This window comes from Bactrocera neohumeralis, chromosome 6 (assembly GCF_024586455.1).
Source record: "Bactrocera neohumeralis isolate Rockhampton chromosome 6, APGP_CSIRO_Bneo_wtdbg2-racon-allhic-juicebox.fasta_v2, whole genome shotgun sequence".
Lineage (NCBI taxonomy): Eukaryota > Metazoa > Arthropoda > Insecta > Diptera > Tephritidae > Bactrocera > Bactrocera neohumeralis.
The window spans coordinates 48,980,195-49,052,283 of record NC_065923.1 but is presented as its reverse complement, the minus strand read 5'-3'; the positions used below and the strand labels follow the sequence as shown (position 1 = coordinate 49,052,283).

Genomic DNA, 72,089 nt, shown 5'->3' with positions numbered 1-72,089 from the left:
AAAAGTGTAAATTTTCGAAAATACCTTGCGTAATTGAAGTGCACATACGGCTATAAATAATCAACAGCTTACTACTGTACATGCATACAAGCCTATTGAGCTTGATTTCTTTGCTGCCAAAAGAGTATTTTGGGCTTAAGAATTTTTGATATTATTCTAAAAAAAAATTATTACAAAAGTGCTTAATAAAGGTGACCGGCCTTATAAGCGTCCTAAGCTCAACTTTTTATGTAATACGCCTCTTTGTTTTGATTTTTTTTTTATATGATAATTGTGCTTTCGTGGCTGGCTGGAAACTCAGATTTGTATCAAATTATCAATACAATACCCATCGCCCATTGAACAACTTCCTGACATGTCTGGCTGCCACAAAACATGCGCTTATATGCATAGACAGACATATAAATATGTAAAAATATTATATTCTTACATATACACACACTAGCAGTGCAACATAAGGAGTCATAAATAAAAGGTGCAGCTACAACTACAACCACATGCAACCTAATTGAGGTGTAAAAAGCGGCAAAAGCGCGCACACGGGAAATTTTGGCAAGAATTTATTTGATAAAAAGAGCAAAGAGTTGGCTTCTTCCATGCTGTACTTTCACTTGCAACCGGGTACAAATGCAGAACAGCAACATAAATGGCGGCGCCTGGAGTGGGTTCCCCGATGTAGGACCACCAGCGAGCGGAAACTTGGAATTTGTATGTACAGCGTTGAAAAATTTATGCAACTCACGAAATGTTGCAGCAACAGCGCCGCATTGTGAGCACGAAAGGGGTGGGTTAAAAGGGAAATTCAAAAAATAAATAAAATAGATGAAAATATGTCAACTGTTGCTTAGACCTAAATAGGACATCGTGGACGCAAATGAATGTATATATGGCTGCTTGCATACATACATATTTACTTATTAGCGTGTATAAATTAATGATCATACATATACATATGCATATAAATAAATTATTATTGAAATACAGCTAAATTGCCAATATTAGCAGATTTTGAAGATATTATTCAACTTAAATAACCAAATCGCGTTTCTTCCAGACAAACAAAAAAAAAAACAAAAGAAACTCGCCTTACTTTCTAGTTAGATTTAAATTTGTTTCTGAAATATTTTCAAAATATAAATCTGCAAAAATGAAATTATTTTTTCTGCATATCCCCAACTGTTTTGCGAGCTATTATCCGTGCGCGTTTCGTTGACGACCAGCCTTGCTGCATTGCAGTAACGAATCCCGCTTGCAACGCGGCAAAAAAGCAGGAAGTTGTGCCTGCAAGCCTTGCTCTTTGCCAATGCATACCCCAGCACGCACACGGCACTTTCCAATGAAAGGACTCATGCTAATGCGCTTGCTCAAGGAACGGTAATAGTGGCGCCATCTGTCGGTGTGAACTGTTGATAACAGCCATTTTGTTTATGGCGTTTACGCTTCCGCAGTCGTCTAACCACAGGCATACTAACCTGCTGCCATATTCACTCACTACATTCTAGCGCTGTCTGCAGCTGGCTGACTTCCAGTAGTTGCTATTGCTGCGCTGCTCATTCCAGTGACTCATTCTGCTATTCGGTGTGGACCGGCGCACAAGCCGCAGCAACGCCCACATATTTTGTTTTTGTTTTTGCATTGAGCAGGTACTCTAAGCGCGCACTAGCTGACTCGCTTTAACGACTGTTTGTTTATTAAAGTGCCGAGCGCCGTTGCTCAATGAGCGCGTCTCGTGCAAAGAGTATTAACCGGAGCTCTTGCGCGTTAGTCGCACACTCTTCGACGCGGTTTGTAGCAACATCTCTTTGTAGGTTGACTTTTGTGCTGGCGTTGTGTAGCGGAATTTTGACATTATCCTGACGGCGCAAGTAGTGTTGCCTGACAAATTTGCTTTTTAAATTATGAACATAAAAATTATTGAAAAAGATGTTCGAATTTTTTAAATATTCTCTAATTTAAATTTGAACAAATAATACCTACCAATGTATGTATATTAAGTCCGCTAAAAAAAATTAGTTCCGAATGCAAGCACATCGATAATAAAAGAGAGTTTGAACGGATTCGATATTTGTTAATTTTAATTCGGCAATAGAATTTTTCAAAAGGTTGATCTTCTAAAAAAGTCCGAATTTCGAAAGTCCGTACACTTTCTGTCGTGAAGTTTTGTATATTCGACATTCGACCGTTATAAGCAAGTAATTTGTTTATGTGCAACTTTAAAGCATGTGCAACTTACGAAATCTGTTCAGAAAAAATTGAAATTATTACATGGAGAAACACTTATATTAATTAGTTCTTTGAACATTTAATGTTTATTTATTTATTTTTACCATTTGACGTCGATAAATGTCATCTGCTTTACTTTCTAAAATTTCATAAATTTAATAATCAAATTACATATATGAACAGTGACGTAGAGCGAAAACTGTGACCCGTTGTAGTGAATTCTTGGAAAAAATGTGAAAACATTGTTGTAGAACTCTGGACTCCCCTGAGAACTCCGACACGGGAAGAATTGTCCCCGATCTCTGCACGCTCTGTGTCACTGTAGGGCACTAGGCTCTCCTGAGAACTCCGGCTCGGGAAGAATTGTACCCGATCTCACCCTTCAGTCGGAATCGTCCACGACCTCGTGAGGAATTGTACCCGTTCCGTAATTCTCTCCCACATTGTGAATAAAAAGAAATTTCCACGATCTCCTCCCTCTCTTCTGCCATGTACATAGTATATGAAAGTAAAAATCGTTTTTAATTTTCTTCAACAATATTAGCATGTGTGGATACAATACATATTTGCATATTAACCCATATGAGCACGTGTAACCGTTCTTTGCGGCTTCCCATTGCACCGCGGCTAACAACAAAACAGCTACCGACTAGTAGTCTTTATAGCGGCTTGAGTCTTTTCGCATGCAAACACCTTCGCTACAGTTCAAAGTCAGCTGATCAGTTCGATCGTAAGCAGCAAGCGTGAGTGTGATATCGCTATGTAAATATACATATATGTATGTATGTATATACAAATGTGCATATATTTTAGCTGTGTGTTCTTTTAATTTACTTTCGTTAATTTACATAGTATAATTTTGTATGCAAATTCTTAATTTATTCCCAGCATTCTTTCTGACGTATTTTCTGTGGATTTTTAGTGCTTGGATATTTCGAATTATTTGAATAACCTCATTTTCATGCCTTTATTTCTGCGTAATACTTTTACTTTCAATGCTAAGACAGTTATTATAACTGTGTCTTTTGTTCTTTTTTTTGCATTCATTACATAAACATTATTTTCTGCTCTCGAAGACAGTTATTTTATTTACATATATGGCGTGGCAGTTACGTGCGCATAACGGTTATTTGTAAGAACATGAAGTCGAGTAGTCATAAACACTGTGCTATAGAGAGAAAATCGAAGATCAGGGAAGACATATGTACATAGGTTGCGAACTGAACCTGATCCATCAATTTATTGATAATACATCTTTATTTGTTTTGTAAGAAATTAGTTTCATTTTACCATACATATGTATATATACATATGTACATGTATATATATAATTATATTTGTGTTTATCCCAAAGAAACATTGATGCAGATTTGCAAAAAAGTCCTTTTTTAATTGTTTAATTGTTGTTGACCGCTAAGAAGTCTGCAGGATTATAATTTGAAATTCCGAAAACTTCTGAAGACCTGAATACCTCATTCTGATTTCAGATTGCAGAGAAATATGTAGCGCATGTTCAAGGCGCCTGGATCCAAATATCTGGATAGGGATCACAACTCCTCAATAACTTTTGATTCCAAAAACTCCTGAGGATCTGATTTTGAATTGTAGATAAATATGCATATAAAAGGCCCCTGGAACCAGATATTTGAATTGGAATCACAAATCTTCAATTGCTTGTAATTCCGAAAACTCCTGAGGGCCTGATTTTAGATTGCAGAGAAATATATAGACGCAGGTTCAAGGCCATTGGATCCAAAAATCTGGATAGGGATGACATCACCTCAATAGCCTGTGATTTTTGAAAAAAAAGAGTACCGGCACTCCTGAGATCTCTCCCCCTCTCCCTCTTCACTAAATAAAGTTACTGTTACGCCCAGGATTGCATTTATCTACCGTTACTTGAGCTGGCCTGTGAAATCCGATTTAGCAATCGGAATTGAATGACATTACCAATACATTTGTACGAATATTCGAGTTCACATTCTGACTATGAGTTTTACATCTTCTACATCTGGGCGCAATATGCCAAAACTACTTCCACACTACATAAATAAAATGTAAATATTTTCATTTGACTCTGCCATACAAAAATTCAAAGTAGTAAACCCTGTATTTTTCGACTTCGCAAGTTGGCAAGGACTGAAAGTGCCGCCCAACAGTAGCGTAGCTACAACTTCGGGCGCCCGGGGCCAAGGATGTTCTGCCGCCCCCCTTTATCTACCTACCTACAAATTTCATGAGGTAGTTCGAACAAAGGTGAATTTTTACAAAATATCTTCGATATTAAGTATATAAAATTCAGGAACTAGAAGCCACGCAAATTCTGAAGTTCCAAAATTCTCACAATACGGGTTTTGAGGAAATTTATAGTAACGTTAGAAGACATCTTATTAAAAGCCATAGAAAAAACCCATTTTCGCCCTATATCTTGTACACTTTTGACACAATTTGCAGGAATTTTTGCCCGAATTGGAGTTTTTAAATATCATTTTTGAAAATTTGGAAAAATAAAAGTATTTATTACATTCAAAGCATAGGGTAACTGTGAGAGTGACACGACGCTAGACAAAGCTAGAAAAGTTCATCTTTAAGTTCTATCACTAGTAAGACAAATTCAAAAACTGAATAGTATTCGAGTAAAAATTAATATTTTTCATTGTTATTTAGATTATTACATTGTGAGTGTACAACTCTTTAACTTTTATAATAAATTTTTTAAAAAATGTGTTGAAGTATTTTTCTGAATATTAAAAAACAGCGAAGATCGTTTTGCCGCCCCCAAGACGTTGCGCCCGGCGCGACGAACATCTATGTATATTCTATAGCGATCTTTTACATTTTTGCACCGAGATATCTCAACTTGAAGATACATTTCTATGAAAAATGGGGAAATAGAAGCTCTCTTCGATTCGCCAAGCGTGACCCTCCAGCGAATCGAACAAACTATATGGTATAGTTCAAACAAACGGGCAGCACTTGTCGTGCGTTGACTTCTTACGCAAGCGCAATAGTGCTATGATTCTTTTTTAGTGGAGAAATTCTTTATTCGCATGAAAAAACGTGAGTGTAATCCTTTATTATACTCTCGCAACAATGTTGCTAACGAGAGTATCATAGTTTTGTTCACATAACGGCTGTTTGTAAGTCCTAAAACTAAAAGAGTCAGATATAGGGTTATATATACCAAAGTGATCAGGGTGACGAGTAGATTTGAAATCCGGATGTCTGTCTGTCTGTCCGTCTGTCCGTCCGTCTGTCCGTCTGTCCGTCCGTCCGTGCAAGCTGTAACTTGAGTAAAAATTGAGATATCATGATGAAACTTGATACACGTATTCCTTGGTTCCATAAGAAGGTTAAGTTCGAAGATGGGCAAAATCGGCCCACTGCCACGCCCACAAAATGGCGGAAACCGAAAACCTATAAAGTGTCATAACTAAGCCATAAAGAAAGATATTAAAGTGAAACTTGACACAAAGGATCGTATTAGAGAGGGGCATATTTGGAAGTAATGTTTTTGGAAAAGTGGGCGTGGCCCAGCCCCCTACTAAGTTTTTTATACATATCTCGGAAACTACTATAGCTATGTCAACCAAACTCTATGGAGTCGTTTCCTTCAGGCATTTCCATATACAGTTCAAAAATGGAAGAAATCGGATAATAACCACGCCCACCTCCCATACAAAGGTTATGTTGAAAATCACTAAAAGTGCGTTAACCGACTAACAAAAAACGTCAGAAACACAAATTTTACGGAAAAAATTGCAGAAGGAAGCTGCACCCAGGCTTTTTTTAGAAATTGAAAATGGGCGTGGCGTCGCCCACTTATGGACCAAAAACCATATCTCGGGAACTACTAGACCGATTTCAATGAAATTCGGTATGTAACATTTTCTTAACACCCTGATGACATGTACGAAATATGGGTGAAATCGGTTAAGAACCACGCCTTTTTTCAATATAACGCTATTTTGAATTCCATCTGATGCCTTCTCTGTATAATACGAGTATATACATTAGGAACGAATGATGATAGCGGAATAAAACTTTACACAAATACGGTATTTGAAAAATATGTAAATGACGGATAATGAAATCTCGATTATCACTTTATCGGGCGAGAGTATAAAATGTTCGGTGACACCCGATTTTAGCCCTTCCTTACTTGTTTTTTATTTAATTTTAAGTCTTATGTTTTAATAATACGTATACTAGAAGAACTAAAAAAATTGAGTTTTTATTTGTCGTATGAGCCATTCACAACAGTAAATTTGATCTTAAATATGTACAAAAAAACCTGGGTAGCTTTGAAGATAGCGATTACACCACTTTAATGAGGCATCGACTTACTCTCATGCACGAGTTCAACTTCACTTGAATAACTTTGTTGTTGCTTTTCCATGCATTTTTTTGTCAATTGATAATCGAAGGCAGCTATAGCTCATTCGCATTCAAGTTGGCTTTTACTTAGTATTACATGTGAAAATTATGTTGATCTTTGTCTTAGCTTAAAACCTGAAGTCTCTGTGTTAGGTCAATATATTTAACATCTTTGTTGACCTTTTAATGATTGATTAATTAATGAGCTCTACACTGCTATGCATGGTACCGCCCACGATTGCCCATGGAACAAAATATGCTCTCTTCAATCTGACATATCCTCTGCAGGACAAACGTTCCCTAAATCGCAAAGAGTATACATAACTCTCCAAACGATGCAAAGATATGAAATGTGGATCTTTCTGGCATACATCTATAAAAATAGAGTGCCCCAAAAGCTATCAGAACACGTAGCTTGATTAAATGGGGGACAAAAATCGATTGTCTAGCTTGTCCAGCCGATTCAAATATAGATTTAACTAACCAAGCAAAATATTGTCAGCATATATTTTTATGAGTTCTGACTTATTACCTGTTTGTTGAATTTCTGGTAGTAATTAAATGGGCAAGACTTCATGAGGGAGTCAGGAAGTATATTATTTTATCAGAGAGATTGGATTGGTAACAAAAGCAGTCAGTATATCCAATTCTTTCTTTTCTCTCAAATAATCTCCTTGAGACCAACGGACCATTATAGCATAGAGCTATCATACTAAAACTTACCAATCTAAACGGGGTTAGATCTACAAAAATACCGCCCTTGGCCGGATAAAAATTGCGGTAACGTAGAACTGGCTGTACTGTACTGACCGCCATTCACAGTGGAGCCATTAACACCTTCCCCAACTCCTTCCCAGTGAATGGCGTACTTAGAGCCAAAGCACCACTCATTGCAGACGAAGAGCTCGAGTTGCCGCGAGAATCGAGAGTGACCCTTGCTTGCACAGCCTTGTTCCGATGGATAACGGGATTAGGTACCCGTTAAACAACAATAACAGAGCTATCATACAAACCGAATGGTGAACTACATATCCAAGGCAAAGGTATACTGTCCTCAGAAATAGTTCAGATTGGACTACTATAGCATAAGCTAACCAATCCAAATCAAGCCTTAGATATGTTTATACCCTTTACGCCACAAGAAATGCACCTGTGGATGGTGCAGAAGTTAACGTGTCTTTCTAGTTTTTCAACACATTCGAAATAACGGTTGTTTATAAAAAACCTTATCAGGGCACTAATATCTGATAAATGAATGGTACTTTAGGAAAATAGTTTTTCAAGAAGTATATGCCGAGTCGTCACAATAACCATAGTGAATAACTGATAAATTGGAGAAATTTCATAAAACTAATTAAGATTGATTGTTATATAGGTGCTGTTTCACTTCTAAATTAGGAAAGCACTTTTTCATTAAATTCAAAATAAAATATTACGGAATAAGTGTATTTCCGAAGATCATACACATACTTACTTCGCAACCGGTTTCGGTGCCGAAAACTGACTGTCTTCCTTCAGTAAGTTAGAAATAAAGTATTACACAGATATTACGTAAAAAATGTATGATAGAGTTACAAAGGTATTGTGTTAACGCAATATTTCTAAGCATGACGATACTTGTTTGCGCGCCACGTTTAAAAGTACCAGAGTTCGAATCTAAGTAGGTCAGTGAACTGCAGAAAACAAACAAGCTTCCAATAAATAGAATATAAGCCGGCTGAATTTCCACCTGCCCACTTGCTCACACCTAAGAAGAACTAAATTTCATACAATTTTGCTCCGTATTCTAAATGTTTAGTAACTCGTTTGAGCATAACCGCCACTAACTCTGCTGAAAATGCTTAAGGGACAACTAAGTCCACTTGGTGAGGAGGGGAGCCCATTGCGCAACCCTTGACTTATCAAGGCGTAAGGAGCCTTAATTATGTGGCACGCTACGCGGCAAGATCAAGATGGTAATCGCGCTCGACAAATGTGAAACCGGATCCTTTTACTTGGCACTTAAATAGCAGAACGAACAACAAAGGTCCTGCACCTTGCGTTGCTACGCCTGCGCAGTGGCGTTGGCATGATAATACCTACACACTTATGAGTGTGTTGGTAAGAAGGAAAGTGGCATCAAGTGTTTGGTTGTGTATGTGTGCCGACTAACCGCTTGCGATCCGTTACAAGTCTCAATTGTGGCTCTTAATTTGTTTGCTTTTTTATTATTATTTATCATTTTGCTGCTATCATTCATTCATTCAATTTCTTTTTAGACATTTGTATACATTTCGCTGCCGTTTTGTGACTCGGGCATTGTGCTGAGCGTTGGCCGGTGCAGCATGCTACTTGGCTCTTGCACCGTTTTACACGCTAATGACACGCTGACGTGAACTTGACCGTGGCTATCGCGAAACGCCGATCTTTTGCTGGCAACTAGAGACGCTGAGAAAAGAGATACCGATGGAATGGATCGGCTTCGTTGCTTCGCAGTCGGCTCAACAGCTAGCGCTGAGGTAGCTGAGTGCTGCGCAAGGGATGTTTCACGTCAACGGTCAAGGTAGTCATTTGTTAGCCCGTTAGCGGTCGAGTGGTTGGCCGCCTGGCCGCCTGGCATGAGTGGTTGTACGCTTCGGTGAATGCGCGACGGTGGTGAAAATGCGCTTTAGCAACGGCAACACAATTCGGTCTACGCGCTTTGCTGGCGGTTCCGGTCAGTGCTTCGTGTTTTGATCAAAGTGCCAGCACATTTGGCTACGGTAACGCATGGATATTATATGGAAAACACGATCCGCACACTTTGTGGCCATAATTGAATTCGGTCACTACCAAGGCATAGCGGTCCGACCAATCACTGAATGAGACGAGAATAAATGACAACAAATCGTTGACCATATGAAAAAGCTGGAAAATATGAAAACTGAAGATCAAAATTAAATTTGATAACTTTTTTGCCGCACAAAAATTCATCAAATGGATGATGCGTGACTTGCGTCGTTGGTCAAAATTTTGTCAGATTTTAATCAATTTTCTTACAACTATTATATAAAGAGAATAAATGGATTATCCCAAAGTTTTCCTTATTTTTTAGTTTAAAGCCTCCAGTTATTTCTTTTAATATCCCTCACAATTGTTTTATCACATTTTGTTCAGGGGATTGGGCAGACCACTTCATTACATACATTTTTTAGTCCTGGAACCATTTCTTAACCTGTTTTGAGGAATGTTTAAGATCATTATTCTGCATGAATTCCGATTTTAAGACCATTTCTTCCACGGCATATGGTAGCTTCACCCTCTCCTGTGTATTAAGGGGCTACATGGATTTACGGGTTTTAAAAATCTACTTTTTTTATTATCTTGTTAAATTCTACAACACTTCTAGAATATTGTCTTAAAATTTCAAGTTGATCCGAGTAATAATTTCGGAGATGCAGCCTTGAGAACTTGTGAGCTCGAGGCTAGTCATGCTAAGTGCGGCGTCTTTAAACTCGTTTTTCTTGAAGCTGTGTTTTTGAAGTCGGTTGGCAAGATTTGTCGCGAACTACTTAACCGATCTTTATGAAACTAAACAGGTCTTTGAGATACAATCCTCGAAAACTTTTCACTGAAATTTAAATTTTTTCGTGAAAATGTCTGCCAAAAATCTTTTTTTTCCTTCGTTCAAGTTCTGAGTTATGGTTTTAACCAAAAAAAAACGAATCTTTTTCACTTTAGATAATCCAGTAAGTAGTCAACCTGCCTATCGCAATGGCTGAGTCTGAAATTTTTTTTTTTAAATTACCGAATTTTTTGTGAATACAGAGTATATGTTTGTAACAAAAAAAATTTATAAAATATTTCATTTTTTGTATGAGAAAACAAGTTTTGAAAAAAGGCTGTTTTTTACCCGAGAAAACCCATGTAACCCTTTAACGTAGTTTACATTTTTGGTTTTATCCAGAATATCGGACCAACCCCTGAGACGGAAAAGTATCCCCATAGCATTATATTTCCTCATATTTGACAGTCTTTATGGTGTGTTTAGGATCGAACGCTGTACTTTTTGGGCGTCTTACATATATTTTTCCATCAGATTCGAAAATTAATTTTAGACCATGGTACGTTATTAAAATTTTGACGGGTTATGTGTCGCTTTTTTTTTGCGTAGAAATGGAACTTTCTTTGCTGAACGTGCAATCAAATCATTATTAATTAGTCGATTCCGTATTGTTCGACTGGACACAGTTGTCTGCAAGTTATTTTTGAAGTACTTTGATGAAAAATAAGTATATTTTTGAAGTATAATACGAATCAGAAGGTCATCGACCATTTAACAAAATTGCTAATTTGTAACTAAACTTGCTGGAAAGTACTAAATCTAAACTCTTTTTTACGGAATTAACAGCGAAAAACGTGAAATATTTACTTAATAATGTCTTGTTTCTATTATTTTTTCCAGCTTAAACACATGGTCACTCGTAACATGTTGTTGTAACGGTTATCTAGTCCCCGTTAGAATGGAAAGGTTCAGATAAGTTGTCTTCGATATCATCCAGCGGTAGGCACAGGAAACGTGCAGTTTCGACGGGGTCGGACGATATCGAGAGAGTGTCCGAGGTGTAGGTTTAGCTGGGCATACAAAGAGGTGGTTAGTGTCATGCGAGGACTCGCTGCACGCTGGACATATATTTGATATGTCGGGGTTGATTTTGGTTAAGTAGGAGTTTAACCTGCTACAGTGTCCAGAACGAAGCAGCGCAAGGGTCACTCTCGACTCTCGCGACAACTCGAGCTCGTCGTTTGCAATGGTCAATATTTAAAGCAAAAAAATGAATTACTCATAAGATCGCACATTACAGTAAATATAAAACAATCCGGGTACATTAAAGATTTGAGTGAGGGATATTCAAAAATTCACTCTCATTTCGACTGCATCCCTCATAACTTCGAACACTGCATCGCGGAGCCTTCCTTAATGCTATCTTCATCACGCACATACCTCCAAGGGATATATGGGTGAGGCGGAGTCGCTGCAGAAGAGGCATATTGAGCTGTCTGATGATAAAATCGAAAGTCAAGGGGAAAATTGGAGGAGGGAGCCTTCTTACGGGAGCTCTCAATCGGATCTTTTTTCAGGCTGCCAGTATTTCAAGCAGAAGTGGTAGCCATTAAGGCAGCAGTTTATAGAAAGTGCGCAAACGTAGGAAAGTGTAAAGTTCATGAACTTGCAAGCAGGTGTCCTTCTGTTCTGATGCAAGGTGCATATAGCCACAATAGTAGATGTAGCTGTCTTAATGGCACTTACGCGGTGAGGATAAGGACATTGGACAACCCGCGGGTATCAAATGAATCGAAATTTAGGAATAATATAAAATCAAATTTTTGTCGGGAATCTTCAAAAATTCTTACAGATAATCTTATGACACCGATTTTGATTGCACTCATATCCATACGAGTATACATACAAGTATATACAAGTATATATATGTAAACGTTTATATATTATAGTAATTAATCATATAAATTATTGTGAAGTTTTATTAGTTGCTAGATTCATAATTAATGAGGCTATTGTTTTTCGCATCATTTCTTTTAATTATAATATCAATTCCTATTTATTCGTCACTGATAAAGCTGCGTACGAGTATAACTGTGTTATTATATACTCCATCAGCTTTGTTTAAGAAACGAATACCTGAAAAAATTACACCAGATAAAGTATTTTATCTACTCACTGGCTTAACTGGCAAGACCAGCGCCCTAATTGCGCGACTTCGAGCTTATCAGCAGCGTAGATCTCTCTTTACAACTTTTTAAAACATCAACCGTTTGATAGTTTCCCACAATACATCAACAGTGACAAACCAAATGCCTGCGACTACGAAGCCGCAATACAGGGTGAAGCAAACAGGTTTTCAATGAAAAAGTAGATAAATGATAAATTATTTAAAAACTATTTGGTTTTACGCAATAATAGAGATAATTATTTGTTGACTAAAAGTTGCATCATTGGTATGGTAATTTGGACACACCTGCTTTGAGAAAAATTCTACAGTCACTCGCAATGGTCTTCCTGTAATTAATCAAATACTGAAAACTTTATTAAAAAAAACGTCAACGAATACTATAGCTTGCCTTCACAAATAAAAAAGTTTCAACACAAGTACAATATTTTGATCTTTCAGTTTGTATGACAGCTATGATATTGTGGTTCGCTTTCGGCGGTTCCAACAATGAGAAGATTCTTTTCTATTAGTCAATTTTCGCTACGTTTACCGAATCGCAGTCAATAAGTCGTCGTGTTATGTCATTGTCCAACAATAATCCAATAGCTTTTCTGCCCTCCATTTCCCTTGATAACGATATTTCATTAAAAAAAATGTCCTGAAGGAATCTCTCGCCTTGTCCGTTACTCACAGCACCCAAATTTGCCGGAAAGAAATCTAGATGTGAGATCAGCATCTTTATTTTTAAGGACCTATTACACCTCAAAGCCTTATGTATAGGATATTCTAAATTCATTTATTAAAGTTTAAAATTTTCCGATATATGGTTTCCAAGAAAATTTTGGAAAAACGTTCACAAAAAATAGTGAGAATTTGTTGACAATTTTAAAATCCACGAAGCTAAATCAGGCTTCGCGCAAACGACACATAACACTCTAATAGTATTCCTTGTGGACAGTTTTCGATAAGCCAAGAAACTGTTAACTTAACTTTGATTTTTGACCTACTTTGACGTGGTTTTTCGGTTTCGGCTCACCGTTGCTACGATATTCGGCGGATTGATCGTTTTCGGATCGTAAGCACTGTTTTTCAAAAGAAGGCATCGATTTTCATCGTTCTTTTCTTGGACCCAAATGATCTTTCAAAACGGTTTTCACTGTTCCTTCCGATATTCCACCGATGCCAGTAAGAGCTCGGACTATTAATCGTCTATACTCAAGTTTATTTCAATGAGCCTTGGGTTTGATCCAAATCTTTTGGAATAATAATTGGCATACGCCCGGATTTTTGTTTAGCCCAACCTAATAGCTGTCTCACACACGTAACACAACATACAATACCTGGGGATACTTGTATATTTTTGTCAATGTTTTTCTTGTGATGAAAGTTAGTAGTGGAAAAAAACCGCGAAATACAAGAGGAAAAAAGTGCAAGCTATAACTTTTCGAACAGGTAGAAATTCGGTGGCTGAAATGGGAAAAGAATCAAAGTGTGGGATGTGATGGAGTGGCTGTTTTCTGACAACTAAAAGGGCCTAAAGAAGACTCCGGTTGCTTGTCCGAAAAGCTGTGCAAGTTCGTACCGCTTCCTCTGAAAACATTTTAAAGGCAGTTAGGACTGTGGTGTGGACATTTTGAATCGTACTTTGACGTAGACGTTTTTACGAAAATGGACTAAAGTACAAGAGGCCAGTAAAATTGCCGAAATTAACACAACTAATGCTGAAGTCGTAGATAATTTCGCAGTATAAACACCACCCACAATGTCAGCCTGGAAATCCAACGCAGAATAACTCTTGCCAACAGGTGCTACTTCGGACTGGGTAGGCAATTGAGAAGTAAAGTCCTCTCTCGATGAAGAAAAACCAAACTCTATAAGTCACTCAATATTCCCGTCCTGCTATATGACAGCAACTGATGAGTCGACGTTGCGAGTTTTCGAGAGAAAAGTTTTGCGAAGATTTGTGGTCCTTTGCGCGTTGGTCACGGCGAATATCGCATTCGAGGGAACGATGAGCTATATGAGATATACGTCATATTGTCCGAATGGACGAAAATACTCCAGCTCTGAAAGTATTCGACGAAGTACCCGCCTGGGGAAGCAGAGGAAGAGGAAGACCTCCACTATGTTGGAAGGACCAGATGAAGAAGGATCTGGCTTCACTTGGAATCTCTAATTGGCGCCACGTAGCGAAAAGAATAAACGACTGGCGCGCTGTTGTTAAATTGGCTATAATCGCGTAAGCGGTGCCTACGCCAGTAAAGAAGAAGAAGAAAAGCAGTCATATATACTTTATTGTAATTTTACTTTTTTTATAGGTCATCTTTAGCGATGAAGAGAAGAGAACGGCTTGCATTTTGGCGATAGTAAAGCATACTCCTTCAGTGATGGTTTTGGGCTGCATTTCAGATGAAGGACCTGGCCTAATTCAGCGCGTTGAATCCAACATGTTTTTTGCCAAATTTGGAAAAGCTAAGATATCTGGCAAGAGGCTACATATTTATGCAAGACAGTACTCCTTGCCATACCTCCAGAGCTGGAATAAATTGCATTTTTTAATGGAACTCGGTTGTGCTGACATGGTCAGGGAACTCATCTGACTTAAAGCCAATGAAAATTGTTGGACATATCTAAACGCAGATTCTACCAGCGAAAAAACACAACAATTGGAGATATCAAAGAATACATCGAAGACATATGGGAAAATGATGTCGAGAATATTTCCCGTTCGTAATTCGCTGGCCAGGTATTGTATATGTGGGCCCAAGCTTTATCTTGCCTCCTCAAAGGTAATCCAAAAGAAGAAGTCTTGGTTAAGTTAATCAAAACTTAAGGGGGTATTCTAGTCTAGAAATGCTATTTAATGGCATTTTTTAAAGTCCAATGAAAAAAAAACTAAAAACATTTTTACTATCCAATTTTTTATCAGATATTTATTGATATTTTAAGAATACAAAAAAAAAAAAAAAAATATTAAAAACATTTTTTTGTGATAATTTGATTAATTGCGGCGTGGTGGCGTGGCGGGGGTTGAAAATTAGGGTGCGCCCTTCCTGACACAATTCCAACACTTTGGGTGATCTGAACAAAAAAAAAATTCTAATCGGTACAAATGCCGCTATCGTCTGAACTAGGATAAATAAAAAAAGTTATTCGGTTCATTAGAACTTGAGAAATCATGTCAGAAGTGTTGAAAATAGTAGTTTCGAGAAAAACGAGATTAAAGATTTGAGTAACTGCAGGCAGTCTATACTTACATTACTAAAATATCTATAAGTCGTTAAATAATAGGAATTTTAAAAATTCCTTTGAGGAATATATTCTCAAAGGTCCAATCTTTAAGAATATGCAAAAAAAAAAATCGATTTTTTTCAAAATTAGCAGATAGAATACCCCTTCCTCGTAATTAGCTAACTAGACATTGACTCACCTCAATAGCATTGTTCAATATTTAAAATGATGTGAAAAATGGGAAGTACAATGCGGTTATAGTCCGCTTTCCTCATTTTCAAACTGTAACAACAGGAAACGAGAACCTATTTCATGCACTAAATATTATCCAAATTGCAAGTGTCGAATTTCTTTAATATTTTTAAATATTTCCTCAAGTTATCGTTTGCACGGACAAAAGAATGTACAGACATAAATATATGTGAAATTTAATTCATTTTGTCGATTTTGAAATAAAAAATGTTAAGCCCAAAATTCGATGAAGCACTTGTTTGATAAGCCACTAGATGGCGCGCAATATAGAGAAGTTTTGAACCAATTTACAAATGCGTAGGTGGAGTATGTAAAACTGCCATCACCTCTAATCATCCCCAATAACGATAATACAATCAGCTCCCTTATATGATGTGCGCCAATACACAAGCCTTAACCCCGCCAAAGAAAAAAGATAAACGGCATTTCCCCACTTGTTTGAAAAATGAGCACATGCGTATTGCTTCCGAGCTGCGAAGCATTGGGGAATTTTCGATGGAGTTTTCGAAAAGCACTTGTGGAGTTCAGTGCGTCAACAGATACCGAAGCGGAAGGTTAGTTCAACGCATTTTCAATTTTGGCTACCGTCCGCACGCGTATGTATGTATGTACGTCTCATGTCGTCCAATTGCACATATTCACACACAGTTGTGTAGGAATACCCTAGTTGGCACTTGTTGAGCTAGCTCACAAATAATAAAGAAATCAAGTGACGTGCTACATAAAATGTATGCGTTTTTTATTTATGCCGGCTGCAATCAGGTAACAACAACACGAGCAACAAACTGCATTGCAACAATAACGCCAATTTACTCCGCATTGCAATGGCAAAAATTTGCAGATGAGCGGCCATGTGGAAACTTTCCCTTCCTCGTAGCAATTGCCGCTTAAAATGAATAGCCATGGGACAACAGATCGGCATAATCAAACCGATGAATGTAAAACAACGCAGTCAGTTATTCCCGCAATGTGGATTGCCTGGTTGGCGGGAGGAAATACTTACTCTATGAAAAATCAGCGGTGACACGCAATGGGAACAATCACAGCTGTAGAGTCTGTTCGGGCAAGCGTGATTTTATTTATTGTATTAAAAATAAAATAAAAAACCTGTCACTTTCATAAAAGCGATCGCTTTTACAAGCCTTAACTTGTACCAGCAACGAATTGAATCACGTGAAAAAATATATGTATCTTAAAATTCCATTAGCAGTTCTCTGGAGGGTTAATATGCATAATTTCTCCTGCCTGTGGGGGTAAAATCAAAACAATCTCTTCACATTTTACCCATAAATTCTACTAAATTTTACACATTTTTTAAGTAAGAAATCACTTACTGCAAGACCTAGTCCACTTTCAGGTATAATGATTACCAAGCAACTAAAGAACTTAAGCAACATGGACGCTACCAATAAAACCAAAAAAAAAACTAGAAAGGAAGCCGCTGTCTCTTCATTCGCTGACCTATGTAAATGTCGTCGTTTATATCGTACAGCTCACCGTTCCATATTTAAGATAACCATGGTCTAGACTGATTTCACTCATATTCAACGCTAATGATGATATTAATGTAATTCATGTTAAAGAAATCATATCCACATCATGTGATTGAAATATCACATATACATATTGATGGCTTAAAATCAGCCAGGGCTAGCAGAAGGTCTCTACTGATTGCCGTAACTTGCGACATTATTGAAGCATTTTTGTGAACATGTTACCATAGAATCTTATGAATAGAACACTCGAGCTGTCCGAGCCGTTTATTAAGCCTTCTAGAACAATGAAAGTCACCATGTGTTGGGCTGTTCACTAAGTAATTTCGGTTTGTTTTTATATATTCTATAATTTGATTCAATACTTTTTGCCATCTTTTTTACAAGAGATTGACTCATAAAATGTTTGATCGCTGCAGGCAAAAAACTGGTTCAAATGTTTTTTGACGTCCTGATTTGACGTGAAGGTTCTCTCATTCAAAACTTTTTGTAGACACCCAAACAAGTAATGGTGCTGAAGGTGCCAAGTCTGTGGTGCGTATGGTAGCGCATTCCATTCAAGCCACATCATCCTGGTGGAACACTACACCTTTTCTATTGATCACTTCCAGCTTCTTCTGTTTCAGTGCAACAATCATCTTATCTAGCTTATAACAATACACTTAAGGATAAATCGTGGTATTGCCGGCAAAAGCTAAAAAACGGTCCCTTTGAAATCCCACCAAGCAGACAATATAATCTTGTTTTGGTTACTATCGGTCTTTGAAGTGGTTTGAGCTGGTTCATTCTTTTTAGACCATTAACTTTTGCGCTTTTCATTGTTGTAAACAACCCACTTTTCGTCGGCTGTGACAATCCGTTTCACTTCTTTGAACGTTTTACTTCTTTGAAAATTTAATCTTTTAGCAATCTATCGAGTTGTTATTCGACGATTTGCATCGACCAACGACTTTACTTTCCCCACATAGGCTTCAAGAGGTCAAGAGGACGTGGTGCATCCTCAAGAACGAAATTGCCGGAAGGAAATTTTGGAAATTTGACTTTGACTTCTCTGTATACATCACATAATTTTCACCTTGCTTGAACTGCAGTTTTACCCTTTTGATAATAAAACAGCAAAATATGCCGATAATGCTGTTTTCGATATTCCATCTTCGATAGGGTACCAAACAATTATTAAAAAAAAGTTAAGAAATTTTTTATAAATAAGCCTTACTATAACAGCTGTTCAAACATTAATTATGAAACTATATACAGGGTTTGTCCGGAAAGTAATAGGACTGATTTTCTTCCGCCGCGACTGTACTTTGGAGCGTGCGCCCACCGAATGGATTTGGTAGAGGGCGCTTCTAGCTAACGGACGAGCGGCTGGTCAGTTGTCTCCGCGCACCTGGAGAGTCAGGACAAACATTTTCGCGCGACGTGTTTCTGTGAGTGGTGCAAGCCGAAAATGCAGGGTTCGTTAAAGCAGAGATACGCGATTAAATTCTGTGTGAAACTCAGTAAATCCGCGACAGAGACGTTTGATATGATCAAGCAGGCTTACCCAAATATTGCTTTAGCAAGAAGTTGTGTGTTTCGGTGGCACCAGGCCTTTTTGGACGGCCCGAAAAGACCGATGAAAGGCAAGAATTTTGAGACGACAGACGGGATCCAAGCAGCATGCACTTCGGCTATCAAGGCTATTCCGAAGAATGCCTTCCGTGACGCCTTAAATGTTTGGCAATCGCGCTGGCAGTGCTGCGTCGACGCAGAAGGAGCCTACTTTTAAAGTTTTTAAAGAATTGTAACCATTGGTTCAAAACATTTTTTTTAATCGACTCAATCCTATGACTTTCCGAACAAAACCTGTAAGTTTCCGGTGAATGATGTGTTTTCGGCAGGGCAGCGGTCCGAATACGCAATAGCAACTCTTGAGATGTCAAAAAACGCGGTTTCATCATACATACATATAGTATATAATTTTTTGGAGACATACACTCGCCCGAGTTTCAGCTCATCATATCTATCGTCTATGCATTAGCGGTTTGTTTGTCGAAAACAATTATGCTTTTTCTCTTCTTATGATATCATAAAATTCATATTGAACATTGAATGCGCTCTTCGAAATTCTCACTAAGCCTTTTACTTAATTTCCTAAGAGAACGTCGATCCATATTTTGTAGGCTTACTTTCATAAATTTTAAACCACTTAAGCTGATCGTAAATGCATCCGAGCAATGATAAAGTCAAGCCATAAATATTTCTTTAGAAAATCGACTATGGCACATCCTCAGGAGATAATATGCCAAAGAAAAAGCCTACTTGTGTCCATGAAACTACTAAGTGTAATGAAAATAAATACAAATTTTTTATAAAAAACTAAATCAAAACGAATACAAAATAATTTTTTTGAGTGAATAATAAAAGGACTAGAGTTTATTATTCGAATATCACATTCTAGTACAAAGTGTAATCGCCTTTATCAAATCTACGCATATTCATTATGTTCCGGGAAACAATTGCGTGCATTTCCACCGGAAACTATTCACATAGACAGTTTTGAAATTCAGTTTTGGCGGCAATGACCGTTACGTTAATTCTGATCGAAACCGATAACTCTGATTCGCAGCTATAATGGAATCTGTGCGCTTATCGCCGTGGCGTGCAGTGCTCTTGGAGTGGCTTAGTGAAGTGCGCATGCAATGAGTAAAGCTTTCAAGTGTCGGATCGCAGACTCGGCACACTAATTACTATTATTAGATGAGGTACGAACATGAACACCCCCCAGCATACAAATTACCAAGTAGCCCAGTCGGACTTCATAACCTAATCAAATTGAGGAAATAGTGTTAAATAATACTATAATGCATTTAGTTTGAATAAAAGTAAACTCTCTATGCAAGAAATGTTTCATTACGCGTGAATTTGTCCTAAAATCAAGCTTTTGTGTTGATATTATTCATTGCAACCTGAAGGGTTGAAGTTGGGATTGCCTCAAGTATCGCTTCAATGGATTGGACAATTCAGTCAGATATCTGGGTTTTGGTTTACATTGCCTGACATAGCATAACCTCATAAAAGAAGTCCAGTCCAAATTTCCGTTGGAGCTCCGCAATGACCGGTTTCATTCAACATCTTTAAATAACGATACCCATTGACAGCTACGTTACACCATTTTCTTTTAAGAAGTATGGCTCGACAATACACTTTGATGATACTGCGCACCACACAATGACTCGTTCTTGGTGAAATTCCGTCTCATGGATTATTTTTACATTTGATTCACTCCATATATAGATATTTTGCTTGTTTACGTTTCCGTTTAAATCAAAATAGTCCTCTGCAGACACAAACAGGCATTTTATCCAGTTATTGTCATCTTCAACCATTTCAATAATTTCTTGGTAAAATTCCTGGGGAATCCATAAGGTTTAACCTGTTATCGTGACTTATCCGTTGTAATGACCGTCTGCTTACTCCAAGTTACGATGATAAGTTGTGAGTCGGAAACTCTTGGATTTGCCTGAATTGACGATGCAACAGCCACGATTGATTCTTGAACATGAGTATCTCGATGGAACAATCTTCTTGCGAAACTTCCAACCATGGCATCGCTGTAAAAAAACATTCTTACTTCGATTAAATTGTATGACAGCTATATGCTGTAGAGATCTAACGAACATAATTTGCTGGAATTTCGCAAAAGTAAGTGACGAGAAGGTTGTAAGACCGGACTCTTAGAACTCCCAGAGGTGATCTAATGACTGATGCCCAGAGCATACTGAAATTATGAAGGGAACAATTCTCCAGCCTGTTGAATAGGAGTGAAAGCCTAACACCAGAAGATGGTAAACCCGATTCCCCAATATATGATGATGGAGCGGTATAGCAATTACCCGTCTGAAGAACAACAAAGCCGATGGATTGCCGGCCGAGCTAATCAAATACGGTGGCGAAGAACTGATAAGAAGCATGCATCAGCTTCTTTGTAAAATATGGTCGAACGAAAGCATGTTTGACAATTGGAATATAAGTGTACCGTGGGATAAGCCTCCGCAAGATTCTATCAAGCGGACTGTGTGAAAGATTAAAACCCACCGTCAACAAACTGATTGGACCTTTTCAGTATGACCTGAAAAATCAACAACTGACCAGTTATTCACCATGCGCCAGGTCTTCGAAAAAACGGGTCAAAAGATAATCGACACACCCCACCTCTTCGTCGATTTCAAAGCTGCTTTTGACAACACGATGTCTGAATTTGGTATCCCCGCAAAACTAATACGGCTGTGTCAACTGACGTTGTGCAATACCAAAAGCTCCGTCAGGGTCGGGAAGGACCTTTCCGAGCGGTTCGACAACAATCAAGATTTCAGACAAGACGACTTTCTATCGTGTGACCTCTACAATCTATCGCTGGGGAAAATAATTCGAGCTACAGAGGAAAAGCTACAATCTTCCATAAGGGTACACAGCTGCTGGCGTATGCAGATGGCCTCAACACCCGTGATATTAGTTCTGCTTTCTCCTGAATGGCTAAGGAAGCGAAGCAAATGGGTCTGGTAGTGAATGAAAGTATGACCAAATATCTCCTGTAATCAAACAGTCGTGGCACTCGCGACTTGGTTCCCACGTCACTGTTGAAAGTTATAACATCGAAGTCGTAGATAATTTCGTCTTTCTTGGAACCAGTATTAACAACGTCAGCCTCGAAATTTTGCTATCTTGATGCTATTTTGCCAACAGGTGCTCCTTTGGACTGAGTAGACAATTGAGAAATAAAGTCCTCACTCGACGAACAAAGACCAAACTCTAAAGTCACTCATTATTCCCGTCCTGCTATATGGTGCAGAAGTATATGCGATGACAACAACTGATGAGTCGACGTTGTGAGTTTTCGAGAGAAAAGTTCTGCGAAAGATTTGTGATCCTTTGCGCATTGCCCACGGCGAATATCGCATTCGTTGGAGCGAAGAGCTGTATGAGTCACACGATCAAATTGACATAGTTCAGCGAAATAAGAGATAGCGCCTACGCTGGCTAGGTCATATCGTCCGAATGGACGAAAACACTCCAACTCTGAGAGTATTCGACGCAGAACCCGCCAGAGGAAGCAAAATAAGAGGAAGACCTCCACTTTGTTGGAAGGACCAGGTGGAGAAAGACCTGGTTGCACTTGATAACTGGAATTGCCGTCAAATTGCGAAAAGAAGAAACGAGTGTCGTTAATTCTGCCATAACCGCGTAAGCGGTGTAGAAGAAGTGGTCAAATAAAAATCTGTTCCTTACAAGAACTTGATTCCAATCGTTTCGTTTGTATCGGAGCCACATGCTTAAGTTGTTCGATATCGGTAGTTTCGCCCAAATGCGCAGCTTCCTGAGGAGAAAATGATGCGTGTAATTTTTCAACTGAAGGACCCTGTTTAAGGTATAAAAATTAACGATTCTCAACTGGAAAGAGCTGTTTGGGAGGCCATGAGGCGCAAGACCCAACTGGGAATTTTAAAGCTCAATTTGTGGGAGTACAAAAGTCCAAATATATACATACATACGTACGTGTGTATTTGGGCATATACATAAGTGTGTATGCGTGTGCATGTGATGTGCGCGGGAAAATCGCCTTTTGGCACGCGATGACATTTGCAATGGCCTGTTGCCGCCGCCATCTCTGCCAATCTGCTTTTGATCTACACCCCGCCCGCCCATATACCGTTCAAAGCTTGCGCTACATACATGCATGTTTATATTAGTTTAACATTTTTGATTTAGTGGCCTGCGATCGTTATCAACAAATAAAAAAATAATGAGGAATAAAGATGTTGCCGCTGCGCGTGTTGCATGTTTGGTTGTTGCATTTATTATTGTTTAGATGTTTTTGATGAACTTCCTGTTGCATGCCGCAAGTGCAATAACAATGGATGCATGATATGATACCAAAAAGTAGCGACGCAGCAGAATTTACAATTAATTAATTCTACGCGCTTTGCTGATTTATGACATCACATGCATGTGTATGTGTATGTGTTACAATTTATAATTGTGTGTGTGGCACCTTTTAAGCAATGGAGGGAGTTAATGCCCCTCCCAACGTAGATTTTACCAGCTACACAACACACTTACACGTACATACATAAAATTTATGCGAATTTACATTTATTATATTATATATTAAATATATAGATACATGTGTATAACATATATGTAGGTTCATTATATACATACATATGTATATATAGAAAAAGTGTGTTTGGGCGTTTTGTGTTTTTTGGTAAACGACAAAAAGTTTTGCCAAAATATATAATGCTTTTCGAAATGAACAACGCTATACAAAACTAACGGTCAGAACGTACAACAACACATTGTTGTAAATTCAAAATTTTAATGAGCGTAGAAAAGCGGACAGGTGAAATGCACTACAGGCATTCGTCGGACGGAGCACTGTGATTTCCATAAAAATTTCCAAAGCACACATATTTGTTAGTTGCAAACTTTTTGTTGTTGACAACTTTGGCTTTGGTGGGAGTACCTGCCCACTGTGGTCCTGTCTGCTTCATGCTTCGAGTGGTGAAAGTTGTGGTGGTGCTCTTTAGCAAGAACAAAAATGTGATTTACAACTGTTGCTGCTACCGTTGTTGCAACCCTCGCGCATTGTTGTTGCTGTTGACATTTTTTCGTAAGACTAAAAAATGTTTATGCAAATTTTTAAAATGTATGCGGACAGGAGAAACCCGTCAAACTTTATTTCAGATATTTGCCGGCGAGCGATGAAAACAGATTTTGCCTAACTTTATATATTTTATTAAAGATTAGAGTTATAGAATATAATTATATTCGATAACTATGTGCACACGATATGACGGGCTGCAAGAAAGACAAGACAGATTTAGACTTAACTGTTACTGTGAATTAAATAAAATATATTTTAACGGAGTTTTGGTAATTTCAATGGCAATTTATTACTTTGGTTTTTCACTAAATCGTTGTTCAGGTTATACTCATTAGAGACCTTCGTTAAATCAAGTTGAGAAACCAGAATCTCTTCTTGTACAGGGCTCCTTGGAACCAGCATTAACAGCAACAACTATTTCAGCCTGGAAATTCAACGCAGAATAACTCTTGCCAACAGGTGCTACTTTGGACTGAGTAGGCAATTGAGAAGTAGTAAAGTCCTCTCTCGACGAGCAAAAACTAAACTCTATAAGTCACTCATTTTTGATGCTATATGATGTAGAGGCATGGACGATTACTACATCTGATGAGTCGACGTTGCGAGTTTTCGAGAGAAAGGTTCTGCGAAAAATTTATTCCTTTGCGCGTTGGCCACTAAGTTTTTTGAATATCGGAAACTACTATCGATGGAACGATGAGCTGTCAGGCAGATATAGTTCAAAAATGGAAGAAATCGGATAGTTCAGCCGAATCCATACAAAGGTTAGTTGAAACTGCGCTGTCGTACGTATAGACGAAAACAAACGTCAGAAACACTAAAGTATTCGACGAAAGAAATGGCAGAAGGAAGCACCCAGGCTTTTTTTTAAAGATTTAAAGGAAGACCTCCACTTATGGACCAAAAACCATATCAGGTTGAACTACTAGACCGATTTCAATGAAATTCGGTATGTAAATTTGCGCCACCTGATGACATGCGAAATAGAAAAAACAACTTCTTCCAATATAACGCTATTTTGAATTCCATCTGATGCCTTCTCTGTATAATATAATACATTAGGAACCAATGATGATAGCGGAATAAAACTTTACACAAATACGGTAAAAAAATGTAAAGACTGATTGAAATGGATTAACTTTTTTCGAGAGTATAAAATTTTCAGTAATCGAACTGATAGCCCTTTTTTACTTGTTTCTAATATAATTTTTTCACTAAATTTTGTGTTCGCACCTAATCGTCATTCTCCTATTTGGTTTTGGGGGTCGAAACCCCCCATGAATTAACTTCGACTTATCGCGCATTGTTGCTGATCAAAATTTTCTGTCCTAAAGCAATTTACACCTTAAAGAACAAGCTACTATAACAGATTGAGCAAAAATCTTATAAACACTTTAGGATCACTTGAATTAAAGTAAGTAAGGGTGTCTCAAAACTAACGCAAAATTTAAAACTTCCGCCATTTATGCAGTAAAGAATTAACAATCGTAAAAAACCCAGAAATAAAGGGTTAAGTTCGGGTGCAACCACACATTTTATGCTCTTGTAACTTACAGGAATTAAAGCCAGGGAAATACTTTAAGGTAAATCGTCAATCAGATGATCGGAATCCAAGGACTTATACGAGTATATATACAGCTGAACTTTCCTTACTCAAATTTGTTTGAAAAACGACTTCTGTTGCTCGAGTTATGAGAGTTCAACTGTATGTACATATTCGAGGTTTGTTAGATAAAGAAGATAAAGAACAAATAAGGAAGGTTTGTTGGAAAAACAAAAATATGTATACATATATATGTATGGCTAAGTTCGGGTGCCACCGAACGTTTTATATCTCGCATGATAAAGTGATAATCGAGATTTCATTATCCGTCATTAACATATTTTTCAAATACCGTATTTTGTAAAGTTTTATTCCGCTATCATCATTGGTTCCTAATGTATATATTTTATAGAGAAGGCATCAGATGGAATTCAAAATAGCGTTATATTGGAAGGCGTGGTTTGAACCGATTTCACCCATTTTCGTACATGTCATCAGGGTGTTAAGAAAATATTATATACCTAATTTCATTGAAATCGGTGGAGTAGCTTCTGAGATTTGGTTTTTGGTCCATAAGAGGGCGACGCCACGCCCGTTTTCAATATTTTAAAAAAGGTTTGGATGCAGCTTTCTTCTGTCATTTCTCCCGTAAAATTTAGTGTTTATGACGTTTTTTGTTAGTCGGTTAACGCACTTTTAGTGATTTTGAACATAACCTTTGTATGGGAGGTGGGCGTGGTTATTACCCGATTTCTTCCATTTTTGAACTGTATATGGAAATGCCTGAAGGAAATGACTCTATAGAGTTTGGTTGACATAGCTATAGTAGTTTCCGAGATATGTATAAAAAACTTAGTAGGGGGCGGGGCCACGCCCACTTTTCCAAAAAAATTACGTCCAAATATGCACCTTCCTAGTGCGATGCTTTGTGCCAAATTTCACTTTAATATCTTTATTTATGACTTAGTTATGACACTTTATAGGTTTTCGGTTTTCGCCATTTTGTGGGCGTGGCAGTGGGCCGATTTTGCCCATCTTCGAACTTAACCTTCTTATGGAGCCAAGAAATACATGTACCAAGCTTCGTCATGATATCTCAATTTTTACTCAAGTTACAGCTTGCACGGACGGACGGACGGACGGACAGACAGACATCCGGATTTCAACTCTACTCGTCACCCTGATCACTTTGGTATATATAACCCCATATCTGACTCTTTTAGTTTTAGGGCTTACAAACAACCGTTATGTGAACAAAACTATTATACTCTCCTTAGCAACTTTGTTGCGAGAGTATAAAAATGCAAAAACAGTGTTTCTATTAAATTTCAGTCTTGTGTTAATTTGGACACCCTTTATAATTTTATATTTTGCCGTAGCTTGCTTTAAATCAACGGGCCGTAGAATTTAGCTGGCGACAGTACAAACGGTAAAGCATATTTACATATTTTGTCCAAATATACTACACCATATATATCTACATACTAGTAATAGGTATATATACCAATAGAAAATGTTAGAGAGATTGATTGACCGACTGAAATGTGTCCAAGGCTTGCAATATACGACCACGAACACATGCATTATAACAAATGGTAATTCTCTCTACATTTCCAATCTGAAGGTAATAAACACCCATGTCTACATTGAACTTGTTAGCACATTTCATGCTACTTCCTTTGTAGTGTCCCACTGTGCGACGGTAAATCACCACGAATGTCCGAACTGTTTATTGGCTTAACGTTAATGTCCTTTTTATCCATTCACCTAGAGACTAGGAAGCAAACAAGGCACTGACGAGCGTTAGTAGAAAATTTACAAAGGAATTACATAATATTGTATGTGGTTACAGAAATATACCTATGTACATATATCGTTTAGAATGATGGAAAGACACTACGTTGTATAAGTGAATATGCCGTTAATTTGGATTGAATTAGTGCCAATACGTAGATATTACATCTCAGCGTCCCGTCATGACGCGGCAATGTTGGCCTAAACAATAATGGGAAAATTTAACAATATCGGAGCAATATAATATTTTAATCCAATCGGTAAAGACTTATATATACATATATGGAAATTATCGTAATCACGACATGTATCATTCCGATGCGTTCAGTCATCTGCTTAAAGGGTCACACGGGTGTGCTCGGGTAAAAAACAGTCCTTTTTCAAGATTTTTTTTTCTAATATGAAGTCGTCACGAAAAGCATTCTCCGGAGTAGCCTTGAGAGCCGAGGTGCATGCTGCTTGGATCCCTTCTGTCGTCTCAAAATGCTTACTTTCATCGGCCTTCTCAGGCAAGGAAACAAAAAAATGTTGGAGGGGGCACATTTGGGCTGTAGGGCGGCTGCGGAAGCGTTGAGATTCCAGCCTTGGTTACTGTTCACAAGAAAGGCGGTGTGAGACGGGGCGTTGTCCTGGTGCAACTTCCAATCGGCTGCAATGTCTTGTCGGACCCGACTGACCCCTCGTTTGATCCTCTTGAGGACTTCTACGTAAAACTTGGAGTTGACGGTTTGTCCAGGGGGAAAAATTCATGGTGGACGATAAGTTTCATGTCAAAAATGACAATGAGCTTCGTTTGGATTTGCTCATTCTTCTCGCGCGAAAATGTTTGTCCTGACTCTCCAGGTGCTCGGAGACAACTGATCGCTCGTTCGTTAACTAAGTACGCTCTCTACCGAATCCAGTCTGTGCGCGCTTGAAGTACAGTCACGGCGGCAGAAAATCACTCCTATTACTTTCCGGACAAACCGCGATTGTCTAATAGTGTCTTTTTAGCAGTTGTTTGCTTACGAACCGAAAAGTTCGTGTCGCGATTTTTACCAAGAAAAAAAGTTAACAACAACTTTTCTTGAAATTTTGTGTTTATTATGGAATCGTTGAAATGTTGCAGAAATTATTTAGGAATTTACTTTTTATCACGAGTAAAAGTATTTGAGTGGCGCTAAGCATGCAGTGAAGGTAGTGAAGTCATCGAAAACCTGCATCATACGAGTCGTCCGTTCACCTCTGTTTTTTAAGACGATAACAGTTACAGAAAACTTAAATAAATAGTGGTTGGAAATCATTGTGATAACATCAAAAAGGTAGCAGAGGATCTCAACAGCTCCTATGGATCGACTCAGCACATTCGGGTTAATGATTTGGCTATGAAGCGTGTCAATACTAGAATCGTACCAAAAAACCTTAAACTTTTGCAGAAACGACGTCAAGTAGAGATCGCAAAGAGATACTTGACAGTGCAGCTTAGGAATATGACGTCGAAACTGTCGAATAATTTAGAGAATGGCACTCCAAAAATGAGCCGAAACCAAAAAAAAACATATTATATAAAATCAGTTCAGTGTTATTAACAATGGATTGGGGAGCTACAGAAAATCATATTTAGCTGATTGATTTACAAAAAATTGGAAAAGCTCAAGTGAAATGTGCTTCTCAAAAAACGTATTGTTTCGAGAATCCCAAAGAAAAAGAAGTGGTCCAGCCATAAAAACTGTTCGCGAACGCTTTCTCAGAAATTCTTTTAAAAAACAGGAAGTTATATCAACAGTAATGCATATTTCGACCAAGTTAATGTCAAGACTTATTCGAGATGATCTCCACATGAGAGCTTACCAACGGTTAACTGATCACCTTCTGACAACGCGCTTAAAGCAAATTAAGCTCTACAGATGCAGCGGCTCCTCTAAGGCCACGAGGGCAACTTCATGGCCGTATCCTTTTTACTGATTAAAAAATGACCATTGTTGGGGAAGTTTTTTTATTATAAAAACGACAAAATCTACGCCAAAACTTCGTAAAGCGTTGAAAAATATTTTATACCAAGTGCTCAACGTGGCCACCATCCAGCTGCTGTATGGTTTGTGAGGAGTCTCCTCCTGTAAAGGCGTTACACGTCTTCACTTCTGCGAGAAAATGGCTAAAATTTAGCTAACAGGTAAAGCAAAAGCAATACTTCCTTCGAGGGAGAGCATTGGATCTACCAGAACAATTCTAGATTAGATAAATAAAGTAAGATTGCACCGCGACCTAAGATCTATTGTGCCCTCTCCTAAGTCACAACGACTCACTTAGCACCATCATATTGATAAACTCCAATATACTGCTATACCGCCCGTAAGCGAGATCTGTGACGCAAGAAAAGCATAAGTACATTGCGCAACGAAATTCAATATCTTTGAAACGGTATGAATGAACAAAATTTTTTTTGCAGATTATTAAAAGTGAATATTTTCCGCGTTGTGTCACATACTTTTCAGTTTTTTTTTTAGCGTGAAGAACACATGAAAAATTTCAATTGTTTAACAAAAAATTATGTAAAATATTATTATTTAAACAAATGGATCCTGAAAAATATCTATAATGTAGCATGAACATTTTTCTTTGACTTCGAGAAAATAAGTTTACAATTTTGTAGTGCTACTCAATTTCAACCTTCAATCACTTTAACAAAAAATAGAATTTTGAAGAAATATTTTTATCACGGGCTATGCGTCTGATTCCCTTCCTAATGAACTGCTAATTTTCAAAATCGGTGATTTGGCGAAATTTTCATGGACCACTTGACGTAGTTTGGTATTCTGGAGTTTCAGGCCCAATGTTGCAGAACCGGCAATTTCTACAAGAAGCTAGGCCCATGTTATATAATGCGTCAATAATAACACTATCAATAAAAGAACATTTATTTCGAAAACAGATTATTAAAAGTGAATATTTTCTTTTACTATGATTTTTTTCGTTTTCTTTGTGTGGGAGCAGCTGTCCTTATACCTAAAATAGTATTTGTAAATAGATATACTTGTAATATAAATATTTAGTATGTTTAAAGAAAAAAAGCAAGAGCCATTGCCACCATCACACATAGCAGCATTTTCATTCAAAAACCAGACAAAGTGAGAATTACAAATTCCAGCGATGCTACTCAAAACTGATTGTTTTTAGTACCTAAGTAACCGTACTACAATAAACCGATTAAATTATTGACCTTCAGCCCGCTATATGGCACTTCCTTATTCGCGATGCTCTCTATTGTTCTCGAAATTGCAAGTGGTTTTTTTTGTGTTGCGTGAAGTGAATTCTGGAAAATATTTTTTATGGATTCTGGACAACATGATATGTATTTAATATTAATAATATAAAGATTAATTTAGTTAATGTATTATCTTGTTTTTTTCGGGCAAACAATGAATTATCAAAAAAACTAAAAATTTTTTTTTTAATTTCTTAGAAATTAGTGTTTTTGTTATAGTGTCGGGGGAGGTCGAGCTATAAATTATTTTTTTTACTAAACTACAAGGTTTCTACCTAACATATAAACTTAAACATTTTCCCAATTTTTCCTCCCCTTAAAAAAAGCGCGTTGAATTAGGTTGGTCACTTGCATAAAATGAGTACTGAAATCCAGCTAAATTATTGTAGACAGGTGGTATATAAGGGGGCTCTATAGGAGCCGGTATGAAAACTTGACAATGGGCGTGGCCCGCCCACTTTTTCGTGAAATCTCATATCTCAGGACCCGACAGACCGATTTCGACTAAATTTAGTATGTGATATGCCAATATTTCCCTGAGCCCCCATAAACATAATATAAAGATTTTCGAACTTATAGGTGACTTTTTGCTGGATATATCCGCCAATATTTGGGCCACAACTATTATCAAGGATTTCGAACATCCACTTGACCTTGCTTCATATGATTGGTGATTGTACATAAGGTACCTTCATGAAACCCAGGGAACATTTTTTGAGTATGTGGCATATTAGTAGTATGTGGGATGAGCAAAAGTAGATAAAATCTGGTCGGTACTACCCCCTTCTCAAAAATATTCAATATAAAATGTTCGGTTGCACCCGAAGTTAGCCCTTCCTTACTCATTTTATTTTAATATATGAGACCTGGTCTACGGAAAGGGGGCTTAGGTGTCAAGGTGTTAGGAGATAACGAGAAACTGACGAAACGAGTTGTTTATTTTTAACAGCTGTTTCCCAGAAAACTAGTTTTCGCACGTTAGCTCCCTTTTATTAGACCAGGTCACATATTATTAAATTCAATAATTCATTTTTATTCATTTTCATTCATAAAATCACTGTAAATAATTTTGTCCGGTTTTTGAGACCAAATGCTCCTATGTGCGTCAGTGACCTACTCACGTTCTGGGCTGTTAATGGCTCTGTCTACAGCCTCAGCACGTGGAATGAAGCAATAAAAACAACATTGCGAAAAGCGAGCTCGGTCGCGGCAGCATTCGCCATTTAATTTGCATGCATTTGCAATCATTTTCTGCCCAAGCGAATAAATACAAAATATTTACTTAAGGATATTATTATGTAAGTTATAAACTCACAAATATTTACACTGAAGCAGATGAGTGTGTGTGTGTGTTTGCGGGTTCTTTGTAAAGGATGAGGATTTTATTTAATTTTTTTATGCGTCGAGGACTCAAAGACGCATTATTAAATTGCAGGACTGTGTGCTTGCTCAAATCAACCATTTTCGTAGACTTACACACACGCACCTTACATACATCAGGCAGTCGTACATATGGGGAAAACTTTAAGTAATATTTCTTCACTTAGAATATTATACATTGGGTCTTGTTACTGCCAATGAAAGGTGTAAACGATGCGTTTGCGAAAATTTATTGCATTTTCTGTAGCATCCATACCAACGCCCAGTGAGCAGGCAGGCTGTCGACTTTATTGTTGTTTTCATTTGCCGTCATCTAATTTAACAGTCTCTTTTTGCAGTTTTTTCTTTGCATTACCTAATTTACATTTCAGGAACGCCTTTGCAGTAACCTCTGCTGGCGCTTCTTCTAAACCTCGATGGCCCTTTCTTGAAATAAAAAGCTGCGCACAGTGCATAGGAATGGCAAAATGCTGTGATAAATTATTATGCTTTACCTCTTACTAGAAAATGTAGACGGAATCGGTTGCAAAATTTTTAAGAGTTTAGTTTTGCTCAAAACCCTCATAACTTCTTTGAAAAGTTGGAAATGAAGCTATTCAATAACGGACGGAAAGAACTTTAAGGAGGCATTTGGCCAGTTTAGTACTTCCGGTTGTAAGATTACTTAAGTAAAACTTGGGTACTGAAAAGGTAATTAAAGGCATATGACATATTCGAGAGAATGAGTGGATTCGAGAAAATACATCGAGCTCGGACTTCAGAACAATATATTGGAATGAATATACCACAATATTGGCAAAACAAAATCAGAGAATCTGTTGAACTAATTTTTCGGAGAGAACTATTATATTATACCAATGACCCTGTCAAATCTGTGGTATTTTTTTGATTTAGGACGGAAGTAGGGCTTAAAATGACTTTGCATCATATAGGGATCGTCATCCTACGTGAGTGGTGTGGCCACTAACTCACAACCCCCTTCTTATCATGGCAAAAGCGCGAGACCGTTTTCCTTTTACTTTCCACATACGAGGCAATTTGCGGCCAGTTGCCGTCGCCAATGAAAATTATAACCGTTCTTCACCAAATTTTTCACATTGAGTTGTTCAAACCTGTTTTCTAAAGTTATTCGTGCTTCATTTCATCGGCGGCACTTAAAAAGTCAGAGTTTGCATCGTCTAATGGTCTCCGCAAATTCACGCAGGACTTCACTTTTGCATGCTGTACTCGTATTTTTGGAAATACCGTCACCGGAGAGCACCTGTCTTATGTTTGTTCACCTCGCCGTATTTCGTACAGTACCACATCTCTAGATCTTTGATTAGTTTAGAGATCCATCTTTCTTGTCCTTCCTTGTCCACCGATATCGTGAGAGTTCAAGTGTTTACTTCCTAGCCTGTTGTCGTGTGGACATGTGTATGTCTCTTACGTGTTTATTACGTAACCAGAGTTGTCTTCTCTGCTGATCTGTTGAAAGAACGCTGCTTTTCACTAGGACTGCAGATTCGGATGCAGAGCTGAGCTGTACGCACATATAATTTTCAGAGCTACTGCCCTTTGCACCTTAGCAAGTACTTTCCGTTAACGTTTTCTACGTTTCGTCTTTACCGTTTCGGACGATATTTTTCTACCATATTATAGTACCGTTATGTTATTGTCCATGTGCAGTTCCATTCTACTAGAAAGTGGGCCTCGGTTATATTGACTAACTTCTTAGCAGCATTCTGAATATGAGTCCAGTACGTGAGTTTGTCATCCATCATTATACCAAGGTTTTTTAGGGTTGCCGTCGTTTGGATAGTTTCTGAATGAACCTATATCTGCAGCTCCAGCGGAATGTGTTTCCTAGTTAGTAGGATCAGCTTCGTTTCTTTCATGCGTAGGCTAAGCCCGTGTGAGTCCACTCATGTCTGTGCTCGCATCATAATTTGTGCTAATTGGCGCCTGCCTCTGTGGGTATTATGTGCGGTTTCGATTTCGTCTGCATAAAGATACCAGTCGTCCGATCATTTCAACGTTTAAAATTTCATCGCAGCTTGCATTTAATAGATCTGGTCCAACTATAGACTCCCGCGCTGCGCTGCTCGAGAGGTGACTTCCTTTATTTAAAGGTCGTTCTCTGTCTTTAAGATACCTTCGTAAGATCTTCAAAAAGGAGGCATTTTGAGTCAACTCAACTTATGTCCCTTGGATTTGGGCTATTTAGATACGAAATAATACACTGTACGGTTTATTAAGCCGACACCATGGCGAATGAGTGCATTTGAATATATAAAAATGTAAACGTATTTGTATAAATAAACAAATGTATGTATGTGTGATATATGTATATATATGCACATTATATTAGCTGCTAGGCTGCTTGGTGTTTGAGTGCATAAAATGTTTCAACTGTAGCCGTATCAGCGCTTTAAATATTTGGGAGCCAGCAAAAGACGTCCTCCAAAAAAATAATAAACCGGAAAAAAGAACTTAAGTAAACATTAATTTACATAACTTTAGTGCAGGCAGCACTCACAGTACAAACACAGCCAAGCGCTGTTTTCTAACAGACTGAATACTTGATATCCTCCAATGTAATGCTTTTCCTCTGAAGCCAACTTCTAGTGGGCTGTGAGGGAAATGCCCGACTGTTATTCACTCCAGCGTGCGTTAGTGTTGCCATTTGCCACACAGTTTCTTCGGCTGGCACCTTTCCCATTCCCAAGCTCTTTTCCGCTGCTTTTGCTGGATATTAAAAAAATAAAGCATGTTTTGCGGCGCATGGCCTTTCTTTTAGCTCTACATACTTCAACGCCAATCCTCCACTAATATTGTTTACAATTGCTTCTAAGCCCGCCCTCTGCCACAACGGTTGTTTATATTGCGGGCAATTGTTTTTATTTCTTGCTCGTGGGCGTAGCTTTGTGGATGCTGGCAGTCAAGTTTTCTTTCTTTTTTGTGTTTTAGGAAACTCATGTGGTTCAGGTTAGTTCTTATGGGGAACTAAAGCTATATTGAAAATTTTTAAGCCAAGTATTAAGCGCAAAATATTTTCTGATATTAGAAAAATTTTTAACTTAAATTACATCTAATGAACAATAAGTTCCATGAGAAACCGAACACTTACAGGAAGCAAGTAAGATAATCATTTATTTAAATCAGTATTTAATTCTAATGTGAGCTCCAATATATCTAACTTTATGAACATGGATATTGTTGAGAGTTAAGTTCAAGCATTTTAATTATGTTCTTCTGGCTGGTTGTTTTCTAAAAAGTTAAGTGATGGACTAAAGTGGCTGTTATTCCATCAACCATCAAGCCAAATCCACAAATGAGGCTTGAACGATAGCTGACATTGTAAAGATATCAGATGGTAGTGTTTTTTCTATTTTACACAAACATTTGAGATTGCAAAAGCTTTGAGCAAAGTGAGTCCACCGTGACTCACAGTCAAGACAATGAACCGTGTCTCAAATCGATGAAAACGTTGGCAAAATTTAATGAATTGGGCTTTGCAGTGCTTACTTACCCACCGTATTCTCCAAATTAAGCCCAAAGCGACTTTTTCCTGTTTTCAGATCTCAAAAGAGTGCTTGCTGGAAAGAAATTCAAGTCCATATGATGAAGTAATCGCTGAAACTGGGGCCTATTTTGATAAGAAAGAGTAAATGTACTATAAATATTGTATCGGAATGTTGGAAAATTTCTATACTGGTTGTATCACCATTGGGGGCAACTATGCTTAAAAATAATCGAGGTTTGTCAAAATTTTCTTATTTTGCCACTTATCCTACGGACTTATTAAATTACCTGCAAAATCTATATCAGTTACATACTTTTAGTAACTAACACCACGAATCACTTCTTTCACTTCGCAGAAGGGTGCAGTTTTTAGACATGTGGTTTTCAAGAAAAAGAACTTAATTTTATTATAAAGACAAGGATATGCAACTTCGATCATTTTTGCAACAATCGTATCGAGCTTATCTACGTAGACTGTCGAGTTGACATAAAATAATCCCACAAAAAATAGTTCAGCGGTGTTAAGCCGAATAATCTTGTAGGTCACTCGACAAGTCTACGACGCGTGATAATGTATTCACCAAAAGTTTCCTTCAATATGTACATTGATTATCGTTGGTTGTATGGCATGTAGCGCCGTCTTGTTGGAACCAAGGATGATCAACATCAACATCCTCCAATACACGAACAAGTTATTAATCACGTCTCTATGACATTGAATTTAACATTATGACCGAGATCATTTTTGAAGAAATATGGTCCTATGATTCCCTCTCATACTAGAGCATACCAAACCGTTACTTTTTGAGGATGTAATGGCGTCCCAACAATGGCTTGTGGATTATCATCATACTAGCTGCGACAATTTTTATACTCTCGCAACAAAGTTGCTAAGGATTATATCGGGTGATTTTTTAAGAGCTTGATAACTTTTTTTAAAAAAAAACGCATAAAATTTGCAAAATCTCATCGGTTCTTTATTTGAAACGTTAGATTGGTTCATGACATTTACTTTTTGAAGATAATTTCATTTAAATGTTGACCGCGGCTGCGTCTTAGGTGGTCCATTCGGAAAGTCCAATTTTGGGCAACTTTTTCGAGCATTTCGGCCGGAATATTTTATCGACAAATTTTGTTCAGCGATGAGGCTCATTTCTGGTTGAATGGCTACGTAAATAAGCAAAATTGCCGCATTTGGGGTGAAGAGCAACCAGAAGCCGTTCAAGAACTGCCCATGCATCCCGAAAAATGCACTGTTTGGTGTGGTTTGTACGCTGGTGGAATCATTGGACCGTATTTTTTCAAAGATGCTGTTGGACGCAACGTTACGGTGAATGGCGATCGCTATCGTTCGATGCTAACAAACTTTTTGTTGCCAAAAATGGAAGAACTGAACTTGGTTGACATGTGGTTTCAACAAGATGGCGCTACATGCCACACAGCTCGCGATTCTATGGCCATTTTGAGGGAAAACTTCGGAGAACAATTCATCTCAAGAAATGGACCCGTAAGTTGGCCACCAAGATCATGCGATTTAACGCCTTTAGACTATTTTTTGTGGGGCTACGTCAAGTCTAAAGTCTACAGAAATAAGCCAGCAACTATTCCAGCTTTGGAAGACAACATTTCCGAAGAAATTCGGGCTATTCCGGCCGAAATGCTCGAAAAAGTTGCCCAAAATTGGACTTTCCGAATGGACCACCTAAGACGCAGCCACGGTCAACATTTAAATGAAATTATCTTCAAAAAGTAAATGTCATGAACCCATCTAACGTTTCAAATAAAGAACCGATGAGATTTTGCAAATTTTATGCGTTTTTTTTTTTTTAAAAAGTTATCAAGCTCTTAAAAAATCACCCGATAGTTTTGTTCACATAACGGTTCTTTGTAAGTCCTAAACCTAAAAAAGTTAGATATAGGGTTATATATACCAAAGTGATCAGGGTGACGAGTAGAGTTAAAATCCGGATGTCTGTCTGTCCGTCCGTCTGTCCGTCCATCCGTCCGTCCGTTCGTCCATGCAAGCTGTAACTTGAGTAAAAATTGAGATATCATGATGAAACTTGGTACAAGTATTCCTTGGTTCCATAAGAAGGTTAAGTTCGCAGATGGGCAAAATCGGCCTACTGCCACGCCCACAAAATGGCGGAAACCGAAAACCTATAAAGTGTCATAACTAAGCCATAAATAAAGATATTAAAGTGAGATTTGACACAAAGGATTGTATTAGGGAGGGACATATTTGGACGTAATGTTTTTGGAAAAGTGGGTGTGGCCCCGCCCCTTACTAAGTTTTTTGTACATATCTCGGAAACTACTATAGCTATGTCATCCAAAGCCTACAAATTCGTTTTCATCAGGCATTTCCATATACAGTTCAAAAATGGAAGAAATCGGATAATAACCACGCCCACCTCCCATAAAAAGGTTATGTTGAAAATCACTAAAAGTGCGTTAACGGACTAACAAAAAACGTCAGAAACACTAAATTTTACGGAAGAAATGCAGAAGGAAGCTGCACCCAGGTTTTTTAAAAATTGAAAATGGGCGTGGCGTCGCCCACTTATGGACCAAAAACCATATCTCAGGAACTACTCAACCGATTTCAATGAAATTCGGTATATAATATTTTCTTAACACCCTGATGACATGTACGATATGGGTGAAATCGGTTCACAACCACGCCTTCTTCCAATATAACGCTGTTTTGAATTCCATCTGATGCCTTCTCTGTATAATATATACATTAGGAACCAATGATGATAGCGGCATAAAACTTTACACAAATGCGGTATTTGAAAAATATGTAAATGACGGATAATGAAATCTCGATTATCACTTTATCATGCGAGAGTATAAAATGTTCGGTGACACCCGAACTTAGCCCTTCCTTACTTGTTATGCTTACATTTCGGATAAACAAGACGCTTCTTACATGAGACGAAAATGGATTTAACGTTTAAGCTCACTAAGGTAGTTGACATGATGCCACAACGGGTTATAAAGTTGACAGTTAATTATTTATTTCCTTCTCATATAACAAATAAAGTTGGATCTCCGTTGTCATCTTGCATTCTAACTAGCACTGGACCTATGATGTCATTCAACCAAAAGTGAGCTTCGTCTCGCAAGAAAATTTTTTTATGAAAAATGCAGATCGGTGGCAAGCTCCCTGCTGGATCCATTCACCGAATGTATTTGACGATCGCTCGGCTTCAATAATTACACGAATTGGATTTTTTAAGCTCGCAAACCAAGATCCTTCCGCTGAACATTCCACAAAGTAGATATGCTCAGCTCCAATTGTTGCGTGCGGTGTCAGATGGATTATTCGCGTCTTCTTCAGAGGGGGGAATTGAGGGAAAAAGCTGACAAACATTTTCATCCATTTAATCAAACACGGCAAAATTGGCGGCAGAACTTTAAGTTGACGAAACAAAACCAAAGGTAAACTTTATCACTGGCAATGCTATTGGAGGAAGAAGCAAAAGTCAAAAGACAACAAGTTATCGACTACTGCATTGGAAACGTTGAACAACTGCGATGTGGACCTATACCTCATAATTCATAGTTTTCTTCGCATATTCTGCACACTTCCTATGACGAATGTGAGCTTTGAACGAGCTTTTTCGACACTTCGGCGCATGAAAACGTGGCTGAGGATAAACATACTTCAAGACAGATTGATCGGCTTAGCGTTACTGCACACGCATTATGACATTGAAGTCACTGCAGAGGAAGTTCTCGAAAGATTCTCAAAACTTGGCCTACATCGTTTTGTTTTGTGAAATTTTTCTATTCAATACACGAACTGATTACAGTATTATACATTGCAATAAAGTATGTCACCCGCACGTCTACGATTTATGATGTGTTTTTTCAATTTAGTAGGATTTTATATTAGAAGGTCAATTTGAGATTATGACATTAAACTGTATAAATACTACTATATTTAATACACTAATCCTCATGTTTAAAGAAAATGTTTATGCCCCCCCAAGAACTATTTCTGGATCCGCCCCTACACTAGAGTATACATGGTGTGAAAGCGATATATGGATGCTGGAATTACCGACTCTGCTAAGAGATGACGTCGACCACATATTGCACGCTGCACATGATGTGTGGCAGAAACCAGGCCGGTTTTTTTGATAATAAATAATTAATTTCAGTTTGTAAAATAAATTTGTATATGCAATTTTTGCTCTAAAGAAGCAAACTGACCATAAATCAAGTCAAAAACGTCTCAATGAAAACCATACGTCTAAAAAATACCCTATTTTTAACAAATGCAATCATCTAGGAGATGTGGCTTAGTGTCGATTGTGCCAATAACAATCCCAATTACCATATATCAACAGTTCAGTAAACCGATCTGAACAATTTTTTAGGAGATTATATTATAACCTTAACCAGTAATCCATGTAAAATTTTGTGAAGATACCACGTTAAATGCGAAAACTTTCCATACAAGCCCTTGATTCCAATCGTTCGGTTTGTATGGCAGCTATATGCTATAGTAAGCCGATCTGAACAACTTCTTCGAAGATTACATTGTCGCCTTAGAAAATAATCTATATCAAATTTTTTGAAGATATCACGTAAAATGCAAAAGTTTTCCATGCAAGAACTTGATTCCGATCGTTCAGTTTGTATGGTAGCTATATGCTATAGTTAACCGATCTGAACAATTTCTTCGGAGATTACATTTTTGCCTTAGAAAATAATCTATACCATATTTGGTGAAGATAAATTGTCAAATGCAAAAGTTTTCCTTACAAGAACTTGATTCCGATCGTTCAGTTTGTATGGCAGCTATATGTTATAGTAGTCCGATATCGGCATTTCCGACAAAAGAGAAGCTTCTTGAAGAGAAAATGATGTTTACAAAATTTCAAAACGATATCTTAAAAGCTTAGGACTAGTTCGTATATATACAGACGGGCAGACAGGCAGACGGACATAGCTAAATCGACATACTGATCATTTATATATATACTTTATAGGGTCTCCGACGCTTCTTTCTGGGTGTTACAGACCTCGTGGCAAACTTAATTTACCCTGATCAGGGTATAATTATTGCCAAACATACAATAGCGGAATTTTAATATTTTGAGTAATTGGAAAAAGAGTTTTTTTTGTTCGAGCAATATTAAGGCCAGCACTCATTATACGGTTATTTCTACGGATCGTAAGACTTTTTTAAGAAAATATGATTTTGATAATCCATATTTTTAGCCTCTGGTTAAAAACTTTTCCCTGCTTTTTATATGTCCGTTGATTCAAAATTCAGTAGTAGTTAAAAGAAAAATAGATTTTCAAGTTCGATCGCATTTGCCACTCTTACTTGCAATTCATTTGATGCAAATTTTCCTCGTATCATCATTTATATTAATGATTTTGCATCCACATAAAGACGTTGCTACTATATGAGTTATAATAAAGCTTTACTAAAAAACACAAAGACGACGTAAGTATGTCCCCTTACTTAACCAAAAACACGCTTATGAAGTTAGATACCTACGACTACATTCGTTGAAGTTTTATGTTCTAAGGGTTCTCTTAGACACGCGGATTAAAGACGCGTAGAGCGTTTAGTCATTCGACCGCGCTTCTTTTCACATCATTGCACCCACTTATCCACCACCCTCCGCATATCCTGATTCATTGTTTTTTTAAGCTTAGCAAAATATTGTTTGCAATTTTTTTAGCCGCTGATTGTTTTTGTCCTGTTCTTTGTTTGTGCGCATTTTACTTTTATGACTACTTTGAACACCCCCTAATACTTAATTCCAGTGCCGAAGCAGCTTCTCAAAGTTATCACATCATAGCCAACATATTGCAATTTTTTTTTGCAACCACAATAAGCGAATGAATTAAAAAATGGCAAGGATATTAGAAAAGGAAAAACATTTAATGACAGCAAGGAGGCAAGATGAAGTGTCGTTCGGTATATTTGTGTAGGTCTGTGTGTATTATCCACTTTCTTTTGCAGACGTTTGTGTACCAGTGCTTGTGCTCGGAATGATATTCGGCGGATAATATAGAGCGCATATAAGTATGTTTAAGGTGGCAGGGGAGCTGAGGATATCATAATAACAGCACACTCGAAACAGCCGTAATCCTGTGACAGGATAATTATGTCGTATGACTTTTATGAATTTGCATTTAAAGTGGCAGATACGTTGTTTTAAGTGGCAAAGTGAATTTTCGGCAGAACCCCACTGGTAAAACGTGTACCCTGAATTGCGTCTCATAAAGGTGATGAAAAATAAAAAACGTCAGTTTAACATATTTTGGCTAATGAGTCGGAGAGAGGACGATGTAACCGTGCTTTCATATAAAATACAGTAATAACCAATGAGTTTTTTTTTTTTTCTAATTTGAATGAATATGTTATTAGTAAGGTAAATACTTCAATGAGTTATTCTTTGACTCTCTCATAATTTGGTAAAAATCACTAAAGGATCCCTTATATTTCCCTTAGTAGTTAGTGTCGCATTTTCAAACTATTACTTTTCAAAAATATTAAAAAATTTATTTTTATATTTGAGTCAGAAAATATACAAATGTATTAATGTCATTCACAACAGATGTTGTGAACAAAGCAGATAGACATAATGTAAAGCCATATGAGGATATCGTTCGACTTTTACGTATAATTTAACCAGCCAGGTCAATGCATAACATACAAGGTTAACCAAGCCTCACTTATTTACTGCTCCAATTAACAGTCAAATAAGCGAAAGGGTTCAAAATCCATTTTTAGTAGGTTAGGTTCTTCTTCCTTATTGGTGTAGACACCGCTTACGCGTTTATAGCCAAGTTTACAACAGCGCAACAGTCAGTCTTCCTTTTCGCAGTTTGATGCCAACTGGATATTCCAACTGTGGCCAGGTCCTTATCCATCTGGTCTTTCCAACAGAGACTATATATCTGTACGAGGATAATACTTATAAACTTTGGTGTTTGTTCATCGGGAGAGGACTTTATTTCTCAATTACCTACTCAGTCCAAAGTAACGTTGGATTTCGAGGCTTATATTGTTGTTGGTGTTAATACTGATTCCAAGATAAACGAAATTATCTACGATTTAGAAGTCATAACTATCAACAGTGACGTGGGAGCCAAGTCGCGAGTGCGACAACTGTTTAACAGGCGATATTTCGAATTGCCCTGATTCACTACCAGACCGTTTGCTTCGCTTTCTTATCCAGTCTGGAGAAATCAGAACTAACGGCGCAGATGTTGAGGCCAATGATATCAATATCATCGGCGTACGACAGCAGCTCTGCACAAGCCCAGGAGTAATCCGACGTAGACAGCGAAAGTCACTTGGCCCTTGTGATACCCAGACCTCCTAGGTGGATCATAAAGACCGTCGCTTTGGGCGAAGCAGCTGGAGCCTGCCATATATGTATTGAGGCGGCTAATGTAAATTGCAGCCAACTCGCCGGGTTTGTAGAAAGAATGGCAAACGAAATGCTTTAACTGTAGTCTGGCGAAAGTTGGACATTAGGAAAGAAAGTAGCTATTTCCCCCTTATCTTCCTCTTTGCAACTTTAACAAGCTGCAGTCTCCGAAAATTTCAGCTTCACCTCGTGAATGCCAATGGAACAGTGTCAAGTTAGAATACCTTTCATTGAAACGTTGCGAACCTATGTAAGAGTTAGCAGTACAATGAATATTTTACGTTCCACTCTGGGCCAGAAGGCTCTCGCAACCTCACAAGTGCTGGACGTTGAGCAACGCTCGCTAAGCTCGCGCGAGGCCCATAGATCCAGGGCCCGAATCCACGAAGACAGTGAAAGACCTGCTCGTTCTCATCCTGATGGAATTTGGGCAAGAATGCCCTTTCTTACAAGCTCTTCCGCTTTACAATATCCAACGTTTCTGCTGTAGATAGGAGCCTGGACAAGTTTAATATGGAAGTAGCTTGATCTTATCGCTAGTAAGGTCATTCGTTCCTATTGAATAGTCTGCATAGCAACTCATCCGCTATCGGAGTGGATGCAAACCTCCCTAAAAGAAACCGCAATTCAAGAAGTAAATCTGAATCTACTTTGATGGCTTCCACATCTGCTTGAAATACACTACACTGATCTGGCAGCCTGAAACTAGGGTTGATTGAGAGGTCTCTCCAACCTTCTCCATGAGCTTCGATCACTGCATCCTTCTCCAGCGACTCCGCCTCATCCACATATTTCTCAGAGATATAAGCGCGGAGAAGATATCACTAAAAGAAGGCTTCGCGACACAGTGATCCAAGTTATAAAGGATGCAGCCGAACTTAGAGATGATTGCAGAAAGTCTCTCTCTGGAACCTTTATTGGCGGTTCCACAGGCCATAGTTAAGTTGTGCCCAAATAAAATCTTAAGTAAGCATTGTTGCAGACCGAGTAGTCGTTTGCGTTTTACCGTCAATGCTTAATTTCTATAAAATTTTATTATGATATATGGCAACGTTATGGGCAACATACATACATATGTTTTACAAATGTCATCCATAAAAATATGTTTGAAATATTGAAATTATAACAGACAATACATAAATTTGCGAGAAAAGTTCCATCTATCGAAAATGGATGAAAAGAACCAAAGAACCCCGGATTTCACCGCTAGCGAGTTGGAGCACCTATCGGAACTGGTGGAAATCCCAATCCGATTTCTTATTTCTTATTATTCTTCTTTTGACAAATAACTGAAAACTCAAAACAATTCAAAAAAAATCAGCTATTACTTAATTACCATTTTCAATATTTAAGCATAACTTAAGTATGAACTGTAAAACACTATTTTCCCGTTTTATCTTAAGCACAACTTAAGTAAGAACTGTAAAACTGAGCATTAATGTTTCGGATTTCACGGAGTCTGATGGCGAACTTCACGGCCAAGTGCATTGCTCCGGCTAACGAAAACATATTAATTTTTCCTGGTAGGTGGTGACCACTATTTTAAATATTTTTTGTTCAATATGGATATGAATCTATCGAATTAACTTTCCTCAAACAATAACATCACAAAGCTGGCAACACTTTTAGAAAAATATGTAAAATTCCGGCGATAATATAACATAATATTGGAAAGAAATGTCGAATGTACCTAATATTCAATAAAGAGCAGGACACCAGGGAAAGACTACGCTGTAAGCATCTGGGGTCCCCATTGTATAATACACTGCAGGAGGAATCGATAGTGAGGCCGCAGAGTCTGTTGAAATTCGCGTCAAGTGCAGGCATCCTAAAAGATGGACTTAGCAACTGAACTCCATCTGGTATCACAAAGGACCAAAACTGCTCTATATGTTTCTTATTGGCCTACCAGATTAACTTAACCTAACATATAATAAAATGATTATGAAACTAAAGACATCATAAATTGTATTTTTTTATTTTTTTATGAGTAATTATGAATTTTATGGAATTTAAAATAAGTCGATTAGAAAAAATTAAGATACAAAAATACAAATAAATAAGTCTAATTGATTTCTTTTATATATAAACTATGAATACTTAAATGCAGAATGTTTTCTTTTTATTTAAGAAAAACAATCGGTGCTACCAGCTGAGCTCTTCAGGTAGTCCTCCAGGATACTCTCCAGTCAGACAAGCTGTGCAGTATCCCGCTTTAATGGGATTGGTATTTGTCTTGTTTATTTCCACAGCTGTAATGAGTCCAGCCACACTCAAGTATTTTAAACTATCCGCACCTACGAATCATTACATTTTATAACATAATAGAGAAGGAATAGGAATCCGCGCAAGTGGTCGACTTACCGACATGTTCCGCCAGTTCATCGGGTTCCAACTCGTTCGCAATAAGCTCCTCTCTAGTTGGTATATTGATCCCCATATAGCAAGGGTACATAAGCGGTGGACTAGCAATACGGACATGCACCTCCGTGGCACCAGCGTCTCGCAGCAGCTTGATGATGGGACCAATAGTGTTTCCCCTAACAATCGAGTCGTCAATAAGAACAACACGCTTCCCTTCACAATTAACTGCGAGCGCGCCAAATTTCTTTGCAACACCTAACTGCCGGAGTCGCGGTGAAGGTTGAATAAAGGTGCGACCGACGTAACGATTCTTGCAAAGCACCTCGGCAAATGGTATGCCGGACTGAAACCGAAATGAAGCTAAATAAGTGAGAACGAAATTTTGACTAAAAATGTATGTCTACCTCCTTGGCATAGCCGTGTGCTGCCGCTGTACCCGATTCAGGCACTGAGCTGACAATATCTGCTTCGATAGGCCATTCTCGTGCTAATTGCCTACCACATTGCAAACGTGCCGAGTATACCATTTGTCCCTCAAACGTAGAATCGCTGCGAGCAAAATACACATACTCGAAAATACAAAAAGCCATTTTCTTGTAATCCGGACGTTCCACAATGTCCACTGTACGGAAGCCGTTTTTTGTCAACTCTACAATCTCACCGGGTTCCACTTCTCTTACATAACGAGCACCAATCGAAAGAAAACCACAACTTTCACTTGACACTACCCAACCTCGGCGGGTGCGTCTTCTGGCTTTCCATGGCCAAGGGTAATTGGGACAATCTTGCCAATGCAGAGTGGTCGATTGCCATAGGAATCGCGTACCGCGTAGATCTTATCCTTATGCATGACGACTAACGAGTATGACAGTGGCGCAAGTGTCATGAACTGGCGTATACGAGCTGGCCAGTCGGGTCCATCGTGTTCGCTGGCATCTTCAGGTGCGCAACATAATGATTGGGCAATCAACTCACTATCACTGTGCGTGGATAGGCCAACACCGCGCTCCAAGACCTTAAAGCATTGAAAGTGAGAAAAGAAAACGAATTTAAAATATCATATACTCACCACTCGGCGCAAGGATTCGCAATTGATCAGTTCGCCATTATGGGCGATGGCCACAGCTCCATGTGCAGTGTGCACAACAAATGGTTGGCAATTCACCATCTCCGATGCAGCTGCTGTCGAATATCTGGTGTGGCCAATGCCTAGGTTGCCTTTTAATTTTCGAATCGCATCATCATTGAAGAGATTACTTATCATTCCCATTCCTTTGTGAATATTAAAATTCTTGGCAGTTTTTCCTAAACTTGTGGCGATGCCGGCCGACTCCTGCCCACGGTGCTGTAGTGCTACCAACCCCAGAAAAATGCACTGAGCAATATCAATCTGGAAACGCAATGAAAAAATCAGGATTAGGTTCAACATTCATAATCTTGCAAATTTTCAATAAAACGCCATACTAAACTGGTCAAGCAACTGGTCACCTCACCAGCAAGTACATGGGCCGATAAATGAGTTCACTGGTTTGACGTAATTGAAGACTGTAACAATAACAACCCGTATTGTCATGTTAAAGAATTGTAAACAAAAACAATTACAAAATCTCTAGACCCCCAAGCAAGCAACGCACAATGCTGATAAGCCGCAGAGGCTCAACACATAGCTGGTCATAGATCCCGCGATGGATGCGATCAATTAATTAAACATGTCATTATTAACTGTACCCCTCAACTACTGACGTCAATGCTGATAATGTAAGAGGCATACGCAGAAGTCACACATACTGAACTTCTTTGTGGGCCCGCCGTCTTAAACTCATTAAAACACTATTTTTGCTTTGGATTCCAAAAACATAAAAATTGTAAACAATATATTTATGTACGTCATCAGCTCCGACTTTGTTTATTTGTGTCAAATTTATACTCGAACGTTGGTTGTTTGCATGTTGCACACGAATCAGAGCAAAATGACTAGACTTTTAATTACGTCACAATAATGATAATAATTAATAAATGTTTCTTTTTCTACTGAATAAGTGAATCCATTTATAAGTTGGTTAACTTCATCCATCAGGTGTTCATGCCATTGTTATTCCCTTTATTTCTGGTATTTTCAGCACCAGGATCACGCATTAGAAAGGATACAGACTCCGGTACGGTCCGATCCGGTCCCGACCTGACTGTTATCTAGTAGGCACAAATCTACGGTTCTAGGTCAAATAACTCCGAAGAAAATAAATTATGATAGAAGTATACTGTCCGCTTCTAAACTAGCTACTTTCGATACACTTGGATTCTTCACATCGCCGAAACAACTATTAGATTCCAACTGTACCAATAAGATAGGCTTTAATACAGCGAAGGAAGGAAAAATTAAGAAAAAACGTTAACCGAATTCATAAAGAAGTTTTTCATCCAAAGGCTTAGTTTTAATCAGTGAAGTTTGTATGACAGCTATACTCGTATAATATAGTCAAGGTTGACTGCATATATTTGGCTGAAAAAGCAGTTTTGATAACTGGCACTCAACACTAACTTAAAAACCACTAAAAAAAGAACAAATAAGGAAAGGATAATAATAGGCGCAGCCCAACATAATATGTATAGAATATATTGTAGCAAGGCAAGAAACAAAGTCAGGGAAGCATTTACCGATGTCAAAAACACGACTTTATTTTAAACTGAAAAGTTTAAACTGAAACTGAAGTTGTTTATACAATCGTTACCATGTACCACCGATTCACCATGAGCTAAAGCTCTCAACTCACTCTAAACTGCAGAACTTAACCGTTCGAGAAAAGTTTATACAAATGTTCAAGTGCAGCAATGTGTACTATGATATCTACGATATCGTCTTACTAAACAATCGTCGCCCATATACTAACTAATTTTATAATAAAACTTTATTTTCTATCTTTTTATAAATTTAATGATTTTTTCTACTTTGATAGATCGCTACCGACATGTAATTTACATACGTCACTAGTTGTAATAGCAACAGTACTATAATTAATTAATGAATATTTTAAGATCCGTAGTCATCATACTACTTTGAGCTAAAAATAGTAAAACCTTGTTCATAATTTTAAAATTCTTAATTTATTCTCCAATTTTTTTTTCGTCATCATCAAAGTAATCCCGCTTGGCCCCAAAACACTTGTTCCAACGTTTTTCCAATCCTCGAAATGGTTGTTAAAGTCAATTTCCCGAATAGCCTTCAATGCGCGTAACTATTCACGATTACTGTCTTGAATTAACTTAAAAAGGTTTCCCCGGACCGGTCGTTTGAGTTTGCTGAAGAGCCAGAAATCACACGGACCTTAATCAGGCGAATGCGGTGGTTGCGGCAAGATATTGGTTGAAATTTTGGCTAAAACTCACGAAGAATCAATGCAGTATGCGAACGTGCATTATCGTGGTGCAAAAACAAGGAGCTGTCGGCTCATAATTCCGACCTCTTTTTACAATAGCTTCACACAAATGACTTATAGCACTCAAATAGTATTCCGTGCTGACAGTTTGCAAGGAATTCGGAGTGCACCACACCTCGATAATCGAAAAAAACTGTCAATATAACCTTCATTTTTCACCTGCTTTGATGTGATTTTTTTGGCTTCGGTTCACTTTTTCCACGGTATTCGGCCGATTGATCGTCTGTTGCGTATCGCAAGCATAGAATCAAGACTCATTGCCAGTAATAATACGTTTCCTGACATCCTGGTAGGTGGAATTTTTAATATTAAATTTAATATTAATATTAAATTTAAATAATTTAATGATGTTTCAAAATTGTTTTTCTGATGTGTTGATCATCAGTTGATGTTGATGGCTGTGGTTCGTCGTCAACGCGTTCTCTATCCTTTCCTTGAAGAGATTGTACCAATCAAAAACACTACATATTTCGACGAATGGGTTCTCCCGCGAAATTTAAAACAAAAAGTGTTACTATTTTTTGCTCACATTATGTGTTTTCTATACCTCCACTTAACCTTTTTAATAATTACATATAAATATTTTTTTGACAATTTTCTTATTCCGTAAACATTATTTGTACACTACAATTTTGAAAGAGATATCCACTGATAATTTATATATTATTTATAGATTCTTATAATATGTATTATATAGTCTTAAGTAAGATTCACTCACGTGTTGAACAGCGTGACTGTAAAACCAGACTTCGGTGGCGTTACAAAATTTCGCACATAGACAACTAGCTACTTTTGATCAGTTAATCAGTATAATATATTAGAACCACTTTGTTACTAGCGGATTTAGATTATTAATCGTGATTAAGTGAGAAAAACATAAACTGTTTTTAAATATTTCCCATTTATTACACTCATTTAAATTTTCAATATTTATTTATATGAATAATCACTTTACTGAAACGGATGAGCCTCAAAAGAATCTAATAACGATGTGTGGGTAAGTATTGTAGCTTCAACTTAAAAGACTTTTTGAATCGGAGAGATGTTCCAACATCTTAAGAATCCGGTATGGTTCATATTTTCGCTTTTTAGAAAAAACATTTTGCATGCACACTAGGTTGGTTTTTCTTTTGGAACTATTCATTTTTTTCAATCCCATCATGAAATTACCTTGGAAATATCCTAAAAAAGATTCCCTGAAAATTTTAGCACTTAATATTAACATCAAGGACTGGACCAAGACATGTAAAAATTTTCCATTGAAAATACACGACAATCGTGATTTTTATCTTTAAATTTCTATAGCTCAGAGGCATTTTATGGCATCGCTTTGACTTTAGACACATATTCCTCAGAATTGAACACTCTACAAAAGTGCCCATTGCGACAAAGTCGAAACTCACACCGGCGAGGTAGTACGGGGCTCTAAACCTGACTTTTCCACGAAAGTCGCTTTTTTTGTATTTATCTCGTAAATGACAAGAGCTATAGAAAAAATGTACATACATGACAAACTTGTAGGAAATTTTTTTTGCTACAAAAAAGTCCAAGGTGAAAATCGCTATCATTAATACTTCTCGAGATATTCGACTTTTTAAGTAAGGCTGTATGGAATTTTCATAGATTTTTTATTACATACGAGTACACGCCATCTATGAAAATTCTATAAAGCCTTACTTATTTATATATAGCTTTAATTTATTTATTTATTTATTTATTTAGTGACTTAAGTCTATGAACATTATTTCTTACTATTAGAAAAACATGATTTAAATTAGAATTATGAAATAATAAAAATACGATTAAACAAATAGATAACTTAAATAAAAGAACTTAATCCGCAATTTTAGTTTTCTACTTTTTACAATAAAATGGAGAAATAGATCTAAGGCAACGCTGAATATTGAAATTAAGTTTTCCTAACAAATAATGTCATTAATTACATTGAAAAAAAATGAAAGGCAGAGAACGGACCGTCGATTTTCAAGTGATTTAAGGTGTAATAGCGATAAACAAGATGGTCTCCAGATGGACATAGCATACTTCAAGATAAAACGAACAAAACAATCAAACAATAGTTTTAACGTATAGGGGTCGAAAAACTTGGAAGCATTTCGACGGTATAGCGATATAATTGATGTGATTATTGAAAGAAAATCGAATGGCAAAGATTACCCCAAGATCTTTGATTTCAGTTACATGTTGTAGGAAATATTGTAACTAGAAGATAAGGTCACATACGAGATTTGAGAACATTTATCTAAATTCAGAAAAAGCTGTGATTTCAAACTCCAATCATAAAAAATATCATTATCATATTGAAGTTTATTTACATCTTCGACGTTTTTAATTATTGTGAAATTAAGCTAGTAGTTTACTAACCTGAGTCGGCCATTCACCGCAGGCGATCGCTCCAAACACACCACACTCGTGTGTTAGCCCCGACACTTCTTTGCCCGTTGGTTGAACCTGTTTGTATTTTTTGTCAGGAAAAATTTTCGACCGACTCTTTGTGACGGCATTATTAGAGTCTGAAAATAAACAATGTATATGAGTTAAAACGCCTTATAAGAGTGTTTACAAAATATATACAATTACAATACATAAATGTAATAAATCGGGCCTGGAGAAAACTTTAAAAAAGCGTCTCATAAAATTCATAATATATGTATACTTATGTATAGTATGTAAGAGCCCTATAAAATATATCTGTAAATGATTCGTGCGTCGAGATGAGTCGATTGTAGCATCTCCGTCTGTATAAACATATGTACGTAAACTAGTCCCTCTGTTGTTGACATACCACATTCATCTCCTATTTTTCACACGACCTTTTCACTCCAAGAAGCTGATCATTGTTCGAAACCTTCGATATCAGACCACTATAGCATAAAGTTGACATATGCCACTAACCGATTCAACGCAAGTCCTTGTATGGAAAACTTTTTTTTTGATAAGGCGTCTTCACGAAATTTGGCGTGGAGTATTACGCAAGACGCCACTATAATTTCCGTATATATTATTCAGATCGGACCGCTAAAGCATATACCTCACATTTAAACCAACCGATGATAATCAAGATAAATATCATTTCATATTAGGCTGTAAAAATACACATGTGAAGGGTATAAGGGTAGGTAAGTTAATGTTTTTTCTTGTTTTGCTTTTGTTGGCTTAAAATTAGTTCCCAGAAGTGGTTCGTTTTGACGACACATTTTAATCGTTGAGAGTTTTGCCCACAATCTTATAATTGATCTTGAAAACTTATTCCACAAAATTATTCTATTCTCGCAATTCGCCTTCAATTAATTTTTTTCTTTCATTTAGACCAGTTATAATTTCAGCATCACAGAAAATGTTAGTGGTTGGGTAACTGAAGCTTGAATACTTCGAGATCTACTGTTTCGAAACTATTTGCGCAATAACATACACATATCAAGTAACCACCTCAATATTTTGCCTACCACCGAGTGATCTATAAATATTTTGGAGAGTTGTTGGTACAAATCAACCAAGCTTAGACATTTACCGTTGTTCACCGCACAAGACATTGTGATTGTTTTATAAATTGTCCTTAAAGTTCTGAAGTATTATCTATCACGTTACTTTCACCACGAAACCGCTAAAATATTTTAATTTGCAAACGTTTTTGGATTGAAATGTTCTAATACAGATTTCAACAAAAATTTTTTGCTCACTGAATTACCGTTATTACGACCGTTCTGACTACAATCAAAGCTTGAATTAAACAACGACTAGGCGATGCTCTGCCTTAAGCTATTATAAGTCAATTTGTTTTTCTGATTTCTGAGACAATTCATCAATATCAAGACAAACAGTACGAATCGAAAGCGTTATCAGCTGTTCGGGGCTTGCCTAGACGCTGCTGTCGCTTGGTTCAGCTTGGTAACTGATAAGCTCAACTCAAAGCATCCAAGTCAGCTCATTTGTGTTTGCATAAAAATAGTTCACACACTTGTTTTTGAATCAATAAAATATGTAAAAGAGAGTGTTACGCTACGTGAGTGCCAAATATTATAAACACACCGATATGGTTGATAATCGACTTTGGCACTATTTTATTAATTTTTAATTGACTCATTCCGCAAATAATCGAAAAAGATGCAGAAGAATGCTTAGATTGTGTTTCGTAAAAATAGGTGTCGCAACAGACAACCTTAAGAAATAATTAATACATATACATAATATACATATATGTATGTATGTATATATGTGTACCGCGGGTACCGGGGGGGCGTAAATGAGTAACATAATCGGCGCCATCTGGTAATGACTACCCCACCGACATAGTTTTGCATAAAGCACTGTTCATATGGCGTTAGAAATCATTTTAGAATCCTATGTTAGATGAACCTTAGCACTCGCAATCAAAAATGTTTTGAGTTGTTTTTGTGGCCATACATTTTTTGTTGCTAACTTAATATATTCTCGATTCAACAACAAATAAAAGCAGGCGATTTTCAACAGCAATAATGTAAACAAATGGAATACCGAAAACAACTTAGGTGGGCTGCTAGGCGACTAGGCGAGGCAGCACTTGATAATATGTAATACATACAAACATTTTAAACAGTGTTGTGTCTTGTAGTTGTTGTCGGATTATCACTATTTATTAACACTGTTGATTTCTGAAGTGGAAAACTTTTCACTAAAAATACAGCGGCTTCATCGATTTGATGATAATATTCCAATGCAAAAGCATTATGTTCTATATGGAAAATAATCATGCGAGTGTTGCGATCAGTTCAGCTCAAAGCGGGTGTAAACAACATTGTTATTAATTTTTAAAAACAATTTTTTTTTGTTTAAAACATATATTAATAACAAATTCCTGAAATAACTTTTGCAAATATTTGGGTAAAGTCTTCCGAATTCCATTCCGTTTAGAGTTATTTACGCGCGAAATGATGCAATCCGTCGCTGCGATGTGCTCAGCTGAACTTTCCCGTTATTATGCACATTCTTCACAAATAGTGAACCCGCAAGCCATCACCACCCCCCTTCTGGTGACGTTCTGTGGTATTTTTAGGATTTTAGTATTTTTAGCATGATATTAGCGGTATCGAAATTGCATCATTTGGCGCTTGTGCCACCTGTGATACGGTTGTGTGATTATACCGCCGAAAATAAAATCTTCACCAAAGTTGAACAATCTGAAATTTGGTAAATTATGCGCGTGCAATTATCAATACATGTGAATAATACGATCAAAGCAGTGCAATTAAAATTATTTATAAATAAAAGTAATTGATAATTACCAGCTACACAAGCTGCATACAGTGACCTACGAAAATGTAAAACTCTACCGCTGTCGCATTACTTTTGGGCAAGGTTGCCAAGATGGTCCTATTACAGATCAGATCAGTATGAGCGCGATCTGTCAAACAGTTTCTGTAAAGCTGCTTAAGTCGGTACAACTCAGTAGTGCATTGCGATTTTTGCAATGGATAAAAATATCGAACAAAGAATTGGTCTCAAATTTGAAATTTCCAACCAAATTTCGTGTGCGCAATCGTTGCGAATGTTAGAAAAGGTTTACGGTGATTCAGTTTCATCAAAGTCGATCGAGAGATCGAGAGAGGCATGCCTCATTCGGAATAACATTCGACCTTTTCAACTATGAAAATATTAAAATAGTGAAGAGTTTGGTGTTTGAAAATCTTCAGGCAAGTGTTAGAGAGATGACAATAGAGCCATCGACATGTCTCGTGAGTCCATTCGAATGATTTTAGTGGATATTTTGGGTATGAAACACGGTTTTGCTCGACTCGTCCCGATAAAGCTGATTTTTTTTTTAAATAGTGCTTACTGTACTCCTATTTGGACATGTTTTATCGTTCGAAGTTCGCAATATATATCATACAACTGACCGATCATACCAATATACTTCTTTGAACAAAAATTTCACGGGAAAACACTTTCGTCCAAAATATTTTTTTAATCCGATCCATTCATGTCGAATTATAACTTCATGAGACATGGGTTCATGAGTTTGACATGTAAACAAGTCAACAATCTTCGGAATGGAGGAAAGAAACAATGAGCCGTAACCAAAAAAAACTGCGCCAAAGCCAATCAAAAATCGAAGTGATGCCCATTATTTTCTGGTTGGACATCCGTCGGAATCGTCTAGAATTATGGAAGAGCAATTCATGGATTTTACACGATGATAATGAACCATCGCATCGAGCTATTCCAAAAACGCAATAAATACCATCGATCAACCACCGTATAAGCAGATTTGGCTCCGTGTGATTTTTACTCGATACCCAAACTGAAATCGCTGCTCCGTTGAACCCGTTTTCAGTCGGTCGAAGAGATAAAACAAAATTTGCTGAAGGAGGTGAAGGCCATCCCAAAAAGTACTTATGAAAAGTGTTTCGAGGACTGGAAAAATCAAAATAAATATTGATAAATAATTATTTCTGAAACTCAATTGATATCTATTGAATTATTGATGTCAAGGACCAATAATGAGTTGTCCCCATCATACCAATCCATAGTTCAAATAAGAGTTATGCGGGGAAACGACGGTGTCAGTGAGTTAGGATACGAATATAATTAAATACTCGTAGATTATCTTTAAATTTGGAGAAGTTTAAAAATCGAATATTTAGAGCGACGTTTTAAGGCTGAAATCAAAGAAGTACATACTTATTGATTCATCTTAGCAAAGCACAGTTTAACAAATAAATAGAAACAAAGGTGAAGTTACCTAAAAGATGAATTGCTTCTGCATCCACTAAATTCTCCGGATCAGAGTAAATAGTTAGAATTTCGTTATAACCGGTATTCACCTTCAATACCAACAGGTTGCATAACAAAATCGAATTTTGTAAAAAAAAAATACTATTTAAACAATATAAACTATTACACCTGCTTGGTGTATAATAAGTTCAACCATTGATTTGACTTTCTGACAACCTTTTTTACCGATTCCTTATTTATTATTATTGCCTCTCCAATAGTTCCGAAGGTTCTAGTAACGATTCTATCGGTTTTTAATACAGTTGTTGCCACCGATATTCAACCAAAACAGGGACAGTCCTTCATATATTCAACATATTTATTTATTTTTTATCTATAATTTGCTAGGTACAAATTTCGTGTAAAAATGCAGCATACATTTGGGATCTACTGTATATGTGCTTGTATATGCCGCGTCAACAAATGAACTCATAAAAATGTAAATGTCTGGCGTTAAAAATTTGCACGTAATCGGCGAATTGGCTTCGTGATCGTATTTGATTAATACTTTTATGGTTATATTATTTTGACATCCATAGCTTTTCGATCCTTCAAAATAGGCCTCCTAAAATTTATTTCATATTTTATAAATTTGTAAAGATATTATTTAGAGTTACGTATTGTTCTAAATATTTAAGAATTAAGATAAAATCTCATCATAAAAAATTTTAATGGATTCTTTACATGTGCTTTAGGGTGTTCCTTATGTACAAGGTGCGTTCCAAAGTAAACAGGACTTCAAAAAAAAAAAACAAAACAAATGGTTTTTTTATGCAAAATCAATTTATTTTATTCAAAATAGTCTCTTTCTGCTTCAATACAGCTTTTTGCACGGTCCAAAAGCATGTCGAACGAGTGTTTTAGCTCGTTGGCCGGTATGGCCGCCAGTATGCCGGTGCAAGCCTTTTGAATGGTCTCTACGTCTGCATAACGCTTTCCTTTCATGGGCAAATACATTTTTCCGAAAAGGAAGAAGTCGCACGGTGCCATATCAGGTGAATACGGGGAGTGGTTAATGGTTAAAATGTGATTTTTGGTCAAATAATCGTCCTTCGAATGTTGGATTCTGAGCAATTTTTGGTCGTCAGTCAATTTGTGCGGAACAAACCGTGCATACACCTTTCGTAAGCCCAAATGTTCGGTCAAAATGCGACAAACCGATGTTTTGGAGATGTTCAATTCCATTTCCATGAATTTCATTGTTGATTTCGACTGATTTTTGATGAATTCACCCACAGTTTCGATGGAATTTCCGGTGATCACGGATTTTGATTGGCCCACATGTTGATCGTCATTTATGTCCTCACGGCCACTTTGAAAACGTTGAAACCACTGGTGCACTCTGCTACGGGATAGGATAATCATTGCCATAAACTTGTTTCATCGATTGAAACGTTTCGGTAAAAGTTTTTCCAATTTTAAAACAAAATTTAATGTTGGCTCTTTGTTCGAAGCTCATTTTCGCATCAATAACACAAACTTTCTGAACCTTAAAACGCAATAACTTCACTTCCAATCAATGAAATATCATGAAATTCTCACTGGGCAATCGATAAAGATAGCAGATTCTAACGCACCAGTCGACAGAAGTATATGTAGATGGCGCCAGCATGGGGGCGCTAGATTCAAAAAGTCCTGTTTACTTTGGAACGCCCTTTGTAAAAAAAATTTTTCTCACTTTAATATATAAACCTTCCTTAAAACACACTACAATTACTGGAACAGTAACATTTCTCTAATCGAGATCGAGATTTTTATACTCCTGCAACCAGTTACTACAGAGTATTATACATAGTTTTGTTCACCTAACGGCTGTACGTATCATCTAAAACAAAGCGAAATAAATATAGGATTATTATATATAAATGATCAGAATGACGAGAAAAGTTGAAATCCGGTTGACTGTCTGTCTGTCCGTCCATCCGTCCGTCCGTCCATCCGTGCAAGGTGTAACTTGAGTAAAAGTTGAGATAAGTTTCTCGATGAAACTTGGTATGTGGGTTTCTTAGTACAAAAAAAATTTACGAGTTCTTAGATGGGCGTAATCAGATCACTTTCACGCCCACAAATCGCCAATAACCGAAAATATATAAAGTGCCGTAACTAAGCACTAAATTAAGATATAAAGCTGTAATTTGGTACAAAGGATAGCAGTAGCAAGGCTATCTGTGGGCAACAAAATTTTAAAAAGTGGGCATGGCCCCGCCCTCTAATAAGTTTAATGTATATATCTCCTAAACCACTTAAGCTACAACAACCAAATATTCGGAGTGCAAATCTTACAAGAACTTCTACCGACAGTATGAAAATGGATGAAATCGGAGGATAAGCCCGTTCACTCGCCATATAACGGTACTGTTAAAAACTACTAAAAGTGCGATAAATCAATAACTAAATATGCCAGAGACAATTAAATTTTACCATCGAGATGGTATAAGAGAGCTTAACGGAAGCTGGTGTGAAAATTGTACATGGATTCACATACGTCAAGACCCGACAAACCGAATTCGTCAAAATTTAGTACGTGACATTCTTTTAACATTCTTATGTCACTTTGTGAAAATGGACAACAACTACGCCTACTTACCATATAACATAATTTACAATTCCATTGATTCGTTCAGTTTCCAGAACACAAATCAAGAAGCAATTAATATAACGGGATAAAACATTGCACGAATAATGTCTTCAGAGTGTGCCACCTTAGACTAAAAATTATTTAAATCCCATAAAAACTGTTCGAGCCTCTAGGCACCGAATATTTAGACCCCGGGAACCTGTAGTTGACTTTTGATCGAAAATGTTGGTCAATGTGTGATATATTTAACTGAAATTAAGGGATAATCCTTCTCTTATAAGAGTATGTCTGAATATCAAGAATGGGTGGAATCAGACCAATACTTAGGCCAATATGTGAGTTATCCCAACGAAACTTACGAAGCGTGTTTTACTCATAACAGTGTATATTTTTGCTAAAAATAGACAAAATTAAATTAAAAAAAATACTTCATTGGTTTTTAGTATGTGGTATCCGTATTGAGGAAAGTAGATAAAATCGGGTCGCTTCTACCCCCAACTCCCATATATTATATACAAATGTACCATATAATGATTTTCGTTTTTCTAACAAACCTTATGCCAAATATGTCGGTCAGTGTATGAGTTATAATATATTTAGTATATGTATGTATATAAATATGTGGCAGCACCGCCACTCATTTCAGAGTTAATTATAATTGTATTAAGCATGGTAACTCTACCTGCTACTTTGACATTTTGCTATGTATGCTTTTCTTTTCCTTTTGTGTCAAATAAAATTCGAAGATCGTTCTCTTTCTTCTTAGAAACTCGTCGTATAAGGACGTGCCAACACGAACGCCCTACATATATAAAATTGCTTGGATTTCGATCCTTCGACGTTTTACTCCTTTGATTCTTGCAAGTTGCAAGATTATAAAATGTTCGGTTGCGCCCGAACTTAGTCCTTTCTTACTTGTTCATTAATATGTTCTTACAAAACTAATTCCTATAAACGGAAATGAGTACGTTTCAATTACCGGACACGGCACTATTTTGGTAATATTCATAAAATGTGCCAAGAAAATTTTATACAATTTGCCGTTCTTATTTTTTAAATTCTTATTAATAACGTATGTGATAGTTTTTCAACACTTTTTTAAGGACAATACGCCAAATTATTACGGCAAACCAATCGACTTGCACTCACTCCAGCCTGACAATGGTTCGCATTTATTAGTTCAGTATAAATGTTGTTCTGAGTTGTAGCTTCTGACTCAAAGAATACATTTTAAACACGACGTTTTTGCCATAAGTGGGCAACTCTCAGTTTTTGAGGTATCGGTATGATTTTGCACATGTGCTTTTCTCACCAGAAGGCTGCTGATCGGAACCGCTGATATCGGACAACTATAACATATAGCTGCCATACAACTGACCGATCATACCAATATACTTCTTTGAACAAAAATTTCACGGGAGAAACACTTTCGTCCAAATATTTTTTTAATCGTTAGTGTTTACAGGGTCCGGCACTCGAAGTGTAATCAACTTCAGACAGTTCGCGCAGTTCGGAAAGTGAAGAAGCGACTTGAGCGAAATCCACGACGAAGTGCCAATCAAATGGCTAAAGAACTGAAAATATCCGACCGCAAGCATCCGACGCATTTTGAAAAATGAGCTCAAGGTCAAGCTTTACAAGTTCCAAAAGGCCCATGATCTCACACCGAAGCAGCAACAAGTAAGACTCGAGAGAGCGAAGCAGTTGCTTCGCTTGGCCGAATGCGGTTAAATTCCGAACATTGCGTTTTCTGACGAAAAACTTTTTCCAATTGAGCAATTCGTAAACTCTCAAAACGATAGGGTTTACTTGACCGACCGTTCATACGAGAATCTAAGTCATTGATTGCCCACCAGGAGACAGCACCCGCCACAAATAATGGTTTGGGCCGTTGTCACCGCAGATGGGCGCTCTCTAATTGTTTTCATTGAGCCTGGCGTCAAAGTAAATGCGCCATGGCGACATATTATTGGGAAAGTGTTCTGGAGGTTGCTTTGAAGCCGTAGGCAAACAAACATTTCGGTCGCAAACCATGGCGGTTCAACAAGACTCAGCACCGTCTCACAAAGCGCGAGTGAACCAAGAATGGCTGAAAAACAACGTTCCGAACTTCATTACGATCACACAATGGCTTTCGAATTCACCAGATGCGAATGCAATGGATTATTCTCTCTGGGCCATTTTGGAGAGCAAGGTCCGAAATAAAAAATACACTAGTCTCGAGATGCTGAAGAAAGACATTGTCCGTGAGTGGGGCCAAAATACCGGTTAGTCACATTCGGGCAGCTTGCGTTTTTTGACGAAGGCCATAGTTAAGGCAAAAGGTGGTCACATGGAACAAGTGAATTGGTCCTGAATTTATGATTATTTTCACACATTTTGTACTTTAAAATAAATAAAAATAATTTTCCAAACCAAATTTATGGCTTTTTTAATTGGTTACAAGTGTCGGATACGCTTGTCCTTCTACATAAAGTGCTTTCGGCGATTCTTTCGATGAGTGAATTTTTCAACAAAGAAGTTCATTAAATTTGTCTTCGGTGATAATTGTTTGCCGCGAGCAAGTGTTTTTGATTGGAACAAATTGTTCAATGAAGGTCAAGAACACGTTAACGGCGAACCACGTTCAGGACGGCCATCAAAATCATGATGATCAACACGTTAATAAAATAAAGGAATTAGTGCTTAAGAATCGACGATTAACCGTCAGAGATCTTACAGGCATCGTTGGAGTATTGGAAGGATCAGTGAAAACCATTTTGAAAGATCATTAAATTTTTTCGAAAACCACATTGCTTTCCGACTACCAGGATGTCATGAAACGTATTTCTACTGGCGATGAGTCTTTAATCCATGTTTACGACTCGGAATAGACGAACAATCGGTCGAATATCGTGGCAAAGGTGAGCAAAAGCCGGAAAAACCACGTCAAAGTAAGTGAAAAATCAAGGTTTGGTGACAGTTCGGCGTCGTTTGAGCGAAACTATTCGTAAAAGAGGCCGGAAATATGGGCTTGATTCTTCGTGAGTTTTTTGCAAAATTGTCAACCAATATCGTTCCGCAACCATCGTATTCACGTGATTGAGCTCCGTGTGATTTCTGGCTATTCAGCGAACTCATATACCTGCTCCGGGGTAAACGATTTGAGGCAATTGAAGACATTAAACGTGAATCGCTACACGAATTGAAGGCTATTCCAGAAATTTTACAACTGTTTTGAGGAATGGAAAAAATGTTGGCACAAGTGTATTCGTGCCAAGCGGGATTACTTTGAGGGGGACGACATAGATTTTGAAGAATAAATTAAGAATTTTAAAATTGTGAAAAAGTCTTACTGTTTTTGCTCATCGTTATAACACGATATGCATACTAATATATTGAGAATGGTTTACTATCTGAAGTTCTACTTGCGGTTCGGAAATCGATGAGGCCCGAGCCAATCGAAATCGAATAAATAATCTTGGAAATTTTTTGTGTAGATCGAATTTCAATCTGACTCAAAATATTCCTGCTTAGAAGTATAAATTTTTACTCCTTAGAATAATATTTTGCACATAAAACTAAAGCGGCGTAAAGACTATACTTAGCAATTTGGTTGCATCATACCCTCACAATGAAGTGATTTAATATTCCACAATTTCGACGGCAAATGCTACAACAAAAACCGTTAAAAGCTGTTGGGCGAATGCTTAACATATGCACACATCCAAAGTATTTATTTCCATGTGGGCAAGCATTACCCAGGGAAACAATAAAAACAAAATGTGTACAAATAAAGGAAAATGATTATCAAAACATCGAACGATTGGCCAGATATGCATGGTATCGGCCGATGGCGATAGTGTCTACATAGGCGCCATTTGTCCAGGCATCAAGCACGGCATAAAGTACACGTTTGGTCTGCTGGTATGGCATCAAGTGCGGGGCCAACCAACTGCAAGTGTGCAAGGAGACTAATCCCCTTTTGCAATAAACCACCAGCCAGTGTGCGATTGAAACTTTTCAGCACAACATTAAAAGAACATTTTATTCAATTGCGGAGAAAACAAATAAAATTTATTTGGCCACTTTGACCGCACAAACAATACGAGTATAATAATGCCACAAGCATTCCCCGCGTGTGCATGTGTGTATGTGGTCATACATATATGGGTGTGGGTCTATACCCATCTAGCTATCCTAGATGTTATTGGAGCCCACGTAAATGCACACTCTCGTGTATATTCGTATGTACAGCAAGTAACCGAATAGCATGATGTTGCCAAAATAACGCCGTTGGTCGTGATAGTACAAATATACCGGAGGTGCGTATCTCGCCGCCACTAAATATATGTATATATATGTATATACTTGAGTATAGCATTGCATGGCATAATGGTTTGTGTAGCTTAAATTTCGTTTCAGGACGAGGTGCAGAGTGAAGTTCCACCGAAAGTCCTTCGTAAGTTGCCAAACGGTTCAATAGATACGAAGCTTTCATTTTGAATGGCATTTGAAATGTGCAATTGGCACATAGTTGTAAGTTAACAGTGGCTTAGAAATTGGGAGGGACTATTGTTATTTGATAGAAAGCAGCAACAGTCAAGAGTTACACAAAACTAAAGAATTATTTTATCAACAAAAATAAATTCTTCTTTTGTCATTCGAGTAACAGTATATAATACCATTAATGCATTTGCAGTTTGCATATTATCGACATTCAATGCTTTATTCCTCTAAATAGTGTGGTAAATCGAACTTAGACTTTTATGCACTGTACTTTGAGAAGCCATTGAAACTGCTGTAATTGGATGTCAGCTATCGATGAAGTGCCCTAAATATAACACAAATCTGTTTAGCTGTTTTATTTCTTTATAAAAGTATGGGATCCGAGTTTTTTTTGCCTTGATCTGGCAGAGGCGGAACTTTCGAGAAGTAAGTGTTGAGTTAATTCTACCTCATCATCTTCAAAACAGCTTATGGGGAATGTCAATTTAAGTAGACCTGAGCCATTAGGACCTTACGACTGCCATCTGTAGTTGCGTGGGTCTGTGGCCCAACAATCCAGAAGTAACCCACGAGAAGCCACCGGAGCTCCTACCCGTTTCCATTCCGTGTTATTGAGACTAAAGTAGCTGTTACAGCAAGCTCAGCAGCCCTGCAATACCACTGTGGCCAAGCACCTAAACCAGCCTAATCATGTAGTCAGTCGATGCTACAGAGAAGGAGACTAAACATCCCTTCACTGCTTTTGAGCCCATACTGAATACTCATAGGCGGCGTTCAGCTCATACTTTGAAATGAAATCAAAGTACGTGAAGATGCCATCCATAAAAAAGAGCCCTCTCCTGTCCATGACGCGCAGTCATCTAATTATACAGATTATCTGATTCTGAGAGCAGCTATATGCAACAAGGCATATGGAGTTGTTCGCAGTGCACCACAAATACTGATGAGAGCCGCACGTTAAACACTTGCAAATTTTTTCGCGAATCTTGTTTTTTCCACGCCTTCAACTATATAAATATTCCGTAGAATATTATAGGCTTGGCTATGGTATCAGAGAACCATAGAACTAACTTTGGTGACTTTCTCAGATAATGTAAGTGCTTATTTTAGAGACACTCCCCTAACAATCCAACACTGCCTTTATTAAATTGGCTTGGAAGTATGTACATATATGTACTATATGCAGATATAACAAAATAATCTGAAAGAAAATAAAGAGCGAGCAGGAATGAATATGGAGCCAGAACATCCAAAAAATATTTGTAAAAATACAATAAAACCGAAAAGACACAAATATGCGCAGTTATTACACATATGTGTACGTGTATGTATGTATGTAAGCACATATGAAATGAGCAAGTATAATAAAGGAAAAAAGTCGAAATCGGGAAAAATGAAATAAATGGTCAGTTGAAATAAACAGTCCCATAAAGAATAATCATTTTGAATGTGCTGCTGAATTATGCATGAATCCAGCAAAGCAGCGATGAAAGTGGCATCGAACGGCTGCGGGAACGGCATAAGCAGCGTGTTGGTCATCCGTAGCACAAGAACTCGCAGATAATGCCAGCGGGTAGCCAAGGAGGCTGCGTTTTACTTGGGTGGTAAGGGGTGGCAGCTGAGCGCTGACTTTTCCACCAAAGCGCTTTGGGTTTACTTTCTGACTCAATTTTTACTTAAATACCCTGTCGGAATTAATACATAAAGACAATTCGTCACAATCTATGGTATATACACGACAGAAAAAAGAAAAAGTTTTACAGCTAGCGGGTCATCCAAGTAGAGGTTCTTTTTTCAATAGCCTTTTTTTAACAGATCATGCGAGTGTTCAACTAGCCTCGTTTGCCTACGACTGAAATGGCAACACAAAATTTCGCAAACAGTTATATTTTTTTTAGCATTGCTATGAATGTAGGACTCATTATAAGAAATAACGACAGTTTGAAGAAAATATTGTCGTATTGAAACTTGCACATATACAGCGGTCCATGGAAATAAAGTGTAGTTTAATGATAGTTAGATGATTTATTGCTCCGGAATGAGGCTTCTTTCAGAAAGGTGAGCATTCATTCCGACAACAAAGCGACGATATTAGCATTGAGCTCGCCAACTGTGCGCCAAAGTGTGTCTGTCATTACTAGAAATAGCATTAAGTTACTCCATCACTAGACTCGCGGAAGCGGAATCACTGGAGACTGCAAAGCCGATGAGCTAGCAAGAGGGTGCAATCTACGCCTTGAATCTTCATTGGTATCTTGCATTCTAGCGACGGACAAATGAACCGCGAGTGAGCTATTTGACGACCCGCTTCTGTATGACTGCGATCTAATGAACAACTCGCTCTTAGTAAAGTTCCCCTGGGACATTGCCCAATAGGAATTCATGCGGTAAGGCTAAATATCTCCTCAGCCGCAAGTTTAAAGTTGTGTGGAGCAGGATGTGGTGGAAAACGCCAGACACTTTCTTCCACATTGTCTATCCTTTGCGGGACTGAGGCTGAAACATCTAGATAGTCTTACCTTCGGCAAAATAGAGGACTTAGCCGAAACTGATATTACCTGTCTCAACAAATTTGAGATCGCTTCACAGTGCTTTGTCGATTTATGAGTGTCTTAATGATCAATTTTATAGGAGTGCTAGGTACAACAACGGACCGGCATTATTGGCTGTCCCCTTATTAGGACTTAACCTAACTTAAACTTATTAGGACTTAACCTAACTTAAACTAGTTTAGTAATATGACTAACTCTAGAGAAATTCTAATAAAAAACCGACTATAATGCTTAGGTTTCGTTGTCTCAAATATTCATGTACTAAATTTTCATATCAACAAGAGAACATGGAGTGTAAAATGAATCATATACTATATAGTATTTTTTTATGAAATTCAATATAAAGATAAGGCTGTACTCTATATCGTCACCTGAAATGCAAAATAACGTAACAACATTTTCGGAAATTTACAGTGGCATGAATTAAACACGACATAAAATGAAACATGAGTCAAACAAATTTTTAATATTGGTTAAAACTGGTTCATGTCTGAGCGCAGAATCTGAAAACGTTGGACTTATGTAATATTGTGTTTGTAATTTGAAGTAGTGAATCATAATCAATAAGACACTCAATTTCGAATTTTTTGATGATACGTTATTTTGAATTTCAGGTGACGATATGCAAAGCAAAAACCCAAGATGATGATAGTAAACTTGTTATTTTCAATAGTTCCGGATTTTCTGCGAGGAAGCTGCCATTGCCCATCCCCTTCCTCTAGCACTTTCTCAAGGCTTAAACTCAACATCAACACTAAGGCTCCATTTCACAGTTGCTGTATTTTGTGTCCGCTAACAGGGCATCTGAATTATTATCTATGTGAGCGTATTTTGTTTTCGTAATGACTTTGTGGTCTCTCTATCGTACAACATATGCGAAGTCAACAAACACAACTAGGACAAGCTTGAAGTGGACCAGCAACAGAGTAAATATATATACATATGATGTACATAAATATATGTATATACTCATCTAGATTCGTATATGTATATATGTTGTTATTCTATATCATTCACAGAATTTTATGATGTTCGAACACCGATAACAACCTACAAAAAAATTACTCACTCAATCACACTATAATGCTTATTTTTGCGCTATCCCTGCTCTTCATTGCATGCCCCGTCCAGCGGACTCATTTTGTGCGCTGGCTCCATTTCTCCGCGACGCACACGCATAAATTTCAAGCTTTGAAAATGAGAAACAGAAGCTTTTTGGCAAATGAAATTCAAGTGCTGCAGGACGAGGGACTGACGCTGGCAAAACACTTGGGTCAGCGCTTACTTTGTTTTGACGAAGCACACGAGCTTTCCTATCTTCGTGGTCATTTCCATTTAAACACGAAAAATTGCTATTAATAATGAACTGAACCAGAGGATATGTGTGCTAACCTTTTTAATGCCAATGAGCTTTAAATATGTAATATAAATATACGACTATCAGTGATTTTCCTTTATTAAATTCTTTTAATGTACTTCATTTGTGAATTATAGTTTTTAAACCATCTTACATATTATTTTGGTAGATTCGGTGACTACCAATAAAAATGTCAATTATTTCCGCAATGAATACCCCACGTTACCGCCATACCCAATTTTGAGGAAGTAGAAAGGACAGCACTTGTATTCGAGTGTTCAACTAGCCAGCTGACTTCTTCTTCTTCAGACTCAGTAAATCTTAGATTATAGCCGAAACTATCCTGAACACGTTTCTTTTTTTCGGAATCCATGGCAGGTCCTTCTCCACTTGGTTTACGGAGTGGAGGTCTTCCTCTTCCTCTGATACTGGCTTTTTTGTTCTTTTAATTTACTATGTCGATGTCGTCGTATATCTCTTACAGCTCACCGTTCCGGAGGCGGTATTCGCCGGGGACCATAAATCTTTCGAGAACTTTTCTCTCGAAAACTCGCAACGTCGACTCATCAGTTGTCATCGGGGGAATATGAGTGACTTATAGTTTTGTTGTTACACATGAATCAAAGCGTTGCGTGGAGTTGGTGGCTGGTAGTGGAGTACACTCTCGGGAACTTTCCATCAGCTCGAATTTTAGGTTTCCTGACAACTGTAGCGGCATCTCCATCAGAGTGTTGACTGACCACCTTAATAGTTAGTGAGGCAGTGATATTAGCTTTGAGTACGCTGGCTATGCTAAACTAATGTCTACACTGTTTATCTCTAACATCTAGTTATTTTATGATAAGACTGGTTTGGCTGCCTGGCCAAAGCGGTATTGCAGGAAACCGAAAGGCTGATGAGCTTCCTAGGAACGTATAGAAGCTCCCTTGGATTTTAGTAGTTCACAACTGGATTGTTGGCCCTCAGACCAGCTCAGCAAGCGTTGGTCAACTACTAGCAGGTGTGCAGTCGCAAGATGCTTCTGGCCCCTAAAAAATCGTTAAAGGTCAAGTTAACTCTTTGTCCTCAGTAAAATCCATATTTTAATTTTTGTATGAGTTCTAACTGGACGCTGTCCGATCGGGATTCATGTCGTAATGTCTTTCATACCAATAATGCATTAAGAAACCCACTTATGATAAATAAGAAATTCTGGTTCATATGAAATCTGATATCACATACTCAAGGGCGTATAATTTCCCCCTATATCAATAAAATAATATGATCTTCGGAAATCCATTCCATAATCTGAAGATGTACACGGAGTAATACATCAATGTATTCAAGTAAATAGTGAGACGAATTGACCACCAGTAGAACATTTCGCATGAAGAACAAGATGGCACCGAAGTAAAATGAAATAATTTCTACCATGCAGTGTCATCTACGAATCTTATAAGCTACTTCTTTGATAACATTCTTCGTCATCCACAAATAAACTTCACTCATTACCTGTCTCCTTCATTAAAATATCTTTAGAATTATTATCCACTTTAAACCTGAATAGATACCATTAGCTAGGGTAAGCTTTCCGGATTATGTATTTCGTGGTCAGTTGTTAATTCCTCTCTTTTGTATATTTTACTCAAAAGGCCTCGTAGATTGACCGATATGTTCAATAAAAAGTCAATCAGAGGCACTGGAATACACACGTTCAGTGTATGGTGGCTTCAACAGATTTATCTGTTTTATATGATGATTTTGACTCTATTTATGGTATGAAAAGTTGTACTATATACCGATATCTTCATTGGTGCTTAATAAGTATGTATATTGTAAAGTGAAGGAATCATATACATGCGTAGAACTTAATACTTATATAACGGAAGTAGGAGTGTGAATTTTCCGATTTAGTTCTTGGCTGCATTAACTTTAAACCGAATATCTGTAACGGCCGGAAGTTACGAATAGACACCAAGCAATAACTTTTCATCAACAGTTATTGCTTGTTGTCTTGGAAAACAGCGGTTGGGAAGTTTTTCATTTGATACCATATAAATCAGTCCATATTTTATATTTTAAACAAAAATTAAAGGAAGAAGATAGTTTAGAACTCTCAACATAGAAAACGTCTTTTCATAATGATAAGATGAAATCGAATTTGCAACTTCATTATTCACATGATTTATGCGTCAAACTATTATGCAAACAGACAAATAATTATGGGTTTAAGAAAATTTCTGGTTTGGATATATTTTCCAAATTTCGTGGACAATGTAATCATCAAAAAAATTCCCGCATAAAATATTTTCGTTGAATTGTTTTAGTTGTTTACCAACCTTTCAATGATTCGCTAAATTAACAAGAACACAGTCATGTACATAAATACTGCTGAGCGATTTCTTTCTACAATTCATTAAATGCGTACTAACGGCAGCGATTTCTGTAGGTAGATTCGTCAAGAAGGGCCGCGGCAAATCAAATATGCTAAAAGCCAACGCGAGCGTATCAAATCAATGCGTTGCTAAACAAACAGCTGGAACGCGCCAGCGAATTCAATTAACAAAACCAAAATGAAGAATGGACGCTGCAGCCATGGCGCACATCGTTCATCGCGAGTCTAAAGACTTTTCCATGAGTAAACACTTAATTTCATTTGGTTTTAGGAGGATCCATGAAGGAAGATGGGAGAGCTGTAATCAAGGTTGGGTGGCTGTGGTAGCCGTCGCAAGCTGTAATTTAAATTTTCAGTCGGATTTGTATTTACATGCTTACAAACAGCTGAAATTACTATGCTAAAATTGTTATTTTTCGCTGGAAATTTCTTTAGTAATTAATCTTTAAGAAATTCGGCGGTTTGATTTATAAATTTGAAGTGATTTTAGTAAAAGCTTTTTAGGTTCTATGCAGCCAATCCTGCAATTTTCGGTTTGAAAGCATATCCTAATAATAATTTGAAATATAACAAATGCTGGGCACTATACTCTCACAATATCTTGAAAAATTATCAATAAAGGCGTACAATAGTTACCACATAACTGTATTTCCTAACAAGTCAGTCTTATCACAAGCGTTCCAAAAAGCGGAGTTATTTGGCTTTCCAATTTCATTAAGAAACTCATTCATCTATCTGATCAAATTTGACCCAGACTTATATAAAACAAGTAAGGAAGGACTAAGCTTGGTCGTAACCAAAAATTTTATACTCTTGCAACTGGAAGGATCATAGCCGGCTAAGCACCTTGAGGTGTTGGTATAGAAAAGGTTCAATTTCATTTGTCGACGAAATTGTGAATGTATTACAATCACATTTGAATAATACCTATTAACTTATTTTGAAAGTCATGCACTCACCTAGTTTTATTACTATATTTTACTTCCCATTAGCGAAAATTATATAATACTTAAATCATTCTGAAATGAAACATGCTACTGTGGGCAAAAATTTGGAAAGACTTCTAAATTTTAATTTTAGGCGAAAACCCATTCCATATAAGTATATTTTTTCTAAGTTGGTATGACTATCAGGGACATCTTTGTCAAATGTCATATTGAAATAGTTATTAGTGTTTAGTACACGCTTGTCTTTGAAGTACATAAAGTGCATTCCGCGATTTTTACGACGTGTGAAATTATTCAAGAAAGAAGTTCCATTGAATTTTGTATGCGGAATCAAATGTCTGATGCCGAAACGTTCAGAATGTTGGAGAAGGCCTTCGATGGTAATTGTGTGTCGAAAACAAGTGTTTTTGATTTTTACAAATTATTTAAAGAGGGTCGAGATCGCGTTGACGACGAAGCACGCCATTACCATCAACTGATGATCATCATGTCAATAAATAAAGTAATTGGTACTTGATTGATTGATTGGAATATCGGAAGGATCAGAGGAAACCATTTTGATTCTAAAAAAAGTGAAAGCACGATTGATTCCGCGTTAATGTTTGTGTGCTCTCCGGCTACCAGAATGTGATGAAACGTATTACCTATTACTAGCGATTAGTGTTGAATCTATACTTACGACCCGGAAATAGACGATCAATCGGCCAGATATTGTGGCAAAGGTGAGCCGAAGCCGAAAAAACTACATCAAAGCAGGTAAAAAATCAAGGCTTTATTGACAGTTTTCTTCGGTTCTTCTTTCGACCGGCCAAACTGTCAACATGGAATAATATTTGAGTGTTATGCGTCATTTGAGCGAAACTATTGGGCCGACAACTCTTAGTTTTTGCTTTGACAGAGACGATATAGACTTTGAAGAATAAATTAAGAATTTTAAAAATATGAACAAAGATGTATTCATTTTTGTTCTTAGCAGTATGTGATATATACTCAACCGAAGAGGCTAAACTTAATATTATTAGTTAATATGAAAAACGCCAGCTAAGGGATCGAAATTCATTATATTAGGGGTATGAGGTTTAGACCAAGAGCGCCAATCAATATAATTTTATAAATTTTAGGATAAGTTCACCACTTAATTTCATTAAAATATCACATATTTTGACCAACCTAATCGATTTATATATACAATAGGATATATTGGGGGCAGAGAAAGTACAGTACATCTCGGCTGCATAATTTTTGACATTGTTGAGGTATACTTGAGAAATTATATTCAATTAATTTTATAAAAATTTTAATATAAAATAAATATACATACATAAACGTGATTAAAGTCAGCCGTCAAAATCGAGAATATCAGTTATATGAGGACTAAAACTTTTGCCCGGTTATATCGATTTTAGACGCAAGGAAACACGCTCTCTCTTTTTGGTTGAAATAACTCACATATTGGCCGATATATACGGTCATGTTATAAGACACGGCCTTCAGCGAATTAGGTTTTGCGATCTTGGCTAATTTTTGGAGCTCCATTCGCTAGAATGTTGGACAGTTTCGAGGTCATATTCATAAACATAATTCCCGTAATGAATGTAGGATCCTCAGCTATGGTTTCAAGCATCTCTTTTGTCACCTTTATTCGACGTCGTTTTCAGAAAAAGCACACACTCAAAACATTAAACAAAATGTGTTGAGTCGAACCATAAGACATGTTGAGACCTTCTATCTACTATCTCTTTCATGAGAAACGACAATTTTGAAGTGTTGTTTTTGTTTTTTTTTAATTTGAAGGCTGACACTCTAAAGTTATCAAAAGAACGTGTTGATGATCGTTCGTGAATTTTTGGTTATGCGAAAGCTTTGAAAAAGTGGATGTCAGCCGATCTCAAAAATAAGCAACCTAGGAATAACATAAGAAAATTAACCATGGTATTATAATAATCAAACTCGACTGAACATATAATATGTTCGATTAACGTTAATTTATTACTTGTACAAAGATATTGAGATATGCAGTTGAAAAATAAAAATATTTTGTCTCATTGTCTATTTCGCTTAGTCGCAAATTCGATCACCGTTAACCTATGAATTGTATTGTAAAGACTCTACGCAGACAATATAAATAAAAACAAAACCAAATAAAAGAAAATAAAATGAGGAGTGAACGGTACTTTTTCGAAAGGTGTAAGGTGTATGCCATAAATGTCAAATAGTGGCTCGAAGAGCAGTGAAAAGAAAAGAACAAAGTCAAATAGACACATGTACACAATAACTCTTGAGCGAACGAAATGTGTGAGGCAGTCGTAAATTTCTTTGCGCTGCAGTAGGTGAATGCCAAATGAGGGAGATCGGTCAAAGCACCTTTCAGCCGAAGTCAAAACAGTGGGCATTATGTGAAATTGGGCTCACAACGTGTACGCTTTTGCAACGGT

At 37.3% G+C, this 72,089-nt stretch overlaps 1 protein-coding gene and 1 long non-coding RNA gene across 2 annotated transcripts; one reads left to right on the top strand and one right to left on the bottom strand.

Annotated features, from left to right (window-relative positions):
- Nucleotides 1-44,751: 44,751 nt before the first annotated feature.
- Nucleotides 44,752-52,361, bottom strand: LOC126762076 (amidophosphoribosyltransferase). Its single transcript, XM_050478569.1, is given in 7 exon segments — nt 44,752-45,089; nt 45,157-45,499; nt 45,561-45,892; nt 45,895-46,171; nt 46,226-46,546; nt 50,973-51,121; nt 52,120-52,361. Coding segments are annotated over 7 exon segments (1,596 nt in total). The 5' UTR covers nt 52,142-52,361; the 3' UTR covers nt 44,752-44,937.
- A 13,225-nt stretch (nt 52,362-65,586) lies between these two features.
- On the top strand, nt 65,587-66,456 carry LOC126762083 (uncharacterized). Its single transcript, XR_007667416.1, has 2 exons — nt 65,587-65,902; nt 65,996-66,456. It is a non-coding gene; the product is annotated as an uncharacterized LOC126762083 (long non-coding RNA).
- The last annotated feature ends 5,633 nt before the right edge of the window (nt 66,457-72,089 follow it).